The 67,489-nt window shown below is 45.3% G+C and overlaps 1 protein-coding gene across 1 annotated transcript; it reads left to right on the top strand.

Annotated features, from left to right (window-relative positions):
* Window positions 1-10,461: 10,461 nt before the first annotated feature.
* Window positions 10,462-43,460, top strand: LOC119373747 (protein qua-1-like). Its single transcript, XM_049420447.1, has 5 exons — window positions 10,462-10,744; window positions 18,343-18,498; window positions 25,807-25,912; window positions 31,862-32,022; window positions 43,305-43,460. Exons 1-5 carry the CDS (start codon window positions 10,684-10,686, stop codon window positions 43,352-43,354), a joined length of 534 nt encoding a protein of 177 aa, XP_049276404.1. The 5' UTR covers window positions 10,462-10,683; the 3' UTR covers window positions 43,355-43,460.
* The last annotated feature ends 24,029 nt before the right edge of the window (window positions 43,461-67,489 follow it).

Here is a 67,489-nt window from a genome sequence, read left to right as displayed (position 1 = left end):
AATATATATATACTATATATATATATATATAGATATATATATATATATATATATATATATATATATATGGTGTGTGGGTGTGCGTGTGTGTGTGTGTGTGTGTGTGTGCATTCGAAGATGGCCGCTGTGCACGTCCAGGACAGTGCCCGTTTAGGCCAGTTAGGTTTATTTTTACCCTAAAAGTTCTTCGTCTGTCGATTGCACACATTACAGCGCATAGTATTCAAGTTTTCTATAAATTATATTGCAAGCTAGCATTCTATATCTTCGGGTCATGTAAGAAAAACACCATCGCTCCTTAGAAATGTGTTCATCTTTATATTCAGCGTAAACAGGCAAGAGGAATTGCGAGGCTGCTCCTAAGTACAGCATTATCATGTTGACACCTACCGATGTATTGTAGACAATGTTATGATGTCTTGAATCTAAAGGCATTGCTGAACTTGCTTTGCGACCTTGTTATTCAACATACAAAGATTTGAAGGAAGGTTTCATAAAAATAGGGCATGATTCATGCCTATTATTCATTCGCCTGAAGAAAAAACTGTACTGAGAAGAAAAAAAAAAACAACCACTTTAAAGTGAAAACAACCGTTAGAGGTCACAAAAAGTATTCTAAAGAAAGTTTCTCTACATGTGGAGGTCGAAATACGTTTTGAAGTCAACTGCGTAGTGTATGTTCCAGAGAAGTTCTCGCGTCGCTATAAACCCTATTAACAGTTATTATATTTTTACGCGACATTGTTAAATAGCTCGTTTGACCGGCATTGCGGTGTCGGCGTCGCCGTGGCGTCTTCGCTTGTGGAGACACATTGGCGTTGTCCGTGAGCGCAAATTCGAGTAAACTCGACTTGCTGCGCAACCAGCAGGAAAGAAGGATGAAGACAGGAAAGAGCGCAGTCAGGCAGGCAATCAATGAATTTGGGAAATGAATTTCCAAAAAAAGACTGCGCTCTTTACTGTCTTCTTCCTTCTTTCCTGCTGGTTGCGCAGCAAGTCGGGTTTACAAGTATGAACCAACTAGTCTGCAAAGCAGTTTTGCTGCGCAAATTCGAGACAGATGCAGAGAAATAAACAATAAAAAATCTTATGTCCGAGTGAGAATCCAACCGAGGCTTTCTGCTGGCAAATAGGTGTTCTACCGCTGAGCGACGCTAGTGCTTGAGGCTGCTGCGTTAAAAAACGCTATAAGAATGTCATGTAGTGGTAGGAGTCTCCTTGACGCAAGCACACTAAGAGAAAAAGGTGTCTTCTTGCTACACGTGACTCTCTCATGTATACCTCCCTTTAGAGAGGCACGCTAACTCTCTTTAGGAGAGTCGTGTGTCCACGACTCTCCTAAAGAGACTCAACGTGACTTTCTAAAGAGAGTTATACATAGGGGAGTCACAGGTGTTGCAAAGAAGCGTCAAAGGACACCTTTTTTCTTAGAGTGTGTAATGTTGCGTGGCAGAATTGTAGACTCGTACCAGGTCTCGAAACATGTGAATTGCGCAACCGTGTAGATAAGGTGCGAGTGTCAAACAAAAACCAACACGAAAAAAGAGAGGTAGAGAAAGAAAAGAGAGAGAGAGAAAAAGAGTAGAAAGAAAGAGGAAGAGAAAATAGAGAGAAATGAAAAGAATAAGGACATAAAAAGATAAAAAGACAGAAAATCACAGAGAGAGAGCGAGAGAGAGAGAGAATGGAACAGACACGAAAAAGACAGAAAAAACAGTGAGCGAAACAGCAAGAGCAAGAAAAAGAGAAATAAAGAGGGCCCAAAATAAAAGTGAAAGCAGCAGAGAGAGAGAAAGAAAGGAAAGGAAGAGAAAGACAGATAGCAATAGCGAGAAAGAGAAAGAAATGGAAAGAAAAACATGGTTGATCCCTCCGTCATAGGAATCGGGATAACACGAAAGTAAAGCGCGTGCCCTTACAGAAGGAACTGAATGTTTACTGTACATGGATATAAGAGAGTTTGCACAATGTATATTTATGTCTGGCAGCCATAGCACCGTTTAACGTGGATGTGCCGACTTTGATGATTGGTGGTACATCTCCATCCCGACGACTAACGTCCATGTTAAATGATTAAACAAACCCGTATGGTAACTGTAGTAGTTAACGGTGAAAGCGTAATCAGAGAACGAGGTGCGATAGCCAGAAGAGCGTCGCATATTGGACGCAGAACTTGGTCGCCATCCCGCGGCATGTTAAAATGTGATTGAACACCACGGCCGGACTAGAGGGAAACGCAAAGCGCGTCGTGCCGCCCCGGTAAACCGGCCGCGATTTTTCTAGGGGCGAGCGCGCGAGCGGGGAACGCGCTGTTAGGGCCCGCTCACGCTAGCGGCAAGCCTGCCGCAACGGCGCGGTGCCGCACAACGTCAGCCGTAGCCGCACGCGCGAGAGCTGTCTTACTTGCACGGCAAACTTCGGCGGCGAGCCTCGAAAAACATGCCGCACTGCCAGCGGGGGTCGACCGCCTCGAATCTATCAAGTGGCCGCCGTGCGCTCTGTAGCGTGTAAGCTCCGGACCGATGCTTCCATTTGCTTTAGATTCATGTCCTTAAGCTTCGACAGCAAAGTATTCGTACTATTCCGCCCCGTTTTGGAGAGCCATACTCAAATAATCGATGCTGTAGGCTTAGCGAGTCGAGAAGGGCGCTTCCGAATGCTCGGAGGACATAGATTACGCGTTTGTTAGTTGTTTGTAATCCTCCATAGCTGGCGCCACTTGACCTGGCGCCAGCTTGGGGACACTTGATTTGGTTTTACGCGACGCTTTCTTTAATGCCGTACAGACTAAAACGCTTTATTGACTGCTGGACCATGCCTGGCAACGACACGGACGACATCCGCACTTTCAGCATGAAAAGCGCGGAAAAAAAAGCAAGCAGCGCGAAGCGTCCCGCGACAGACGCACACGACGCGGAGAGCCGAAAGCAGACGACGCGGCGCGCCGTAGTCATGGTAACCGCTCCTCCGTCACCGATTGGCCACGTCGCTCTCCGGCAGACGGCGAACGGCAAGAAAATGGGTCTCGGACCTATTCTTCCAACGGCAAAGAACGGCTGACGTGCGCGAACGAAATCGCTTGCGCACGGCAGCCTGAGAACGGAAAACGGCAAACGGCGAGCTGCCGTGCCGCTAGCGTGAGCGGGCCCTTACAGCCAGGTGCGGCAGGCGCGCGTCGCAGAGCTATGAGCGAGGCCGACGCCGACGCTTGGCTAAGGTCGCCACCTCGCGGTGTCTTAAGGCATTCACAAAATTGAACTTCTATTGAAAACGCGCCGAATGGGAGGGACGTGTAAGGAGTTGCAGGTGCCATCGCGAAGGCCACAGTAATCACGAATTACTTTACCTTACCGCTCCAGAGGGCAACACCACTCCGCCGACCGAGAGAATGGTAGATATAAAAGGGGCGTTTCTAAAGCCTCTAGAGTCTGTGACCGTGGCGCAGTGGATAGCGTGCCCGGCATATGTTGTTGCGGACCGAGCGGTCGTGGGTTCGATGCCCGTTGACGGAAATTTTTCTTTGCCATCTTATTGCGTATATTTTTTCGGCGTCATTTCCGTGACGGAAATACGTCACTGAAGTCTTGGTGGACCCCGGCATAAAAAACTTTCGTGTTAAAAAATGGAAACAGATAAAAAAAAACTGATACAAGAAAATAGACAAATTGAAAGAACGAAAGAAAGAAAAAAAGAAAGAAGAAAAAGAAAGAAAGAATGAATGAATGAAAGAAAGAAAGAAAGAAAGCTCTAAATGCTCTAAATATGCTCTAAGAGTGCGGGTCGCTTATTTCTTGAAGAACATCCTAATGAATATATTACGTTTACAAAACGCCTTGAAAATGAAGAAATATCAATGAGCTAGTGAAGAGCGACAGCTAACTCAGAATATAGTTTTAACAAATTCGTTTCTGGGCAAGATGGTTCGTGTAGGAAAAGAATGGTGAAATACGGTATGATGAATAGTAACAAAAATAGAAGCACTGCAGTGGGCCAAGCTATTTGTGTCTTGAAAAAGAGCTATTGTCCTGTGTATACTGTGTTCCTCCCACTTGATAGCAGCGCTTTCCAGTATTCCACGAAATATATTGCCCTTTGCATTGTAGCAACGAAGGCGGAAAGAACCATACAGTCCTTGCAGTGGCTTTAGTTTCTTTTATGGAATACCGTATTCGCTAAACGTCCCACCTTTACAAGACAAAGCTCACGAGGTTCCGATGCGTTTTATAGCATCGTCGCTTCTAGGAGAGTCAGAAGTAAGAAACCTGCGCACATAGGCGTGCTCAGGGTTCAAAAGACAACATACTTCACAATGGATGGAAAATCAAAATGAAGCGATGACGTTCTCTCACAATGGGCTGCCTTTGTTTGTTAGTTTCTTTGACATTTAGCGTACAGGGCCCGATGGGACATTGAGTAAAGGTTGCTTAGTAAAAGGTAAACGAAAAGGTAGAAAAATTGCGCAAAGTACACACACGTCTGGCAAAGCTTGAATGCAAACCAATCAATTGAGAAGAAAATGAATTAAACCAATCTTAACTTCGGCATTTCACAGTCAATATATTAGGTAATAAAAACAAAACAAACAAGTCAATCAGGCATTTTCATCGGCAGCCTGGGAATAGACAAATACAAGTAACAAAACGAAAACATGGCTGACGCCTCTGTCATAGGAATCCGTATAACATGAAAGTGAAACCTGTCGTCACAGAACTAATTGATTGTTTATAGTGTACTAGTATACGAGAGCTTTCACTGTCTGTACTGTTGTTTGGCAGTTATTGCACCGCTTGATGTGGACGCACTCACGATGACGCAAATATGGCATCAACAAGCACCTAATAAACACTGATACTCGATATGCACTCCTTCAAAGCGTCGTGAAACGCAAAGAGAAACGCTACGCGCGTCGTGTCTTCCCTCAAGCCTGACCGTTTATTCTCACAGGGCGAGCGGGGAACGCGGTGCGGACCTCATGGAGGGTTTCTCGAAGGAGCGTGCGTGTACCTTTGCGTCTCACTGCAAATGCTCGTGCTGAGCAAATATACCCACACCCCCACGCTACTACCAGGGAACAGCACCTATGGCGCCGTCTGCAAACGCGGACTTTACCTACCCCCTCCCTCCTCTCCCACTACCGGCCCTCTGTGCATGCACCGAGGGCAAACCTAACCCACATTCTCCTATCGGTGCCAGACCTGGGAGGACTGGATGCTACGCTGGACCCGCAAGGCAGCACGTCACTTATTAGACATGAACGTTTGAGTGTGGTGGGGTCGCACCCAGGGGGCCTGGGCGGTCCTGAATTCCCTCGCAATAAAGTTTTTTCGACTCGACTCGACAGCCAGGCGAGCGTCGGAGAGCTTTTCTCTATATGATGGATGCTATGAGCGAGGCTTGCGCTAAAGCCACCACTCGCGGTGTGTTAAAGCTTTGACAAAATTGCACAATGCAAGCGCAGTTGCACAGGTATTTTAAGGCGAATGCCTTAGATTCTACATAAAACCTTCCCTTTCAGAGTGGCCTTCATTGGCAGGGGTAGTGTCGCCATCTGGGATGGGTGAGGTGAAGTGCCACATCACGAAACTAACGTGTGCCGTCAGGGAGCGGCTCGGCAGTTTCAGCTTTTGGTGCAGCGACAGACACGCCAGCGGTAAGCGAAACGCCTTCTCGCGTGCATGGCTCAAGGTACGAACTCTGCCTCTCGCATTTCTGAGACACTGTGTGGTGTACGCATGAGCACAGGTGTAAGCTACTCTATTACTGGGGAGTAAGCCTTGGTTGGCGTTTCTCTCCTCAAATGGCGACGCTTTGAATGAGTGCATATTGAGTTCCAGTATTATGTGCTTGTTGATGCCATCTTTGCGCGGGATTCAGCATACGCTGTGTCCAGGTTGGCAGAGTTGAGATATTTACTCTTGTTTGGCACGTGTTGGGTCATATCGATACGCGATATGTATATTCTTCTTCGCATTCACGTGGTGTTTATTTAATTGTTGTATCAGTGTAACTGCGGGTAACTGTGGTCACATATGAACATGGCAGCGATGCAGATGCTACCGCCCGCTTCTATCCGAAGTTGCGCTTGCTGCTCGCCCACTGCGCCGGCAGTAAAAAATAAGTGGTGGAATGAGCCGTCGCTTTGTGCCATTTCACGCTAAGGACAAGTATTCAACGACGTTTTATCTTTATTGGAGAGATCTGGTGCTTGTTTAGCCATGCCTGCTAAGCCTAACGCGCCGGGAATTTCATAATGGTTCTTCGACTTAGCGCCACATAGTCATGAATACATTGCTGTCAAATTGTCAGGACATAATTATAAAGCAAATACAAGTGTCAACTTGGAACTTGCGGACCACAGATGGGTGCAGCGCCGATGGCTGTAGCCATGTTGTTTTCCTTCTGGCGCTGCCTTCTGCTCGCTTTACTCGCCCAATGCATTATGTGCAGACGCACATATCGTGAAGAATTTTCGTGAGCATCGTGAGCATTTTCGGCTAAGGGGTGCTGTAGACTCCACAGTGCTGAAAGGAACTTGTGAGATGGAGTACTGACATCGAGAAATATTCGTGCTTTCGAAGAAATGTCAATGTGGAGTGAAAGCATGTGCGATGCCGCTTTTTTTCTTGTCAAAGGGTGAGCTGTACATGAAAATTTAATATGAATGCATACCATTTGCCTAGCTTTTATTCAAGCATAATAGTGACCTCAATGCAGCTTCAAACATTTATATTAGTTCTAATATCAACGTCGTCGAATATTGGTGACTGCGAATATTTTTAGGATGCACTGAGATACTAATTCTTCATGGGCATACTGCACGTAGGACAAAAATACAAAAACATTGTACTTCGAATAAAATAATCCGAAAAGATAATGCGGGAAGTTTGCACTAAGTTGTGCAAAGCTTGGCACAGAGAAACTGGTTGACCCTCAGCTCTTCCTGTTGAAGCACGGGAATCACAACGCCTGCGGAGATTGGATCCAGCGTGCTTGGCCGAAGAAGCGGCAGCCAGGAGACGGCGATGCGCAGATCCGGAATACGCGCAAAGCTTGCCACTCTGAATGTGTTGAAATCGCTGTCCCTGAGCCATGGTGTAAGAAACTGCGGCCGTTGCTATGGCGATGGCTCTGCAGCGGCTGCTCCTCGGCGCGGCGGCGGCCTGGCCATTTTTAGCACAGGTGGCGTGCAGCTGTGGCGGTTGCTGTGGCAACGGCGCAACAGGGGCTTTCGTTGACGAACGTATTACTACCATCTTCAGCAGCTTCGCTGTTAAAATAATGGTGCATACTTAACATGAACGAAAGCATCAAGGGAATTTCATGTAATCAATTTGAAAAACAACATCAATTACTGTACATCACGCTGTAATGGAACGCGGTGTCTCTAAGACACCTTCAGGCACCTGTTGGTTGAATGTGACCACGTCTGACAGAGGGCATAAAATGCGTTCGAGACCTGAAGGCCCGCTAAGTAAATGAGTCATCAAACCTAAGTAGGAGAAAGCGAACTATAAGTGTGCCAAATGCTCACTATTTTCGTTTGTCCAAAGCACTTGCATAATGATGTAGCGTATAAATATGCGAAAAGAGCAACGAAATAATAGTAAAGAAAGAAAATCTTTAGAGTTATTCTCTACAGACAGTCACGCGTCCGTGCAATTAAAAATTGGGGGACGCTTAAGCTTTGCATTTAAGAGTTGAATGCGATAGCGATATCAGGCCCCATCCTCAATGTGCTTTGTTTCGCTTGTCATTATGTCCAGTCGCCCGGTCTCAGACACACGCGCGCGCGCACACACACACACACACACACACACACAACACACACACACACACACAACACACACACACAACACACACACACACACACACACACACACACCACACACACACACACACACACACACACACACACACACACACACACACACACACACACACACACACACACACACTCAACATACCTATAGTAAAAGTAAAGGTTTCCGCCTTCTTCAACAGCTCTGTTATGACAACAGCGTACGCACTACGTGTGTGTAAGAGAATGCGCGCACTAATGTGTATGCACTTTGTAATGGGTGGCATGCTTTAAACAAAGCAACATTTACGCGCGTGATACTATTTCGAAGTTGCGATGCACCCACTACGTGATCGTAAAGGAATACGCGCAGTAATGTGTGTGCCTTTTGTAATGGGTGGCCGGCTTTAAACCACCAACTAGTTATGCAGTTCACATGGTGTGACACCCGATGGCAATATCCGCTTGTACACCGTTTTACTGCGATATTACATCTCGTACTGTGACACCTGTATACAGAGGACGCATATGTTTGGGAAGCATGAAAATTAATTTCAATGCAGTTCCAAACAATGAAGATGCTCTGTGGTAGAACACCTGCTTGCCACGCAGACGGCCTGGGTTCGATTCTCACTCAAACCGAAGGTTCTTCTATTATTTATTTTACATAAGAATATCAGTTTCCGCTCACAACCAAAGATGCCGACACCGACGCCGATACCTGAATTTCTGCGGAACGAGCTCTTTAACGCTATCGCGTTAAAATCCCGTGAACAAAGTTAACCTATTCGGCAAGAGCACGACACTGCATATGGTGGGTCTGTCTCTTCACTACAGCATGTGCGCAATGTACTCATGCGAGATAAAATATCCCACCTAATCTAGGTGATTTGTTAGAAAGCTATGTAGAGATACTTCAACATTACCTCTCAAATGGGCTCAGGATTTGTTTTGGATTATTCAATACAAATATAAAGTCTTGTATACATCGCGGAAGCTTATGCGTCGTTTCTGCTTTTTTTGAGCGCTTAAAACATGTCGAAACGTTTACGTGATTTCAACGTAATGTCAGGAGCATCAATTCAATCCCACCCTTCGTGAAAGAGACAAAAACATACTTTACAATGTTGCTCAATAACACAAAGTACTATTACCGTCCTTTAAACTATGCTAAATTGGTATTAATTATGCTTCTCAATAGCTGACAACACCTAAATTAGACTCATCGGCGGAGGGAACGATGTCTCGTTTGCGCCATTTGTGCGGCTCTGTTCACGACGACCGCGAAACCCTGGTACCACTGCAGATTTACATTTTAGGCTCCTAGTATAACCATGTGTATACAGAACGATCATGCTATAAAGTTTCTTTATCTGCACGTGCGTACTTTATCATTTCTTGGCTCGCGCACAAACCTTTGTACTCTTGTGTTGACCATACTCCATTATGCATGCGCTGTCACACTGTGTGCAATCTTTTTTGTGACACCATTTCCCTTATTTTTTGCCTTATTTTTATATGCTAAGCAGGGAGCTATACAAATGCGCAGCTAATTTTATCCTACCATTTGTACATTTTTGTACATAAAAAACCACCGCCACTAGACAAGGGTACACCAATCCCTAGCTCCCATGAGGGTCACTAACCTACCTTGTTATGGTCGATACTGAGCAATGCATTTCATAAACAAGCTCTCTTTCTGAGTAGCCTACAAAGGGGGTTTAGAAGCCTATCTGCCATGCGCCACTAAGCACGTTCGTGTGGGTTCGAATACCAGCCAGGGCTGCAGCACTCTCGTGATCAAAGGAGGAAAAACACGAGTGTGCTTAGTATTGTTGCACGGTACAGGACCCCCAACTTGCCAAAATTATCCGGTGTCCGCCACTAAGGCATGAGTGGTGATCACGGTGTGTTTAAACATGAAAGCCTTTATTTTGATATCTTAAAATAATTTCGTAAACTTTAAATAAATAAACATGTCTATTCTGCATTGCGACGCTAACATATTTACGAGCGTTTACACCGGGCATACGAATCGGAAAATCCATAATGATACACGACGCCGTATGTGGCTTGGCATAGCACGTGTAAGCTATATTATATCGCTTTAAAATATTGTATCGTTGCCGAATGCATTGAAAGTGTCGCTGCTCGAAATAATTTATTGAAACTTCTATGCAGTAAAAAAATGGAAACTATGTGGACTTTATATTTTTCTCCAATCCTGCATAAAGCTGCTCAAAATAAAGCAGCTATGTCATCTTTCTGAGAAAAAAAAAACATAATGACCACAGGCGTACTTCTAGAGTAAGTGTCACCTTCGCAATGTGTTTAAAATAAAAATGTCAAAATTGTCGCTTAGCTGCGCAAATACTTGGCTGACTTTTGGCAAACACACTTCATCATGCACATTTAAATATAATGTTGCGTTACACATTGTTTGAGCAATAGCTACATGCCAGTGTAAAGAGGATATTCTATTTCATGCTATTTCCGGAAGGTACTCAAAATGCGATGCATACGTAATATCACAATTGTTTCGTTACTTGCCTTGTGAACACTACCGTGACAATTTCGTTGCTCGCAAAAAATTTTAGAAAAAAGAAACCGACAGCGATAAGCTTTGTGCGGCAAAAGATGCGCAACTTTTGTTTTGCCAGAGTCCTTGAAAGCCGTGTTGCCCTCCCACCTATCTGAGGAAGCGTTAGTGCATGGGCTTTGTTTGTGTATGGAGAAACAATATATATGCCGCACGTCGGAAGTGATGGTGACGTGATAATGATATGAAACGCGTTAAGTGTTTAGGCCCCTGTAGTGATATATAAACGCGGGAGCCAGAAGAGTGTTTAGACCTATTTGTGGTCTACTGAAAGGAAAGATCTGCAATGAAGCTTCTACTGGCATTTCTGATGCTCTGTCTTTTAGCGTCCATCACTGTCGCCGACGGTAAGCCTTCTGCGCGCTTACTTCTTCAAAATGAAATTTTCTGTCTAAAACTGAATTTGTTGTACGTATACCTTCGAAAAGCCATATATTGGAACACTGCGCAGAGTAATGACAGACATGTAAAATAACATCCTTTGTAAACAAAAGGACACAATGACAAAAAGAGAAACGACTCTGATAAAATCACCCGAGTCAGTGAGAAAGAAAATCGGTAATGGACAACCATAGGAGACTGACGAAAGTGCTGACTGTAATGTTGGCCATAAGCGGTCTTTAGAAGAGCTACATCACAGTACTAAAGTATTCGCGCTTTTCTTTGTCCTGTAGAGACATCGCATGCTGCTTTATTGCGATGTTAGAGACAACAAAGTTCATAGTGCGTTCGAGGTATCTGCACCTATCATTGACGTCACTATCAGCTTTGCGATCACATCGTAGCTATCGGAACCGTTGCCGAGCTCTCCTAGTTGCACTGTAAGCGCGGATAACAATAGAGGGTTAACGCAACCCCTTCTAAACTCTAGAAAGCGATTTTAGATGTCTTTGCATACGACGGAGTGCGTTCGGTTAAACGAAAAGAAACTAGGTTGAACCCTGGACGTTCAAATGGGCAATGTCGAAACAATTCGTGAGCGTTATAAGGATCTTTATAGAGTATGCAACCGACGGCTGCAGTAGTCAACATCAGCCATGATTTAGGCAAAGATGGAAGGTTTTACCTATTGTGTATGTAACATGTGTAACATTTGTCTAATTTAGCCATCTTAAGCCAACACAAACGGACATTAACCATCGTTCAGCCAAAAGCAGCCTATATTTACTATTATTCAACGAACACAAGCCGGTTCTTACCAGAATTATACAGGGCTCGTAGCGTACGTGTAAGTACAGGTTTGGCCGCCTGCTACAAGGGCCGTTTGTTTAAAAAATGCATTATGGGAAGGGTTATACTCTGATAGACTACTTTTGTCTTACTCTGTCACGCTGATACACTGCCAGTTACACATACATTTGCCTGGAGAGACTGGTAGAGCTTGCTTACCCACTTAAGCTACAGGAGCGAAATGAATCGAAAAAACGTAGGGCAGCTCTACAACTGTGCAACCTGAGGAAGTGCGTAGCACGGGCGCCCAGCGATTCCCGTTCGTAGAGTTCCCACTGCTCCGTTTACCAAAGCGTCGATGACGCCACTGTTTCAGGTAAGCAGATAGGGTTTCTCTGGCACGAGTAGAATCCTGTTAAAAGGATACTAAAGGCAAGTGATCATTTAAGTCACAGTGAAAGGTCAATGTGTGAGAACGTCTAAAACGTCAATAGTATCCAGAGCAGTGCTCTAGTAATCGAGAAATTAAGGTAAATGTTGGACACAACGTGCGCCACGAGTGGGACATTTTGGAAATGATCCCGCTGACGTCAAATTGTCCCGAGTACAATTAACCACTACTAATCAAACTAAGAAAGGGAAAATAGACAATCAGCCGTTTGTAGCACGAAGCCACAAGGAAATCCAAAACCCGGGACCAGGACGAATTTTTCGGCAACTAAGAGGCTTGATTTCGGAGAAATCCGTATAGATTTCCTTGTGGCTTCGTGCTACAAAGGAGTAGTTGTCTATTTTCCCTTTTTTTAACCATTCCGCCACCTTGCGGGATTCCGAAGGAGTAATCTGCACCAATCAAACTAGTTGCAAAAAAAAAAGGACCTTCAGTGCATCACAAGGCGTAATAAAAGGCTGCCTGTTCGATTCTGTTTGATTCATGCAAAAAAGAACCTCTTGGCGCTACCGTGGGGAACGGCGCGAGTGGTTCAAAAGTTCCGTTTTCATCGAGCTGCGCGCCTTAGTAGTAGCTTCGGTATCGCGTACTGATGCGTGTGCTTCGCTCTCGCTATTTTCGCCCTGTCGATACTCTACTTCTGCTGCTGCTGGCCAAGCTAAGCTCCGTTACAGTGAACTACACAGTTTTGGAGTGGCCCGTGGCTGTGTCTTGGCAACGTTGATGGCGGCTGTTGCGCAAGAAACCGTAGCTTCTGCGGCCGGTCAGTAAAGGCGGGCAACGTTGGACACGGCGACTGCTACGTCAGAAGGTCCGTTCAGGCGCGTGATTTGAAGTGCGCTAACGCCGTGCGGACCACTAAAACGTGATTTTATTTCAAAATAAGCATTGCCTTGGCACGAAACAAGCACTACGAGGTTTCTGCAACACTATTGCAACAATCAACGTCGACTTAATATTTACCTTCAGTGTCCCTTTAAGGAGATTCGCAAACTCGGTGTGCGACATGCGCCTGCTTTTTGTGCGACTTATAGACTTCCTATTTCTTACGGCATTTGACATACGCGTCGTCTGCAGCGAGTTCCGTAACATTGTCTTCCCCTATCAGATGTAGCGACGCCGCGCTGACGAAGTGTAGGGCGAGGGGCAATCGCTCGCTCGGCTCGACGGCGGCGCCCTCTCTTGCACGGCCACGGTGTCAGCCGCAGGTTTCCGAGACGTTTTTAGAGAATATTAGTTATTTATTTCATTTAATTCATGAATATTTCTGTTAATTATATTATTTTAGACCTTATTTGTTCATTTTAACCCGGGTTTGAGCATTGCTAGTCTTTTTATGACCTGTATTGAGTGCTTTGCAGTAAGCGTGATCACGCCAAGTAGATGCATGAATGGACGAGAAGCCGGGCCCCTAAACTGCTGCGCACTTAAAACAACGGTGCGCTCCATCGCCTTCGTGTACATCGAAACCAGCGTTCTCTTACCCGCTGCTGACGTGGACATCGTACGCATGCGCAGAACAACCGCATGAGTAGTTATGCTAATTTTATTTGAGTAATAACTTCAGTGAGCAGTAAACGGTAACCAAGCATCACGTATTATTTGCTGGGCCCTGAGTAACAGCAGCTGTACCTTCTTGGTTTTAATTCGTGAACCATCCCGGCTTGCGGTGTCGAGGACATTTGTCGTCAGTATATTGCTTGTGAGAAGCCTGGTATCTGCCAGAGGTGTGTTCTTTGTCGTCTGCAGGATTCGCCTTGCGTGCTGCGTTACACCAACCTGCTACGCCAGACTTCCATTATTCGTCCATAGGTGTAGAGAAAGAAGTGGTTTTGGAATACTATTACGTGGGCCAACCTAGTCATTCTGATATCAACGATGCGATGTAAGACAATACTGGAACGCGGCTGTTAAGTTTGCAAGATGTGGTTCTTCTGTTAATATTCAGTCAACTTACACAAATATTTTTTTTTTTCATTTCAACTTATTTGAAGATGGCTGGTTGCACTCATGCCTAACCACGGCCACCACGTTACCATGAATCAGCTGCACACGTTACTGTCATTGTCCTTCGATAACTGTACAACAAGTGATTTCGTCCCAGAAACGCGCAAGAATTGACCGAGGTTATGTAAGCTGCTCATTTTGCAATTTATGAAACAAATGAAAATGAGCTGAAATTTATGCAACAAATCAAAACTCAGACTCGCTGCAGTTGACTTTGGGCGGTGAAGTAAGCACGAAAGGTAAGATATTATAAACAGCGTTTCGTGTGACATTCTGTCAGGAAGTGCAGTAAAAATGTGTGCCTGTGGAAACTGTCGAATTCTTGTGTGCCTGTGGATGTCTTGTCAAACAGGTCTATAGTAAGCTGTCGCGGATCGCGCAGGTATTCTTGAAATTGTTGAAGTTTTTTTTTTCGCTCCATGAATGGCAGGCTAATTATTTAGTTTACCTTACTACCATTTTCTGTTTTGCAATACCACAGTGAAAGTGCTAAGCAATTTGAACATCATTGCTTTTGGGTTGCAGGAACTATCTGTACTTAATACAGGGTGATTTTACTGTTTTGTAACCTGTAGGAGCTGTGTTATCTTCAATATCTGACCTGCAACGCTGAGCCACGCCTAAACTGTTATTTCATTTCATGCTTCCGCAGTCGGCCTTGTAGTATTACTGCCTCGTAAAAATGCATTGTGCACTGCATCGAAAAACGCAATACTTGCATTGGCGTCACATCATGAAATATTTAGCTGTCAGTCACAGCCGATCTATTTGACGCGCTCATCCAGATTGCCGGCACCTACAAGAATGCTTTCACAGCTTGAACAATTCATATATGACGTGTCCACTAATATATCCGACTGTCTGATAATAAGAGGTCCTTCTACTCAAATAAGGCCGAGTGAAATAAGGCCAAATTAGGCAAGCGCTTGTCTCTGTAATAATTTCGTTCGTCCTGTTACGCTATTACGCGAGTCATGTGCGGTGACGTGGTGACCACTGCAACAGCGGGGCGATGCCGTACCGTTCATAATTCAGTGCTGAAAAAGTGAACAGCTTTTTCTAGCGGTGACGCACTAGCTCGACAGTTGCTCGTGCAAGTAATGCTTTCTTCTATTTGCATACACTCGATAATGTGGGCACCTTATCTCGGCAGCAGTGCATAGGAAGAGCTGTAATGATGGACTAGATATGCAACACTTAGTGCTAGGCGCCCTGATTTTGGGCTAAGGTAACACGAAAAATTGAAGAAATAACACAATGAGAATATATCCTACACAGAATTCTTTAACAAAGTACGCTCTTAGTACAGTCGATGTTAGATTGTACGCTAATGAATGCGAACATTTTAATAAGGAATATCTACTTTCAGTGTGTCCACGTTATAACCTTGCAAGAGTTTCTGCATTTCTTTGAGTTCGTTATCGTTTCAATCGGCTGTAAAGATGTGTTAACATAAACGGAAATTCAATACAATATCTTGTAGTAATGTCTCTGTCAGATTGTAACTTGGATATTCAGTACCTTGGAATGCTAATATTTTCAAACACCAGTCGTAAAACTTAAGAAGGCGGAAGTTCAGGAGAAGATGGAGGCTTCGAGATGTTGAAAATCTTTGACACAAACGTGAGATAAAAATTTTAGGCGAGCATGTTTAACATGAAAGTGTTTTATGCTGGGATCCACCAAGACATCAGTGACGTATTTGCGTTACAGAAATAACGTCCAAAAAGACACACGATTAGATGGCGAAGAGAAAAAGCGTCATCAGCGGGAGTCGAACCCATGAACTCTCAGTCCGCGACAAAAGGTGCGGGGCACGCTATCCACGCGCCACGGTCAAAAACTCTGGAGGTTTTACAAACGCGCCTTTTATATCTCACACTTTCCTCAGCGGTGCTCTTGGTTGGCGGGGTGGTGTCGCTATCTGGCAGCGGTAAAGTGAAGTAATCGGCCCCCATGTCGCAGCGCCTCCCACGCAACCGCGGCCCGCGCATGTACTATAGAAGACGAGCTGCGTGCGTAGCGTCCGTAACGGCGTTGCGCACGTGAGAAGTCAGCGAGCAGAAAGACTGCTCACGCGCTCTAAGCAAGACGCCGCGCTTTTACGTACCCAACGCTGTTAGGGACGCTATGTGCGTCGGGTGCGAGCACGGTCGCGAGAAACGCGGTATGCGTTCCTTGCTCTAGTTGCTAGCATGCATGGTTAAAAAAAATGCAATGAGGTGAAAAAAAATTGAAGAAAAACGCGCGTTCGCCCCCTCGCAATAGGTTTCTTAAGCCCCCATGTCGCAGCGCCCCCCACGAAACTGCGGCCGGCGCATGTAACAAAGGCGAACATTATCTGGACCGCGCTCTCCTTCGCGGCGGGCGGAGAGTGTCCACACCTAATTATTTTCTTACACCGTGCCCATGGCATTCGTACAGTGCAATACAGAACCAAAACCGAAACACAACAATGAGCTCGTGCAGATGGCATGGAGGAAGGCAAGTTTCAGCGCAGTCGCATTTTCAGCGCAGCTTAAGAAACTATAGGGTCTTTAGAATTACGTATGTATGCATTTTCTATTAAAGGAACACACCAACTAATACTTACCTAGTGATGTTGCGCCTCAGATATGCGTGATATTTACTTTTTGATCGACAACGTTCACAAGTATGAACAGCCGTACCAGTTCAAGATGGCTGGCCCTTGGCCAAGTGGTTCAACTTTGGCCGAGTGGCTGAATCGAGTGACGTGCCGACAAACAGAAAGACAGACAGACCAAAATTTCTTTCTTCTCCGTTTAAGTATCCCAAGAACGACTATCATCTTGAAAAAACGAGGCCGGGCTAGAGGGTGGACACGACGCGCGTTGCCTTTTAAAGACGATAGTCTTTCTTGGGGAACTTAAACGCAGAAATTTTGGTCTGTCTTTCTGTCTGTCTGTCTGTCTTTCTGTTTGTCGGCACGTCCCTCGATTCAGCGACTCGGCCAAAGTTGAACCACTTGCCCAACGGCCAGCCGTCTTGAACTGGTACGGCTGTTCATACTTGTGAACGTTGTCGATGAAAAGTAAATATCATGCATATCTGAGGTGGCAACATCACTAGGTAAGTAGTAGGTGGCGTGTTCCTTTAATAGAAAATGCATACATACGTATTTTAAGGACGCTAGTTTCTTAAGCTGCGCTGAAAATGCATAAGAATGGAAGCTTGAGCGAGTTGGTATGCGTTCATCTTTGTTGAAACAGCGCTCACTAGACGACGACGAAGTAAAAGAAGGCACAGGACAGGCGCTGCCTGTCCTGTGCCTTCTTTTACTTCGTCGTCGTCTAGTGAGCGCTGTTTCACAAAGCTGAAAATGCGACTGCGCTGAAATTTGCCTTCCTCGTGCCCTTCGCACGAGCTCATTGTAGTGTTTCGGTTTCGGTTCTGTATTGCACTGTGCGAATGCCATGGGTTGGTGTTGAAAAACTTTAGTTTTGAGAAGGCCAAGAAGGTGAAAAAAAGATATTTAAAAAATGAAAAAGCAGCGTTGTAGGCGGCTTTCAGGCTGCCGGTTGTGGACGCCGCTCTGGCGTTCCTGTTTTACCCAGGCGACGTGTAAATAAAAGAGTGTGTGGAGAGTACTCGTTGAGTGCGAACGTTTCTCTGCTTCAGCGCTTCGCGCCAAACCGCGTTTTCGGTCTGGCTGGCGTCCCCGCCGGTCGCGTTGGTTACCGCCGGTCTTCGCCTGCTGCTGCGCCGGGACTACCAGCACGCAACACAGCACTCATGTTTCCCGACGTATTGCCAGATGGCGTTCATATCTCACACAGCGCCTCTTCTATCGTCTTTACACGACATTTGCAGCGAAGCACGCAGATACGCGGCCAATTTTTTCATCTAGTCCAGTCGTGGTGTTCACAAACTGTTTAATACGCGGAGGGGTGGTGCCTTTTTAGTTCTGCGTCTAATGAATGAAGTACTTCTGGCTGCCACACCGCTTTCTCTAATTATGCTCTCGCCGTTATCTACTTCAGCTACCACAAATGTTCGTTTAATCATTGGTCATAGACGTTAGTCGTCGAGATGGAGTTAGTCGTCTAGACGTCAAACTGTGCTGTAGCTACCATTTACCAATATTCTTTGTGCAAGCTCTCTTATATGAATGTGCAGTCAACATCCAACACCTTCTTTATGGACACATTTTACTTTTGTGTGATACCGATTCATTCGACGGAGGTATCAAGCAAGGTTTTTTTTGTCTTTGGACTAGAGGAATTTCTCTGTGATTCCCATCAACGCATTTTCCCACGCAAGAAAGTTTACGCATTCCTGTTTCTCTGTTTTCTTTAGAAGACGAAGGTGATGACGGCGGTGACAAGGAAGGCGGCGGTGGTGAGAAGGAAGACGGCGGCGGTGAGAAGGAAGGCGGCGCCGGTGGCAACGACGGTGGCGGTGAGGGTGGATCCGGTTCCGGGAAACCTCCAGAGACTGAAAAGGCGCCAAGTGGTAAGTCTAGTGAGGCTTTTCTTCTCTACAATGATACAGCCGCTAATAGTGGTGCCTACATATCACTGTACTTAATTGCGTTTTTCGGGTAATGGAGGTTGGCGCAAGTACCTTTTTTTTTATTTCACTGTACGGCATATCGGTCTTAGAGCTGTTGTTTACCAGTCGAGAGGTAAAAAGAACTGGGTAGGAGTGGAGGAGCGGGGAATGTTACTAAATATCATTGATATGTATATACGACTTATCAAAAAATGACAAACGTCGATATGAAGGCTATGATAGTTCACATTGAAACGTAGTATAACCAGTAGTCGTTCTGAATCGACTCGTTGATGGGTGTTTGAATCGTGACACGGCTGTTAAAAAACTTTGGTGCCGTTCTCTAGCACAAGTGTAGGATGCTTGTGTTAAATGGTGGAAGTTTACCTAAAGTTTCCCAAAGTTTCAAAGGCGTATTTTATTCAGCCTCTAGACCTGCGTGAGTCATACACCGCTATTTTAATGCTTATATCTACTGCCAAGTGACGCTGTTGCCAAAGAAAGCCTCTCCCAGTGGGACCTGAAACTTTATGTAACTTGTGGTGTTGAAATTTTACAGCTCGCTTGTGTGCCGGCTGTACGATCTTTTCAGATATTAGAACGCTATCGCCTCGAGGAGCCAGGCTTTGTAAAACCCGTCACTTTTACGCACACCTTCTTAGATATGGCGCCGCAGCAGAGTTAAGTAAAACGAAGTTCTGGTGCTGCCAAATATAGTTCAAACGCAAAGCAAGCGGCCATAGAACGTTGCAAAACTAATAAAAATCAATCGTGGTCTATATGACGAAAAAGGTATGCGTCGTGTTTCATAATTGTTCTGAGAAAATAGACAAGGTTCTAAATGTTTTCTTTTTCTTTTCTGTTAGTTGGCGTATGGTTTTGTATACACCTAGTATATAGCAACGCAGCAACGGATCGCCTTTTTTCGGGATCTGGGTGAGAGAGAAGAAATATTAGAGAAGCAAAGGCAGGGAGGTTAACAAGTTTAGGAAAACCGGTTTCCTACCCTACACATGGGAACAGGGTGTAGGAGATTTAAAGAGTGAGAGGCAAGAGAGAGAGAGAGAAATATATCACATGACACAGCACACACAGAGTCAGTCACAGTCGGTCACTCTTGCGTGGTAGTCGGTCACTCTTGCGTGGTACGCGACATTTCTCTCACAGCCGCTTGTCCAAGTTCGTCTCTCTTTAAACCTCAGCAGTGCCTTCGTCGCCTTCAGCTGCGATGTCTTCTGTTGACGACATTGAAGAATTGTTTCAACAGACATTGTCTACTGTCAAGGGGTGCTAGAACGGACGCGAGTCACTGTCTCTGAACGTTATATACCGGACAGTCGCACAGGACGTGGTGTAGCGTCTCGTCGCAACGACAGACATCGCAAATAGCGTTGTCGGCCATTCCAATCTGAAAGGAATAGCATTTCGTAAATGCCACCCCTAGCCATAACGATAAAGCAGTGGGGCTTCTCTTCGGCGGAGTCCATTTGGCATACAGAGATGCTTCAAAGAGGGCAGTTAGCGTTGACGATTGGTCCGGTTGGTTTGGCTGCTTGGTGGGCACCATAGAGCGAGCGTGATCTCTTGTGCAAGCCCCTGAAGACTGCTGGTAGCGTCAGACCTTGAAAGTGGGATGGTATCTTCCTGTGTGCTTTCAAGAGCGGCCCGAACGGCTTATCCACGTGTTCGTTCCCTATGACGCCGCAGCGACTTGGCAGCCACTGAGGCGCCACGTTGTGCCCTTTCTCATGTGAAGTATGGAGAAGATATCGAATTTCAAATACGAGCTGTCCGTATGGGCTGCCACGCAGAGCAGATAGCACAGATTGTAGGGTTTCCTTTGAGTCGCTGAAAATATACCAACGTTGAGGTGGTTCCCGATTGACCAAATGAAGTGCAGCGCGCAGAGAAGCTAGTTCCGCAGCTGTCGACGTCGTGGAGTGGTCAGTCCTAAAGCTGATGGTAATAGCTTTTGCTGGGACAACCACCGCACCGGACGAACACTGGACATTTGTGGAACGATCTGTATATATATGTACACTGTCCGCACACTCCTCGTGCAAAACAAGCAGAGACAGTTGTTTCAGCACAGGTGACGACAGTTCAGATTTTTTCCGGATCCCTGGTACACTGAGTTGAACTGTGGGTCGAATAAAACACCAAGGGGACATCGGTTGTTTAGATGCAGTGGTGAAGCCCGAGGGAAGTTTGTCGTTGTACTTGACGATAGTTTTAGAGAATGATGCTTTGCGCCTTTCTGAAGGCAGTGTTGCAAGGTGATGACAGGGAGCACGTGCAAACTGCCTGACGTGCGTTCTCAGGACTTCCACCGTAATGTTAGTTTGCATGGGATGGTCACGAGCAATCGTAATAGTAGCCTCTGTTGACGTACATCTGGGCAAACCAGGGCACGTTCTGAGTGCTTGAGTTTGTACTGCCTGCAGAACACGAATATTAGTCTTACAAGTATTGCTCAGCACGGACAGGCCATATCTAAGAAAACCGAGAAAGAGCGCTCTGTAGATTTCTAGCATTGCGTCTACTTACATCCCCCACGTCTTTCCTGCCAAGAACGTGAACAACTGGGAAATTGCTGTCAGGCGCTGCTTCAGGTAGGCCACGTGCGTGCTCCAACAGAGGTTCCTGTCAATGATTATGCGAAGAAACCTGTGAGTTCTGGCATAAGGAATGGGCCGCCCATTGATTGAGATGACATAAGGTTTCATTAGTTTCCGAGCGAATGCCACGAGTGCGCATTTTCCTGGTGATATACCGAGACCTTGTTTACACAAGTATCTAGCTGTCAAAGTTGCTGCTCTTTGAAGCCGTGCACGAATCCTAGGACATGGGACTGCCGAAGTCCAGACAGAGATGTCGTCTGCTTATATTGGAACCTTAATGGTAGTTGGCAAGTAGTCAGCAAGCCCAATAAGTGCGATATTGAATAGCGTCGGCCTGAGAACTCCGCCTTGAGGAACGTCTCCGGAGGTATAGCGTCGTATAGTTGGGCCATCGTCTGTTAACACAAAGAATGACCTTGCAGCCAGGTAACTTTCAATCCACAAAAAAAATTTGGCCACCGAGGCCAACCGCCGCAAGTGCATCGAGAATGGCCTTGTGTAATACGTTATTGTATGCACCTTTCACATCTAAGACCAAAGCTGCAGATAGTCGCTTACGGGACTTTTCGTGCTGAACATACGAAACGAGATCAACTACATTGACGATGGAAGAGCGGTCACGTCGAAAACCTGCCATGGAGTTCGGATAAATCTTGTAGTGGTCAAGATACCACTTCTGCCGGCCAAGGATCATTTGTTGAATCATCTTTGCTACGCAGCTGGCTAGTGCAATTGGGCCATACGCGACGAGTTCGAGTGGGGATTTGCCCTGATTCAAGAGGGGCACCAAGCGGCTTACTTCTCAGTCGTCGGGAACATTGCCATCCTGCCATGAGGAGTTGTAGAGGCTCAGCAATTCTCTCCTTGCGGCTTCTCCCAGGTTGCACAAGGCTCGATATGGTATACCATCTGGACCAGGAGAGGCAGGAGAGGACGTCACCTCGTGCTGGAGAATCTGGACGAGTCTGTACGAGTCCAGTTGGAGAATCTGGACGGACAAAAATATTCTGCGACATCGATGTCCTGCCTCCCTTCAAAGTGTGCGAGCGCTTTGAACGGAAAACGTTGTTCCGGAAGGCAACGCAGACCTTTCACAGTTTTACAATGTGAGAAAGTGGCTTTCGGGGGTCTAGCATCTGCGAAAACCTTGTCCAATGTTCCGACGCTATTCTATCCATGCGACGCTGAATCTTCTTTTGCATCCTCCTGGCTGCCCTAAGGTCATGAATTGGTTTCGAGCGCCGATATCGACGCTCCGCCCGGCGTCGCAGTGCTCGAAGTCGTTCCAACTCTATGTCGAGATCGTTTCGCGTGGAAGAGATTGTCAACGTGCGGGTGGCGTTTTGCACTGTACTCCTAATTGTTTGCTGTAACCCAGATCGTAGACCCTCACTGCAAGCATCTTCCATGTCAGATTTGAAGGTGGTCCATTGAGTCGGTCGAATGGTCTTCGGTGGGATCTGGTAAATGTTGTTGCGACTTACGACATGGCCGGGTCATTTCAACTCCTCGTAGCCGAACTGGCATTCTTCGGGCTTGAGTGACAGGTGAGCTGTTCGGAGCACATCAAGTACTGCACGAAGACGCTGAAGGTGCTGCTCGAAAGTCGCCGAAAAAACAACGACGTCATCAAAGACCGGACAAAGGTGTGTTCATCATTCTTTGAAAAGTCGCAGCAGAAGAGCATTTCCCAAAAGGAAGCATGGTCATCGACGTCGAGTTGCCAATTACCACTGCGCAGATTCATGAATGAAAAGTATCTGGCGTGTCGAAGTCGGTCGAGTCAGTCGTCTATGCGAGGAAGCGGAGAGACGTCTTTCTTTATCACGTTGTTCAACTTGCGATAATCAACACAGAAACACAATGAGCCGTCTTTATTACCAGCACAACCGGTGACGCCCATAGGATGGTAGATGGCTGAATGATGTTGTCAGCAAGCATTTCCTGAACTCAGCAAGTATTTCTTTAACTCCGCTGGTTAATGTAGGGTTAATCTCTTCATTATCCAGTGCAGCAGAATCAATGAATATATATACACTGTGTTCAAAGCGTGACTTCGCCCAATTTTAGCAGTGTTTTCCTGATATCATAGCTTTCCTGAAAAGGTAGCCGAAAAGATTTCAAGTCTTCATCCGCATTTCTAAGCGCATTCTGACTGCTCGTGATACTGTGGAGGCCGGCTAGCATAATCATGTCAGATCCAATGCCATATTCATTTTAAACTGCCAGAGGTATAATAAAAAATATGTATACAAGCACGACCTTCCTGGCAGTATGATTCAAGGCGTGCACACTTTTACCTGATCTGCCCCACCCTCTTAAAAGGGCATCACAGCAGTTGAGAAAGACATCTTTCACTTCTTGATTCTTAAAATAAAAAAAAAGATTCGCCCATCGATTTTCCCCCTCCAGATAACTCTTGACATCTACACCAACTGTACGTAGTTTAAAAATGTTTTCACAGCCCTGGTCCGAGGGAGATTTGAATTTTTTAGAGCCATTTATTATGACTTGCGCTGTACATGGATCTAGCAAACGATTGGTAAGATAGCGTCATATATATCTCTTATTACGAAGGCACAGCCCAAATGTGGTCCAAGGACAACGTGTCGGCCTCTATATTGTATCCATTGTGGTCCCCCGACAAAGTTTCTAGCCTTGCAACAAATAAATTCAACAATGACTTCCGGAACGTAACTTTAGGATCTGTGTGAATGTAAGGGTATGCATGTCTTATTCATTCGGTATAATATACCCATTCGGTTTTCCAATATTCAATCAAAAATCAGAGTGGCTGCCAAATTTCTTTCTTACTTCGATCATGTCTACGACCGCAATGGTTAGCTATTCGTAGCTAACCGTAGCTAACATTGCAGAAGTCGCTCGTGGCCGTTATATATTCTCTCTCCCAAGATGCCGTACTCATTTCCATAGTGTTTCCCGCAGCAACTTACTACATAAAAATTTCGAACAGGTTCAATAGCTGCTTTTATGCTTTTATGGTCAGCATGGAAGAACGTTATATTGTCTCGGTACGCAAAAAAGGTACACGTCTGCTGTACTGGAACGGAGTCGTCGCGTTGTAGTGGTACTGTATAATTGGGCTACTTCATAAATACCCAATGTATACAGTCGGAGAATAATGGCGATCGAGGCAAATTATGCCGTACTTATCATTGCACTATGATACGTGTCCCCACCATTTTTTTACTATCAGTCGCATCATGCGTGCTCTGTATCCCGCGGGGACGCCGTTTCTTTAAATAGCTCCACGTTCACGATTCCTTGCACCGGCAGTGCTGCGTGTGGAGGTACATTACAAAACTCTTCAACGATATCTAGCTAAAACATCTAGCCATGCTGTCAAAAGCAGCATAACATAATTTTTGACTTACAGTCGCCTACAACATTCGAATTCATTAGCAGCTTCTACTCACGGGCGGATGAATAAGAGACGAGACAAATGTGCGCCCACTCCTGACTGTTGTAAATAGCCGCGAAGACGGTGACTCCGCTGTCCAGCTCATCGGCTGGAATATTTTTTTTAATCATGGAAGGCATGGGTAGTTACACTTCGCCAATCCAGGTGGTGCATTTCGCGAGTTCTTAATGTTTATCCAACTACAGTATTACGCTTCTTTGTGAGCATTGTTTGTCATATCAGTGCACTTTTGTTGATTAGTAACTAGTTATTGTGCTATCATTTGCGTCCTTCTGGAGAGGATTTTCATGGATATGTTTTACTATCATATTTGTGAGTCATGTCTGCCTCTACAAATGAATTTCCATTGGCGTACTCCTATATTTAGTCGTATGAATAAGTGCTGCATGAGATATAACAAATTATTGGAAAATAATGATAACTATTTGAGCGGTTGTACGTATCAAAATACGCAATATCACTACCATGTACTTGGTAGTGGGGTGCTCCGGACAGTTTCAACCAGCAGGGGTTATTTAACGTCCACTGAGAGCGCACAATGCTCAGGCCTCTAGCATTTCGTTTTCACTGATATGTGATTTACTATCCGTGAATAAACCTGACTTTGTCGGGTCCGTAGCCGAGTAACCACTGAGTCACCGGCAAGGGATAGCGGAAGTAGCCATACATGGAAAGCGTCGCCAAATGCGGCAACGAAGGCAATGCAACCTTTTACTTTAGTACTTGCAAATGAAGATGTTATTCCACCTGGGAGCAAAAATTTCACTGTATTCCGGTCATCAACAGCCTTCTCTAAATCTCAGTAGAAATATCGGCATTGCCTAATCTTTTCATTGGTCATTAGGTCGCGGTATTGCGGATGCAAAATTCAGGAGGTTATATATCGTTTCGCTCTTCTCTGTTAATCGGCTTGTGGATTCGTATACAGTGATTGTGAGGAGTGCTTACTAAATACGAAATGCACACTTGTCATGCGGTGTTGACACTTGTTGCATACACTTCAAAATTCGACGCCGTTGAAACTCCTCAATTAATGAATTTATAACCCAGGAGCACGTGCCACAATATGTGCATGAAGTTCGTTTATTTGTTTAACGCCTAAGAGTGTTGCTAAACGAATCACGCGAATGATTTCATTATTAGCAAACACACCGCAACCAGACTTCGGCAAATGCTTTCGTACGCCCATTTCATGTTTATGTGCAGGTGGTGAAGGTAAAGGCAATGAAGGAGGTGGTGGTGGTCAAGGAGAGGGAGGCAGTGAGTCAGCGACAGACAAGACCAATGAAAAAGACTCAAAGACAAAAAGTAAGTGTTGCAAACACTGCTTCCTTTCATTTCTGATGCCTGCTATACGAAACGCATAGCCGAATTTGGTTGCTTTTGCTTGGTTCAGAAGCACAACCAACCAATAATGCCGGTGGTCGTGCCAGTAGCGGTGATTGCTTTCGTGAATTCATGGCGCCAATCGTCACCTTACAATTTCTGGAACGGCCAGTTCGCACGATCACTTCATTCGTTCTCCGTGTCTGCGCATATCATTCGCCTGTCATTGCTTCACGTAACCGTCTTTATCTCCATTGCCCGGACATCGTGCGCCCTGTGTCCGGACCACATGGGACGCTCCATCTCAGCGCCGCCCTCGGGCCGTTCTCGCGGTCTTTTCACGTACGCAGGAGTAGATTCGTGGCAAGATCAATCGCTAGTAGCTTTTAGTTTTTGCAACGTTGCAATTATAGAGTTAGAAGAGCCGAAAAATTCGTTATTCAAATTTATGAACTCCCGATATAACGAAATTATTCGAGTGTCCCAATCCCTTCGTTAGATGGAGTTCCAAGTGTATTTACATTCCTTGTAGAAACTGTAGTTCCTTTTGGTACCCAGGGCGTAAATATCTGATGAAGTGATGCAAGTGATCTGAAAGGAGACCTTAGAGACCGCGAGACCTTTTCGTATTCGTTATTTTCATGTTGTGTTTACGGTTGCCCATCATTCTCTCTTCTGACCACGGAATAGTCTAGATCCCAGCATTAACCCTGTACAGTTACGATGGCCGTGATGACGTGGCTACCACACCGCAAAGTGACGAAACAAAAACAATGCTGCATTTTGCTGCTGCATTTGCGCCGCCTCCTTAAGATCATAGGGTCAGATGAAGCGCGTGAGCGTATATTGTTTCTTTTTTTTTTCGTTACAGTATCATCAGTGATGACCTTTTTTTTTGCTTTTTTTTTGCTTGCTGGACGAGGTCGGCAAACTTTACGTTCTGCCGCAACACACTCCTGGTTAAAAACAAAATCGCACACTAAACACTACATAAACAAAAAAACCATAACGACAGAGAAAAAAGACAGAACTACAAATGCAACAAAAGTTTAAAGAATAAGCAGATTTCCTACATTACACGCAGGTAGACGGAAAAGCCAGTATTACAGCTGCATTACGCGCATTGCTTTGCGCGTGCCGGCTCAGCTTCAGGCTAATTCCAGGCTACAACCTGAGCCCAGGAGCTTGTCATACTCATTGATTATAGCCGTAGGCCCTTGACTTGATGTTCGAGATTTTTCTTCAACAATTTTCTCTTCATTTACAAACAATAGACGGCACCTAGCGCGAAGCGATTGCGAAGCCTGATGTATCATGCATCTCCTCGGCCTTCTTCACGCCACCCCCACCTAAGAGCAATTACAAAGGGGGCTTTTTCGATGGCGCCTTCGAGGTCTGACGTGCACTCAGTGGATGGACACGGGCGATTGCTTATCAGAGGTGTGCGACACTTAAAAACGCTACTTACTTCTTCCCCATTCGTTGTCACTACGATGTTTTCATCACACCATGTAAAACGACACCAAATAAACACACACACAAACACGCACAGGCATCAATTCCGCAGATAAAAGGGGGGGGGGGCAGGCGCTCGCAGTCCTCGGGCCGCATACGTTAGTAGCCTTAGTTTTCACTTCGTTCTATACATGTACTCGAATGCTGGAATGAATCTTGCACAAATAAACGTCGAACGTTTGATATCAATAACGATATAATAATTTTATCTATGTCACTTTCAATCCACAGTTAGTCAGATTTCACTTCTCTCGCACCTCGGTAGACTCTGAACCGGCTGTCCTAAGGGAAACATACGCCACTGCAGACACGCATACAAACATAAAGGACATTAGCGCAGAGCTATGGGCGCCAACATAAGTAAGGATGACAAAATGTTACAGCAAAAGGTCGTTAAATCGGATTTCACAGGACCGGTAAAAATGTACACACTAACCGAATTCCGTATTATCGAATGTATAACGAAAATAAATCAATGTCTATCACATCACCACACTTTGATTTTATTGATCAATACGTAAATGCTGCACTTTTATTGCATAAGACGAGCGTAAAAGCCGCAATTTTCGTCAACCTGCGAGTTAAATTCTTTCACAACGCTACCGGGGCGCAAGACCACCCTGTTTTGTTTATCCCGAGATGTGCTCTGCAGCCCCACTTTACTACGTACCACCGCCGAGAGAAATAGAGATAGAGAGAAAAATTAAATAGAAAGAAAGGAGTAGAAAGCAACAATTAGAATAAACCGATATAAAAAACACAGAGAAAGAGAAACAAGCTGAAGAAAGAAATAAAGAACAAGGAAGCCCACCACCAGCTCCACTCTTCTTTCAGGCTTGGCACCACTATGCGAAGTTGCCGTACTTTTTTACTTTATTCTTTTTTCGTTTATGTGACGATCACTGCTGTACTGTTAAAAATTTTAATCATGTCCACTATGATCGTCTTGACTTCATTCTCTGTTGAGTTCTCTAAATATCAGAGGATAAGAACTGCGGCCCATAACTGGATAACTGGCAAAAGTCAGATCAAGTGAAGATATCTATGTCTAGCAAGTGCGATCTACCTGTGCAGCACTGATTAAATATAGGTCATTGTTGAGACTCTCATCTTCTTGTGAGCAGAAAGATAGGCTAATGATCACAAAAACATAAATACATGAATGATGAAAACATAAGCAGCCGTTTATACGACACAATCTATGTTGCATTTAAGTTAGCTCGGAAAATGAAATACACAAATAACTAAGGCATATTAAGGTTACATACAAAAACTAAGTCACTTTTAACGTGTAATCTTTATTTTAATAAATTGAAAAAAGCCAGGCCGCATTTTTTAGACATGGAGGCATGGGCCTCATTTTCGGCTGTGGGTATGATAGCTTAGGAATCAATTTTCTTTAGAAGGGGAGGAATGGTGATACCAATTTTGGAGCAGAGTTTCATTGGAATCTCATTGGAATGGCCGCACTGCTGGCCATTCCAATGAGACACGAGTACGCATTCGTAAATGCCACGCCCAACCACATGCGGCACAGTAAAGTCAAGTACATCCTGCAGCAGCCACCTAATCGATGGGCCATCTTTTGCGACTCCAAGTCAGCCTTACAAATACTACGCTTTGCTTTACGGCACGGATTACACGAACAATCCGTGTACGAGGTAAGGCACGACTACCACCAAGCACTCGAGGAAGAACATGATATTATATTTCAATGGTTGCCGAGTCATTGCGGAATTGTCGGCAATGATCGCGCGGATGAAGCTGCACGATCGGCTCATGACCAAGATCTGCGGACACCCATACCACTCTTGAGAACAGGCGCCGCGTGGCGACTACAATCACTTGCACGCCGTATCACTCTTCTGCAATGGAATACGCCGGGTTTTTCCAACGGGCGCCTGTATTCGATTGACCCAAATTTGCAACTTCGTTTGCCATCAGGGCTCTCAAGACGCGATGCAACTTTACTGTGCCTAGTGTAAAGCTACAATGGGAGTATTACGTGCGAATTTTGTGGGAGTCGTGCTAATATTTTTCACTAAATATGCAGCTTTACTGTCAATCATATTTGATGTTCTGAAACCATATGCGCTCAGGCTCCTAATTATGTCTTCGCGGGCCAGGGTCGTGCTAGCGACCCCTTTATCAGACCAGGAATACCATAGACAGGGGTGTGTATGCTTCTCATTCAGGATGTTATGTTCAAGTCACAGCCCACTGCTTATACCTAAAGCTCATTGTGCTCGTTACTATGCGCTTTCGAAAGAACTAAAATAAATCACTTATGAAAGGATGGTGCTTGTCACTTGGTCACAGCAGGGCGTTGGATGAACACGAATGCACGTTTACAATGAAAGAACAAGTTCCGTGCACTGGTAGTGTAATAAAGGAATGGTACAAGTAATACTCTCTAAAACGCATTACTCTCATGAGTAGTACTCTCTGGGTTTAAAATTTCTTTCGTATAAAAACTGTCCTTAATATAAGGAATTGGCCTTTTACATAAGCTCCAGTCCTCGTTTTGACGTATGCCTCTAACAGCGCTAAGCATACTGCTTTTGTTATCCAGTTATACAGAAGAGAAATCACATATTCTTGTGCCACCTATTGCTGACACTTACACAAAAATAACAGCGATAAGAGCTGTAGTGCATTTTTAGAACAGCCGTAGAACATTTTTATAAATCACCTTAGTTTTGATCGAAAGGTGATTGCTTTGCATCTACCCCAATTACGGCAGTTTCAAAAGAAACTTCGAGAGTTTTAAGCAAGAAAATTAAACCGAAATGTCAAATAATAACCGATATTCCAGAACTACGCCCTTAAAGTCAACAGTGTTAATTACTAATCCCCCTACATGAAAATAATATGGCTTATTCTTATTTTAAATTTAAAGGACCTCCAGGTTTTATTGAGAAAATTTTCTTTCGCCCTCTGTGCAGGACATTTTCTTACATTTTAAATCATCGCTACACACTTGGCAAAACCTCAACTCTGTAAATATACCAAAATAATCACCAGTCCATATATAGCACGTTACAATTGCTACAAAAACAATGCACTTGAAACTTGCTAAATTAGCGGTTCACGATAAAGCAAGCCTTCTCAATATTGTCGAAAATGACTGGAGTATATAAGCGAATGATTGTTCCTAGCTAAAGGCTAGCGCTTCTGCCTATGCACCGTTCCTCGAGTAAAAGCTCCCGACATTTCTACGATGTAGTGCTTCGGAACGCATACCAATTCAAAGTATTAAGTTAAAAACCGAAATCCTCTTAGCTAGCCAATGCACGGCTCAGAGAATTGCAACAATATATTGTTATAAATCACCCCGGTATTCCACTATTATTTGTAGTTCGTTCAAGCGACATTAAACAGCAACCTAACTCACGAATTGTTATAGGCTGATACAGCTAAACTTGCCTATAACGATGTCGATAAAATTTTCAATTAACTTCGTTATACTGTAATATTCTTCAATTGAAATTTGACCTTTTTAACCAAAATATTTTCGCAAAAGGCTTCTTTTTTGCCCGATAACTGCTGGGAGAATGTTTGAACAATACGGCAGTAGAAAAACCTAGCTTCTCTAACGTGAAAGAGGCAAAAAGTTTTTTGATCTGAAGATCCGGCGACAGCGGAAGATGCCACGCCGGCGAAGACCTCTTCACAGCGGCCGAAAGTCTCGCCTGATCCTGAAAGAAATGCACGTAAAACGTGCTGTGGTAAACTCGAATAAGTGAAGCTGTCGTGCCTGTTCTGGCACTGCCGCGTGTCGTCGAATTCGCGGGCAACGCCCGAAGTAGCACGACGCTGATGGTATCATGCTCACCCAACCAATCTACTTGCTTTCCGCTTGATTGGATGAACTCGCAACGTCCATAAGCGTCGCACGCCATGAAACCAAGAGTTCCCGTCTAAAATCGCCTAAAAGCAAAGCTGAATCAGTCTACTGCTTTACGACTGGTCCCAACAGAAGTTTGACTTCACCAATTCGGTATTCCTCTGCGGCAGCACTGAAACTTCCCTATTTTTAAATCACGGAGAGACATGTTTAGGCATATTGACGTTCAAAATACGTCCGCATGAGAAAGTGAAAAATTAGATAGTTCGTTATATTGAAGATCTATATATCGAGATTTAACTGTATTAATCTTTAGGAAGTGTAATAAAAATTACAAGCTGACCCTGAGTGTTGGAGTCAAAGTGAATTAGGCTTTGAATACAACAGATGGAGCTTCCAGCTTACGTATCGAGGTGTGAACTGACAAACACATTCCTAAGCGGTAGTTTTTCTTTTTTAAAGCGTGCGCGAATAAACTTTTTTTCATTAAATAGTGTTTTAAGAGATTTAAGATATGATATTTTGAGCATTCCACTGAAGCAGAAAACACGTTTTTCTTTACTTTGCAGGCAGGACAAAGAGGAATTCACAATGTTCAGCGCCTCCAGAGAACTGTTCCGGTCACTTGAAGAAGTGGTATTTTAGTAATGATACGTGCACGCAACACAGTGTTAAAGCACGTTGCGGAAGCGGGGGCTTTTTTATATGTACACTATGTGTGTCATCATGTATCGGTAAGCGTTGTTTCCTAAACCATACTTTATATATCAGTCTCACAGAGATATAATGCGACCTTAAAACAGCCCGAGCTGTCCTTTGATAGGGCGTCTATTGGGAGACATGTGATGCTAAATTCTGTTTTTGTTGGCGAATGTGAGAGTTGCGCAGTGTTTCTCACGTTTCTAGATGTCCCGCAGTGCTACCTCAGTGTTCTGCTACTGTTAATTTAAACAATATTGGGACCTAGAATAACGGTAGTAGTTTTACGTGCAAAAATCATGACATAAGTATTCATAAGCGGCGCCGTCGTTGACGGCTCCAGAAATTTTTACCATCTGATGTACATTAACATGCACCTCAATTATGTGCACGGGCCTCTAGCATTTCCCCTCCATCGAAATGTGCCCGCCGCGAATGGAATTCGATACCGCGACCTTCGGTTCAACAGTCGAGCGCCGTAACCACAGGACCAACGTGGCGGGTGGGTTTATACCACCTGCAAGAAACACGCATTGTATATCTTTTTTGCAGAAAGTGCGAGCGGCGTCATACTCGACGTGTCCTTTATAGCGGTTCCATTCGGCAGACAACTAGGCAGGTTAGACAACTAGGCAGGTTACAACTTCATGCGAGAAGTTTCTTTTTCAAGACGCCATAAAATGTTCATCGATGCTCCTACCTCTGGTGCTTTCATGATGGTGGTAATCGGCAGATTGTAAAACGGCACAGTAAGGTAACTTCTGCTATTTTTATACAGAAAGAGGACTCGCACTCTTATGTACCTACGGAAATATGAAACCCATTTAGGTAGCGGACAGTTGGTCATGTTGGTTCATGGTAAAAAGTGTTGAATGGGCAAGATGTATGAACGCCACTAAATAAAGCGCCGCTTGCCTTCACTCAACATAACAAGCTGCGTTGTCAAGATGGTAGAAGTATCTCCTGATAACACTCATCGAAAGTCATCTTCGCATACAGGACAAAACCAGGAAAATATTATTTGAATGGTACTATCGTTTCTCAGGTGTACCCAAATGATCAATTTGTTCAACCCATTAAGGCCCAAGCAAAAACTATTTGTGAATGGAATTGAAATTTCGCGCACTTATCTAACAACAGTAGACAACAACACCTGGCAAGCTTCATAGCGTTACATCTATTCCTTCAGAAGTTATGATACTGTACTTTAGAAAGCACGCTGGGCTCTTGCGATAGCAATGCAAGCTGGCTCGGCACAAGAATAGCCAGCATGCTTGGCCCTTGCCATACTAATACAAAGTTGTTTTGGTACATGCAACTTGTCGAAGCAGCGACGCATCATGCAAAGCGTTGCACCATACTTTTCGCAGCATCATTTCTATATATCACAGACAGTGCACTTCAACCGTTTTTCAATCTTCTTGTGAAATGCCCATATGGATGGAGGGGACTGGCAGGCACACTGAACACGGAAGACCTCTTGATAGTTCTATTGTGTACACGGCACAGGTGGTGTCTTGGAGGTATGCAGGTGAATTACAGCAGTCGTCGCATAGAGGGTCTGCTAACCTCCAGTAGGTTGGCAGATCCTCTATGCATTCAGTGCAGCAATGTTGATGATCTGTGAAAATAGGTGCTTCCATCTCATTTTCCCAGGAATGAAAATTCTAAAGTTATACACAGCTTGATTGTGGAGGTGAATCTCTCTCATGGCAATATTTCTCTAGCTGCTGATGATGCTTCGTGATGGCACTACGTTTTTCTATTGAGTTGACGATCATCTGCTTACAGAGCGTAGTGGCTCCACTGTGTCATAGTTCATCGCCATAGCAACTATGCTATTGTCTTTGCCCTTTACGAAAAGAAACTCGTTTCCCGGATCAAAACAGAAGCAGTCTTCCCGATTTCCTTCGTTCCATCAGGCAGAAGGCATTCATTCGCACAGCCGTCTTCCCTCTCCTCCTCAGCAGTTTGGGAGTGACAATTACTTCACCAAGAGGCTCTCGTATACCCTGCCGGCATCTGTTGCAGTCTCCCGAGTCTCAAATTACCGTAAAAACGGTATTCTTCAGAAGAAAATACCTGGTTCGATCTCTGAGGCAACCTACAGCGCAATGCACATGTAAGCTCCCACAAAGGCCCAGTGTACTACAAAAAGTACACCAACATTTGATTACCCCTCAGAGCAAAACCGTGCACTACAGCTGATTCTTGCGCTTCGCCGCGGTTATATTGTTCCTTTTGAAGCACAATCAATCTGTTTTTTTTTAATATATACAGTGTGAAACCTTAAATTAATTGAGAAAAAGTAGTAGTCGTCATATGCGTTCGACGGGCGCTCGTTTCCCAAAAGTTTAACAACTCGTAGCACAGAAAAAATTGAACTGAGTCAGTATGTTCGATTAGGAGTGTCTTGCTGCAACCTTTAGCATCAAAATGCTAATCAGAAAAATTAGAATATTGGGTAGTCTATTTTCTATTCCAAAAAATGAAGTGTACTTTGTAAAGTACGCTGGGCGCTAATGGGTTAATTGATCAAGCAGTACAATGACTAAGGGAAGACACGACGACACACAAAGCGCAATCCACCAACTGAAGTTTATTTCCTTGAACACATATTTTTTATAGAACCGCAGCGGGACCACATGTGCAATAACAATCAGCGTCTTCGAAAAGCGAGCTCTTTGAACGATAAGTTAATAGACGGCGCACTGATGCACTCAGGACCTAATCATACAATGTTTTCAGCCTCAATAAACTTCTCATTGAAGCTCGAAATATTGTAGGACTAGGTATTTTCTACAAGCTTCTTATAGAAGATAAAAAGATTTTATGGTGAGATCCTAAGTGCGTCAGTACACCATTTGCTAACCTATCTAGCGAAGAGCTTGCTTTTCCAAGAATCTGGTTGTTGTTGCATATGTGGTCTCACTGTGCAGTTGTATGAAAACTATGTGTTCAAGCAAAATAAGCTCCTGTTGGTGTTTTGCGCGCTGTATATCGTTGCGCTTTAAACATATTCAACATTTAGGTACACCCCAGAAACGATATCACCATTCAAATAACATTTTCCTGGTTTTGTCGTCCGCGATGGTGACTTTAGTGTTTTCAGGAGATACCTTTAGCATCTTAACATGGCAGCTTGTTAAAGTAAGCGATGAAGGGGATCCTGCGCATTGCGAAAGCGTTATGACAAGGCATTGTGTCTTGGGACGAGCGGTGCTTTACTTGGTGGCGTTTGTACATCTAGCCCCCATGTACGTGAACCACAGAACAACATGACTTAGTAGTAGGCGATTGGTACATAGGAGCGCTGATATTGTTCGAGTAAAAAAATTGCGTCTGTTATATTACAATGGGAATGTTGGAAAGGTGTGTTTTTAGCACGGCCGAGAAAACTGCGCGGGTCCTTTTGACGCAGCGGACGGGTAAACTCGAGGACAGCGACAGCAGGAAGCTTCGCAGAGTCCGGTATCATCCCTTCTTTGCCCACTAAATGCCCTAGAACCTTGATCGCCTTGCTGGCGAAGCTATATTTGTTTTGTATTCAGCTGCAGGCAAGCTTTTGCAAGGCAGGCTAGGACTTCTTCGAGGCGTTGCAAATGTTGCGAGAATGTGGACGAAAACACTAATATGTCGTCAAGATAGCACAAACAGATTTTCTCCTGCAGACCGCGCAGTACTGTCTCTATCAAGCGCTCGAAGGTAGCGGGCGCATTACAATATCCGAAAAGCATTACATTAAATTCGTACAACCGATCTGGGGTGAAAAAAGCGGTCTTCTCTTTGGCAGATTGAGACAGCGGTATATGCCACTAGCCCGATCGCAGATAAAGGCTGGAAAAATGCTAGGTGCTATGCAACGAATCCAGTGCGTCATCGATCCGTGGCAGGGGTAAACATCTTCGCGCGTGATCTTGTTCAGCGCACGGTAATCAACGCAAAAACGCACTGTTCCCTCTTTTTTTGTACTAACCCATCTGGGGAGGACCAGGGACTCGAGGAAAGACATATGATGTTCTGTAGAAGCATATTTGAGCAGTTTCCCTCAGTGATCTTACGCTCTGCCAGACACACGCGATGCGGGCGCTGGTGAATAACACGGGAAGCGTTAGTCTGAATGCGGTGAGTAGCGGTAGTGCCCATACGAAGAACGGGTGATTTACCTTCGACCAAAGCACGATTCCGTTTCAGTCATGAGAGCAAATCTTGACTCTGGGCTGCAGTCAGATTATGGCTTATGGTTGTCGACAAATGTGTGAGAGTTGAGTGGCAGAGAGCCTGACTCTAATAGTTCTTGACTCAGAAGGCCAACAGTTGCAACAGGATGAGGGTCCACCGCGCAAGTGACCGTTCATCCACACGGCAGCATTAAGGGTTCATCCACACAAGCAGAATTTAAGACAGTAAGCAAGGCAGACCCTTCAGAGAAGTGAATAAGGCCTGGAATTCTGAGAATGCCTCGATGTAGAGTATGGCCGTAACGTAGCACGAGTACGTCGCCATCTATATGTTGTTGAAATTAACGCTTATTATTTTTTATTGGATGACCAAAGAAGATAATCTGACGTGGTGACGAGGCTATTGCGCCCTTCGTGTTCAGGCAGAGCATAGTCAGTGACATTGAGATGTATGAGGCGCTGAAGACGAGATATAGGAGCAAACGCAGAAGACATGAAGTCCCACCCCAAAATGAGTTCGTGGGTGCACTCACGGAAAACCGCAGAGACTATATCATGACGAACAACATCTATTCAAACACGAAGCGTACACTGTGCCAGTGGACGAATGATAGCGTGCGCCGCTGCACGGAGAGATGAGCCCCGGCAAGGCGTGGTCACTTTTCGGGGGCGGGAACAGAAGTCAGCGCGAATAATCGAAATGGCAGCGCCAGTGTCCACAAGAGATTCGACGCGTACATCTCCCGCTTGGTCGCTCCGGAGAAATTGTTGGCTGTTCGGTGGATGTGGTTTCCCCTCCTAAAATTGCGTTGAGGAGTTTTGTAAGTGGCCGTTCGGGACATAGGAGGCGGGTCGCAGAGGCGACATTGAACGGCGAAGTGGAGATGGTGACCGGCGGCGAAACTCACAAGCATTCCCAGGCATATCAACACTGAAAGGAGGAGGGGTGAACGGCGAAAGAAATAACGATAAGGCGTCTTTTGGTAGCTCGTCGATGGGCGGACGCGTCCGCGTTCCTCAGGAGTATAGCCACGTTGCTCGTCCTGTTGGCGCCTTCGGCAAAACCAAGAGTACTGTCCTCGGTAGCCACAGTAGTAAGAGATGAGTCGATGAGGTGGATGTGCGGTATAATAGGCTTTAGACGCATCGGCCGTGACAACGAAGCCGCAGATGCATGGTCTTCTGGTGTAGGCGCAGGAATGGTGGTGGCCGCAGAGAGCGCCGCTACGTCGGCGTACGCTAGCACCTGACGAGCGCAGGGACCGTCACAACACGTTAGACGTGTTGCGGAGGCTATCTCTTGCTTAATGATGTCCCGCAAGTTGGTTGAAGCAGTAGGTAGAGGAGAATGCGGAGCGCAGGAAGAACAACGCCATGAAGCTCTTCACGAATGATGTTGCGGATCAGGGCACGTAAGTCGAGGACCGCAGGAACATGAAAGTTCGAAGTGTCATAGCATAGGCGAAGAAGACTGGAGTTCTTCAGGTCTCCAGCAAATGGTGATTACGTCTTGACGGGTGCCAGGATTTTTCGTAGAAAGGGCGTTACAGGCGGCGGTGTATTATGCCTTTAATAAATGGCGTACTTGGTTGGTCTGGGACATGTCGGCATTTACACGCTTGCACAATGCAAGACCGTCCTCAATGCACAGGTGTATGATTCACTGGGCGGTTGAATGCGTTCAGCCATCTTTTGCAGCGTTAGCTACATTTGCCTAGCCGGAGCTGATTTCGCGTGGATCCTCATGAGCCGTGCTGCGCGGCCGCGAGGATCAGCGATGTCACACAGCTGGCTCACCGGAGCCGGCATCTCACGCGCTCTCCGCCACTGCCGCGCGCGACTCGCCGCTGCTGGTCTGCGCATTCGAGAGGAGTGACGTCGTAGCCATATCAGACACACTGGCGCCGGCACGCGCGATAGCTATTCGCCTTCGCTGTGCAGTCGCCATCTGACACTGCGCTGGAGCCGCTTGATAGCGCCTCTGACTGGCATTTGCAGGTGGGTAACGCCATAGAGAAGGAAAGCGCAAATGCTGCTCAACGGCGCAGAAGAGCCGAGAAGCTTATCTCATCGGATCCCGAAGTAGTTGCCTGGCAATTAGCGGTTCAGCGTACGAAGAATGAACAGAAGAAGACTAATAATCCTAGACAATCGGGAAAGCTAAGAATAATCAGCTGAACCTTTGCTAACGCTAAGTATATCCTGGCATAGCCGAGCTAAGGCACTGCAATTTTTTTTCTTCGGTGGCTCAGCACGAACTATGGGGGCACCGAAAATCTGACGAAGCTACTGTAGAACGTGTCCCAGTCAGGAAGATCTGGCTGATGGTTCAAACACCGTCTTTTCGCGATATAAGGCAGGTAGAAGGGGGCGTTCTCCAGCTTCTGTGGGTTTTCAGTCTTCGACGTCATCCCCTCGCAGACCACAGAACACTGGCGGGTCATGCTGGCGGCTGTTGACGGCCAGAGTGGTGGCTGAAGACGGAGGCTGCAGTGGGTCGGTGGCGTCGGACGTACCACAATTTTCACAGGTGGTAGGTATTACGCAGTGACCCGAGCGTAGCTCCAGTGAGAACGTGCGAGAGGACTGCGGGATCAAAAAGCACCGTCCACTACGACTGAGGAGCCGCTTTATTCGAGTGGAGCTCGCGCTGACAGACGCTGATTATATGTACAAATGAGGAAGTTGTACAAATGATGATATGGCCTTTTGACAAAGAATTCACTTATTGCGCTCACAATATTTAAATGTGCGTTTCATCCCTAAAGGACCTAGCCATTATTACTTGCTGTATTTTGGCCAAACTCAGCTAATGAAATTTGTAATGGAGCCTCCATGCTCTACTCCTACACAGCTAATATCGCTGTTTAAGATTTTCTAGCCGCCCCCCCCCCCTCTTCCTGTCTCCCTGTTTTCGTGTGGAGCCTACCATCATACTGTAGCGAAAGACTTGACATTATACGAGCTCTACACCAACCATTTCATTTTCAGTACGACAAGTCCGTTGGCGAATATTTAGCAGTAGGTTGAGGCTTCCTTCGTTCGTTTGTGAGACGAGCCTAATTGTACGAGTCACCTATTTGTTTTAGCTCCCAGTTATGAAACGATAACGGGTGCACGGACTATATTCGGCTTTGAACGCGCACTGAGATATCACCTGGCAATAGGTATTGCTTCTGCAAATGTCAGATCCCACAAATGTGAATTGCACTGATGAATTACCTAACTGCAGACAGCCAAAGAAGCGAGCAGGCATTTTAGCCAAGAAAAAGCATAAAGGGCAATATTTGTTCTTTCTAAGTATCGTGTAGTAATTATAACATACTTTGAGATGAATTAAAATGGACGAAAAGGTTGTGGATTTGGGCCCCCCTACGGAATGGACGTTGTTTTCTACTTTAATTCATTTCCATTCAAGTTGTAGTCACTCTACTCCAGGTAAAAACAACAAATAATGTTTTTCGTGCTTTCGTTGGCCTAAATATCTTTTGCTTTCATAGGTTGGGTCTAACAACGAAGCGAGCTCCTCAAAACAACTCGCTTTATTTCGCGTTATATCTGCACAGGCAGCAACAACACGTGTATGGAATTGCTCCGTTGTGCATCAATTCGGCTTTTTGCATAGTAGTTGCTTTGTGTATAAAGTATTGCAGCGAGTGAAACTTGCTTAATTGTAAAGATACGGCATCCACACGCCTCAACAGAACTGAAGTTTATTGGTTTGATTGGATGTGACTACAAGAAAACAGGATCTTAGCGAAATCTGTGAATTAGAAAACATACAATGGAAAAGAGGAGGGTTACACTAACAACAGAATAAATTTTTACAGCGGCAACTGCGCAGACCCAATTGGGCCTGTGTACCCACACAGCAAAAACACATTTTGAAGGAACCCATCGCATCTATAAGCACTGAACGTTATCGTGAAGCCGATTCTCTATGTCAAAAATCACAGCGTTCGTTATGTTTCAGCTAAGGCGACTCTAAGACGAAAGCCATATTTTTTACGCCCTGCTACCCACCTGCCCCGGCACCCACCGAAAGCTTTCTGCACCTAACGTGGTTTTGCACTACCTCCGGGATCAGAGGCGTTGCGAGCTTTTTTCACCTCACATGGTTTTGCACCGCCACCGGGATTGGCCCATCTTTGACAAAACGACGATGTCATGGGATAACGTCGTCATGTGACGTTATGTAATTAGACGTCAGAGTGACATCACAAATTTCGGCGATATGTGACATGTTGACGTCATAGAGTTACGTCAACACGTGATGGTGATTGCGTACATCACTCGTGTTTGCGCCAACAATGATGATGCGGGGCGCCGGTCAATTTTCGCGTTTGATGAGGCCTCCAAGGCTTTCGCCTTAAAAGATAGGCGGCTCTTTTTAAGCGACGCGTCGCCATCATGTAATTTGCGGATGTGAGGCGGAAGTGTTGCCTGGAATAAATGAAATACAATCTATACAAGCGAGTTGATAGACACGTATATGCCATATCTGCTGGCCGGTACCCTAATCACACAACAATGAAAGCTCACGGGGTTCCTTATGAAATCACCAAAGACGACTCGAAGGCAAAACTGATCCGGTGTAGCGGTTGAATCGATGCATTACTCGGTGACCCGACGTTCACTAATTAACTATTGCTTATCAACTTCTTCAAATTACCACAGTATTATTAGAGTTTCGTTCTGTTGAAATCGTATATTTACCTGTTCATGTCACAAGTTAACTTTACTAATTTACTTTCACTAATTAGCGCACTTCTCGCTCAACTGATTCATCATATCTATGCAGTTGGGCTTTCATTCGAATTTGTGGGGTTGTCGCTCTCCGACTGACATCAGAAAGCCAAGTCAAGCGAACGCAGCTTTTTTTTTTACTACTCGCCAAGAGGCCAGCCCCGCACAGCGGGAGCTGTTCATGACGCCTGCTGCTCTAGGGGATCCTCTTTCTTTCTCTTTTATTGCGAGAGCAACTATATGGACAGTCTCGATGGGTTTTTGCTGTCGCCGTCGCCGTCATGTCTCTTATGAAGTCCACATTGGTAAGATCCCCACGCACATCCTATGTTTTACCGCGGGTAAAAGCGCGCGAGTAGGGGCGACGAACGCTGCCGAAGCAAGCATCATAGGAGCCGGCCCATTTGCGTCACTCGGAGGGTGCATGCGTTAACATCACCCCGCTCGGGAGGCCTGCCATCCCCTGCCTGTCTTTAACGAGCATGAAAAGACGCAAGGGCGGGGGGGTGTCGCGCGAGCAGCAACTTTCAACTTTCAATCTAATGACGCGGTCGCGAACGCTGGTGCGCGTGCTATCTCGACAACCATCACAGCGGGCGGCTCGCATACCCTTCTACGTGCTGCGCTCTGAACGCGAAGTGACTATGCGGACAGCGCATCTCTCCCTGTAGCAGCCGTATTCTCTTACACAAGCGTTTTGTAGTTACGCGAGATCGGATACAAAACTGTTAGCTGCCAGCCTCACTTCGTATAACACTACAATTTGTTCATATCGCATTAATGGCTTAGTCCTTGCGGTGAAACTGACTTTTTTTAGCACCTCCGCTTGACGCTTTCGCAAAGACGAAGGGAAAATCATGCGAACACCGGTATTTATTTGTTTAAACACGCTCATGCTGCAAAGATTACGTGAACGTGCAGCTCGCGCGCATGTTGGCTTGCCATTACTTTTTCCTTGATTATACTAGGGAGTTACTTTATAGACTATCGAATGGCAAACTTATTTAGATGATAAAATGATTTTTTCTAAAATAAAGTACCACCCGTTTTACGGAGGATCGCCCACCATAGATTGCGCCAGATTACTGAGGAACAAACAACCAATCAACCGACCAACTACGAGGCGCGCATGTGGCTCCAGGGTTATTTGTTTTCTTTGCTTTTGTGTACACATGGCGCCTTTTCGCCACTTGCTTCTGTGGACGAGACATATAGTTTAGGCTCATGAAATTGATATGTGCCCGGTCTACCACTTCACGCCTAAGCAGCCGCACTTGTCAATTTCGAGTCCCACGAGAGTGTGCACTGTTCATTTACCTTGACTAAGCATATCTTAAGCATTTAAATTCTCACGGTCCTGGTGATGACTGCTGTTATTCATCACCCCACAAACCAATATCTGCACCACCCTACTTTTTAATTGCCGCAAGCCTGGTATGAGGTGATATGCATGCGCCAACCAAAATAATGAAATGGTGGGGCTACGTTCAACAAAAAACATTTCTAGATTAGGCAAAGAATTACTTCGAGCAAGTTTTCTGTGGCAAAAGCTGTTATGCTTCTCAATCATATCCGATTTTGTATTTTTTCTTGGCCCACATCAGCGTGTTACAGGCGTCTCAACATGACCAAATTTAGCGTTTTTGACATGATTAGGATTTTATCCTGAGGCCTATTCACCCCATATAAACAAAACTAAAGATTAAAGAGATAGTAGGTTTTAGGGATAATGACAGAAATGTAATATAAGTTATCGTCCTATGACCGCTTCTGGTAAAAGAACATCAAAAAAACCACCGAAGCGTTACACTCGCACTTATTTCCGTGTTAAGGAGTGAAAAACATAAATCTAATGTATGACATTGCTTTATAATACAAGCGCGATACTCAGACAAATCACAAACGCGAATATTGATATAATTTACGAAACAATCGACTTTTAGAGAATCTTTTTTGCACCTGGTTTTCCACCGTTTCGTGAAATTTAAATGGCCATAACGTGCCCAAATCTTTCTGCCGCTCGAGATATTTTAGGAAAATACTGTAGAACTAATGTCCATGTGCAGGTAACTTTTTCGAATTAGTCGAGATGCATTTATTTTGGTCGAGCTCCTCGACTGCAATAGTTCGCGCTCAGTGAATAATCTATCTTGGAACAAGGATATCAACGTGCATGGAGTTTGAATCATGACTTCATTTTTCAAGTTTTATCTTTGGTTGAGTAATGAAATGAAAGTTGTCGTAAAAGCTATTTATACAGACTTCAAGCTCCTGAAAAACGACGGGAAAGTGATATTTGAATGTTATTTTCGTGAACATTCATAGCAAAATTTTTCTTGACGTTTCCTCTTGTTTGCTTATTGTGGCCTTGCTTTTTTTTGTATTTTCAGGGGCTGAAAAGAAAGAGCAAGCAAAGGATATATGCAGCAAGAAAAAGTGAATGTGGCCCACGGAATTCCTTTCCATTTTTCAATAAAGTTTACTGAACGTGGTTAATTGCGAATGCTTACAAGATAATACAGCTCAATAAATAATGAATGGGAAACATGACACCAGTGTGATTAAATGCGAATATATATATATATATATATATATATATATATATATATATATATATATATATATATATATATATATATATATATATATATATATATATATATATATATATATATATATATATATATATAGCCGCCTACGTCAGGGTGCTCTGATGATCACCTCGTTAACTTGGTGTACACCGAAAATTGACATAGGAGGCTAAGAGGCTTTGACGAATACGACTGTTGAATAACGTGGAAATCCTGTTACGTACGTCGTGAAACCCTTTCCTCCGTACACGTGTGGCACATACCCGTTTACCACGGACAGCGGTGCACGGGTATGCGCCACAGTTGATGGACAGTTTATATCTACCCAGGAGCGGCGAGAACAGACATTGTCAATTTAGATGCGAGAGCGTGAAGAAAGATTCGGCAAATCCCACGTACCGTGGCAGGGTGCGCACGGGTCCTTGAAACCCTTGAATACTCTTGAAAATCGAAAGTGCGTTTTCAAGGCCCTTAAAAACCTTGAATTTCGGACCAGTCCTTGACAAACCTTGAATTTTTTTAATGCTAAATTTGATTTGGTAATTGTCACAATGAAAACGGTTTTCTTTGCTGAACTTTTGTCTTTTGTTTGAGTTCTAAAATACGGCCATGAAACCTTACCAATTTTTATACCTATTTAGCCGCATTTAATACTCAAACAAAAGACGAACGTTCAGCAACGAAAACCGTTTTCATGATGCCAAATACCAATTCAAATTTAGAATTCATCAAATTCAAGGTTTTTCAAGAAGTGGTCCGAATTCAAGGTTTTTAAGGGCCTTGAAAACACATTTTCAATTTTCAAGGGTATTCAAGGGCTTGAAGGACCTGTGCGCACCCTGCACGGCGGGAATCGATGTTATGCGAAGCATGTGCGGGAAAGTGACTGTGGCGTAATTTTTCACATTGAGCAAAACGTGACGGAATGACGCTAGAGAAATGAGCAAATGGTACACACACATATATGTTGAAGAGTCGCACATGTGTTATATAACCAGCTGTTTACATTTGCGCAGCAATGCGAACAGCAACATGTGTGTTACGAACACCAGACACGGGAAGCTGATATGTATCCTGTGCTTATATTCTTCAATATTGGATAACACCAATTCGAACAGGACAAAGAAGGAACACAGATGCACAGGACAGGCGCTACACACAACCAAGTTTTGTTCAGAAAAATTTCTCTAGATATATACAGAGCCGAGTGGCACACCCAGGCACCCTGCAAGTACGTTACACTGAGTTACAGATGTTGCAGTTGCGTTTCAGTTTTGGACAACGCACGCACGTTTCGCGAACTCGTGTGCATGTGTGGAAGGGGTTTCGCAGCGAAAGCTGTTATGAGATCATTTCAGCGGCCACTTTTGGCGCCGTAGTTGTCCGCCGCCGCCGCCAGTGTCCGTAAACACTATCGCTCAAAATAAGAAAAAAAAACGAAATAAGAAAAAAGTTCCATGATGAAACGAGTTTCGAACCTGGGTCCTCTGTGTGGGCGCCCAGTATTCAAACTCTGAGCCATGCCGGTGCATGAAACTGCTTTGAAAAAAGTCCTATACAGGCTTCATGTCGGGAAGGAACCACAGTTAAGCGTCCGAACCACATCGGACGCTTAATACTTCGTGCACGTGTGTTGTATTGTGCTCGTGGCGTTTTAGAGTGTTTTAGAGTTCACATGTACCAAGCCATAACTGCACCATGTCGAAACGGATGCGGCCACTGAAGGTGGAGAGAACGTAAATGGTCAGCAGCTCGCAGACGAATGCCTTCACATCGATGATGCCGAGAACCTTAACAGCGTATGCTAACGCATTACATGCGAGTGCAAAGCCTAAACGTGCTGGAAAAAACAATTAGGCGCTCTACGTCGAGCTTACGTGTGATCGTGAACGGCGTAAGCGGCGGCCGGGGTCCGCCATGTAAAGCCTACCTCTCGGAGTCGGGAGTGACGGCGAGCTGCTGCGATGTGCTACGAAACGAAAGCGTAGTTTCAGTTATTATTTTCTTAAAGAACGAAGCGTGGCTGTGCAAAGTTGTTTGTTTTAAGCTTCATTACGAGGATACGAAGTCCTCCAAGTGTGCATGCCGAGGCGCCATATGTGGTCGGAGCCTACCAAGGGCGTAGCCAGAAATTTTTTTCGGGGGGGGGGGGGGGGGTTCAACCATACTTTATGTATGTTCGCGCGTGCGTTTGTATGTGTGCGTGCCTATATACGCAAGCAAAACTGAAAAATTTCGGGGGGGGGGGTTGAACCCCCCCCCCCCCTTGGCTACGCCCCCGGAGCCTACGGCTTATTTCTCGTTCGTCCCGTGTGTGCTGAATCGCCGTACGCCGCATGCCGGACATCCGACGCCGCACGCCGGATCGGAGGCAAGATTTTACCGTCTGTCTGGCCCTTAAACCAGCAGCTCAGACTATGACGCCAGCTCGGATGCTCGACCACATTTGTCGATGTTTACCCGGCGGCTTCCCGCGCTGGTTGCGCGGTGGCTGCCCGAGATGGTCTATCCATTCTGTTGCATCGACCTCTCGCGCTCCGATTGTGGGCTGCCTTCGCATCTGCCGACTCCGAGCCAGAGGACCGGAGCGTCCAACCGAATACGCCATAAGTGTAGTGAAGTGCAAGGTACTCGCAATGCCCACGAACTGTAGGTGGCGCGCCGTGCTTTTCAAGATGGCGCCAAGAGGAGGGTCAACCCGTTTGTTAGCATAGAAACAGGTAGGACGTGCGGACGTACGGCCTGTGCCACTTTCACCGGATGAAGTCATGAGCTGCGCTGAAATGGATATGAGACTAAAATACTTTCCCAAACCATGGAAATTGCTAAGTACTCGCCACCTAATTATTTGTTGCGGTGTGAAAGGTTATATTTCAGCTCCGCTACCGTACATAACGATGCTTCGCGAAATCCTGTGCGTGCTACATAAAACTGCATGAACTAAAATTGACGTATGAGCTGAACGGCACTCCGAGTAGTACGTACCGAGCCTGTCTGACGGATTTGCGGCAGTAGTAGGTCGCCGGCGAGTAGCGCCATCGCTGCTGTACGGGACCACACGTTTAACGTGGTGATGGTTTGCAAACATAATACGCCGTCGTCATTACTTGCGCAGTCGGGAACGCGGAGTTACGTCTTCAACGGAACACAAGCATTTAGCATCCCATTCAGTAGCGCTTGTGTCACAGCCATGCTGAGACGCTAGCCGTGTGCAATTCGCGTCACTCGCTTGTTGCAGTTTTGATCGGCACGATCGGAACATGAATATCGAAAAGAATGCACACGTATGCTTTTCTCAACGTCGAAAAAGTTAGCCGAGAGGCGTGGATTGTGGCCGTGACTGCACGTTCCATCGCTCTAACCATTTCGCTTCGCTGGTCGAGCTCGAGCGCGTTGGCGGCATGCGGCGCTCCACAATATCCACAATAATTGTGATACATGCAATGCACAAGAGGAACTATGCTTTTATTTTGATCTCGCTCAAGGATATTATACATTAAATACAATCAAAGTGACTTACGAGCGTGAAAGAACATTAACGCATGAGGGGACGTGAAGTGCAACTCGTTGCTCGTGAGTGAGCAGCTGGAGGTTCATCGCCGCTGTCACTCTCGGTGATTTCATAGTCTTCTACGTCCAGTGAAAAATCCTCGTAGTCAAGATGGTTTCTTTCAACATCACTGCTAAAAGCAATCCGAAGAATTTCCTCCGCCGAACGACTTCGACCACTCCGCGTCAAGAGACGTCTGGGCGCAGAGAACATCTAGCTCTCAGATCGGTCAACAAGCACATCGCTTGCAGTGTGCTGCCACCTATCAACAAACGTACAAAAACAAGCGGCGCCGCGGTGGCTATGAAACCCAACACACTGGCGAAGGACAGCGTGGATGGAAAGCGTTCGCTCCACGAAGAACGTCGAGCAGACGCTCGCACGGTTCGTAACAGCGCTTTGCTGACAAAGAATAGAGGCCCTATTTTAATGTATCGCCAACCTGATATCGCTCAGTTATACAAGAGCACATCGCGAGCCCGCGCTACCTCCGCGTACCTCCGCGCGGCTACGCGAAGCTGCGCGCCCTCCCTCTCCACAGGGAGAGGGCGCGACGCCGCGTCAAAAAGTCACGCGTTGACGCGCTGCAACGCGTACGTGTGTTCGGGCCTTTATAGGCACAGACCACGGCGCATATCACACACACGTACACGTGGCAACGTTAATGCCATGGCGTTTGCGGGCGGTAAGTCGTACGCAGACGCGCACATTCCAACTTCCCTTTCACTTCACTACACACGAACGAACGCGAAGACAATCGCCGATGTGGTGACCTTCAGGTGTTGCAACTTGACGCTGCCGAAACGACGGAACGCGCTAAAGCGTTGTAAAACACGCCGAGCTGCTGCCGCTTCGGTGCACTTGAAATGCGGCACAGTCGCAAGCTTTTACTGCATTGCATGACGACCGGAGAGGATGATGCTGGGTACTTGCGTATAACAGTGGGAAAGAGCTTCATCCAGGGAGAAACAAACACCGCAAGAAATACGAATTGACGGATCTCTGTCTCAATGAAGCGGTACAGCGGTACCTCGCCTCTCGTCGCGAACGGCGCCATGTTGCATTTTTCATTGGTTCGTCTTAACCATTACGTCATGGTAAAGAGCAGTCGTGGTTGGACGCGCATAATACAAATGGACAGCGGTACAGTTTACTTTTTATTCTTAGCTTGTCACCGACTATAGGTATACCTATTCTTGCACATACTGTAAGGTTGGTTTGCAATCGCGAACTCTATGTCATTTACTGACAGTTATTATTTTTACTACAGATTATACATTTTTAGTTGTGCTTCAATGCTTGCTAATTTCGCCATTAATAATATTTCATTTTTAATCTTCATTTTTGCTTCTTCCAACTGTATTTGTTTAAGTGCGCATTCTAGGCATGCAGTAAACAGCATTGAAGGTACAGTTTAATCTCGCTTTAACGAAGTGACGATCATGCTTCAATTATTTCTGTAAATCGAAAATTTTGTAAAATCAAGAAAGGAATTGCTGGTCCTTCTAAATCAAAAATTGTAACGTGGTAACGCCCGAAGCTGCCGCGGCATTCTATCTCCCGCTAACCCAAGCCTGTGCGTGTGAGAAGTCCGTGAGAGTGGCCGGGCGATGCACGCCAGGCAGACGGTCACGTGACGCTATGATAGGCTGCCGACATGCACGGACGCGGAGAATGAATGGAGTGATCGTGTAAGCAGGCCGAGGGAAAAAGTGGTGAAGAGAACATCAGTATCATTTCTCGCATAAACCAAAATAACGAGAGCAACCACCGTAGGGTCCCATTGAGAGAATTTACAGGGAGAAAAACTACCGCCGAGCCCCCCAGTATCTGGTGCGCAAGAGCACTATTCTCTGTTTCGGGTTTCGTTAGGTCGAGTTTTAACTGTATTGTACTCTTTGCCAGACCCCTTTCTCGATAGCCATTCTGTGGCTCTTTTGGTGGAGAAGCCCAATATCTGTGAAGTCCTTGTAGATGTTAGATGGGGTATTTATAAGTATTCCAAGTACTCTTTACAGACGTAATGCCTCCGGGATTGCGTTTATCTCTGCTCAGTAGAATGCGTTTTTGTAGTCTATGAAAGCTATATAAAGGGGTTTGTTGCACTCCACAAAATTTTTTATTACCTGGTTGACCGCATGGCTGTGATCCACTGTTGAGACACACCCCTTATAACGCTTCTAACCTCACCTGTGGGTGAGGTCAGAAACGTTGTAAACGTTGGAAAAGTGAGGTTAGAAACACTTGTGGGTCTTCTTGGAATTCATATTTGGAATACATCTGAGAATGGATCCCTTACATATGACCAGTACAGTTCCGAGTATAAGTTTCCTGCTATCATCACTATATTTTTGGAATGGCTGATAACGTTGCCTTGCTTATCTTTTAGGGGGTGCATTTTGTTCCTCGCACGCAGAGTTCCCTTTCAGCTGTTTTCATGCTACTAACATCTCTTTACTGTGACCTCTATATCTTTGGCGTTATCATTGCTTATGTTACTGACTTTCTTTTTTTTTTTGTCAGCGTTGTCACAATAGGAAACCCTATTTTTTGCTATGAATTAGTCACTTTCATCTGCGGTCGTTTCTCTGTTAAGTATATTGTAGTTTCGAAGGGGTTGCTTATTTCGTACATTCGTGCTTCACCTCCAACTCCAATTGCTGCTTCAGATATCAGCCTGGTTATTGTTTTGTAAATCCACTCTAGGTCGGTACTTTCTTCTTCTTTTAAATGTTTCCGTTCATTCTTGACCGTAATTCTAATCTCGTCAGCTTTTATTATGACTACTTCAATGTAGGCCTGTTTTAAGCGGCTAATTTTGCTCTCGTTCTTCTGAAGCTAAGGGCTATTCGTGCCATCACTACATTTAACTTTGTCTACCTCGTCCATTTCCGTATGGCTCTATCTCCATAATACGAAATCGATTGTTTTTTTTTTATTTCTCTGTTAGGACTTTTCAATGTACATATTTTTTGCTCCCGCTTCCTGTGGCAGGCGTTCAACAAGCGGAGTTGATTTCATTCGACGTATTCTACGAGCATCTCTCCTGTATTTTTGCGAGAGTGGGTACCATAGTGAACGATCGGGTGTTCCCCTTTCTTCTTTCTTCCTACTGCGAAGGCCCGCGGCTACCTGGAATAAGGAGGCCGCCCACCTTGGGCGCACAGCGCGCTTGCTCCAAATAAACGTTTATTCTCTCTCTCTTTCACATAGAAGTCCCCATGACTATGGTGTATCGAGTGCGCACCTCGTGCACTGTTTATTCATAATCAAAGAATCATTCTACTTCTTCGTCGTCATCTGTTTACGTTGGAACGTAACCCTGAAATACTTGCATTTTCCATCTCCTCTTTGATTTCGAAGTGATTCTTCCTAATCATTCATTGATACTCATTCACTGATACTACAGAAGTATTTACTATTCCCTGCAATATCATTGTGGACTTGAAATTCCACGTCGTACCCTTTCTTTAGAAGGATCCCTGTGTAACAGACGGCGTGCTCATTGTTTAGTACCATGTATGCGTACCCAGTTATTCTAATCTCACTAAGGCCAACGATACCCCACTTTATACATTCTGACTCCTCGATTAAATCTGCCACTCCAGCCTCTCTTAACACTGTCCTTGTATTCAACACTCCCATGTTAGGTTCCGACTGGCGATATTTTAGGAGCCAGAGATTATTATGCTCTCCGCTGCTTCCCTAGACCGACCGCCGCAGTGGTAAGATGTTCCGCCGCTGCTGGAGTCTGAGGGTCAGAGTTGTATTGTGAGCTGCATTTGGGTGTCTGAGGTGGGAGCCAGATAGTGCGCCAGGGAGGACAAATCCTGTTCCGGTGAGGGCATGAGTCCTAGATCAGAAGCCAAGATTGTCCCTTTTTGTGCCTCGCCTGTGAAGAATCCGTCCACCAGGATACGTTTTTTTTTTATATGAGCATAATGCTTTATAAACGCGTAAATTGTTTCTCGAACCTTTGTTTTCAACTCGTGCGAAACTTCATACAACTTAACCGTGTTTCTCCGCGCAAACGAAGCCTTATCATCCTGCGACTCAGGTAAAACAACAGTAAATTGTGGCATCTAACGAGCTGTGAAGGAAGATGTCCGAAATGTAGACATGGCAATAACCTTAACATGCGACCTGTTACACAGATAATCTACCATGTTTTGATGTGTTAGTAGGTAAATGTGTTTCCTATTGCAGAAATGATATATTTTTATTCTTTTGCCATAAGTTCGGTGTTTGTTTAGAATAAATCGAGGCACACTAATACTATATATGAAAAAGATGTCTGAGAACACAATACAACACACCCTCTAGAGTATATATTTATATCGCGGCATGACTCAACCAACAAAGTCACAGTTTCGCCGCAACGGCGAAGCAATGAATGCGATAGCAATAAATTGGAACGTAACGCGAACAACGGAAAGGAGCTCGAAATCGCCAGCGCGTCGCTCGAGCCCAAAGGACGCACGAAAACAACGCACACAGGACAGGCGCGAACTAATGCGTCACAGCTCGACACTTGAAGCGCAGTGCTAAAACATAAAGCAGGACGCACTAAACGAACGAACAGGTACACACAAGACGAGCGCTAACTAATTGTCACAGTTGTTACTTATTTCTGTTTGAACAGCGCGCTCCTTTCGCAAACGCGGCTGCTGCAGCGAGCACAGTGAACTTTGTACCCCCTGCTCCACCCCAGAGACCGCCCCTTCTTTCCTCGAGATGAGCGCACGAAGGAGACCACGCCCTGTAGGGCGAACAGCAACGGCGTTCGCAGCAGCGGGGAGACGATGTTTAGTGCGCGCCATGCGCGCACGTCACGTCATCTATGTGGTCACTAAGAAAGCATGCTGAAGGAAATGGTGTATATAAAGAGCTCGCCGTTAGCAGGCTGAAATACGTTGCTGTTCGTGGTCTATCGTCTAACGCCGCGCGCTGGCAAGCGAGAGGTCGCACGTTCGAGTCCGTGCCTCGGAAAGTTTTTCTGAATTATTTTTCTGTGTGGCCTTTATATATATATATATATATATATATATATATATATATATATACATATACATATACGGTGAATGACGGTGACGGCGAAAATCAGCCGAGACTGTCCATATAATTGCTATCGCAATAAAAACATGGCTGATCCCTCCGTCATAGGAATCGGTATAACGCGAAAGTGAAACGTGCCTACACAGAAGTAGTGCTTATCGTGTAGTGATATATGAGAGCTTGTAAAATGTATATTCGTGTTTGGCAGCTATAGCACCGATTGGCGTGGATTCACTCATGTTGACGTCTAGTTCGTAGAGGTTTTTAGCTTGAGACGCATGACGCCAATGTTCAAGATAAGCATGTTGGGTCTCCCCGGCACGAGTACGATCTTGTTAGGGAGAGTCGCAGAGTCGGCGTGCGACATGTCCGCTACTTTTTGCTTACTTTATCGACTGCCTGCATGTTACGGCAGTTGAGATACGCGTCGTCTGCAGCGAGTTCCGTCATATTGTTGCCCCCTTCAGATTTGGGGCGTAGACAGCCTGTGAGAGGAGAAATCGTGCGCTCTGTGAGGCGGTGGCGCTCTCTCTTACGCGGCACCGGAGTCAGCTGCAAGTTTCTGAAACGTTTTTAGCAATTTTAGTTTAAATATTGCGATTGTTTCTTCGTTATATTCGTTATTTATAATACTTTGGACCATGTTGCTTCATTTTAACCCGGGTTTGAGCATTGCTAGCCTTCTAATGGCCGGTATTATGCAGGTTACTGTAAGCGTGACAGCCCCGCCATGGTGGTGTAGTGGTTATGGCGCTCGACTGCTGACCTGAAGGTCGCAGGATCGAATCCCAGTCACGGCGGCTTCATTTTAGATGGAGGTGAAAATGTTTGAAGGCCGTGTATTTAGATTTAGGTGCACTTTAAAGTACCCCAGGGGGTCGAAATTTCCGAAGCCCTCCACTACGGCGTCCCTCATAATCATTTCGCTGTTTTGGGACGTTAAACCCCAGATAATAATATTATTATTTTAAGCGTGACCACGCCACGTAAGATCCCTGGATGGACGACAAGCCGGGCCCCAAAAGTGTTTCGCGCTTGAAAGAAACGTTAAACACCAACAGTACGCAAACGTCACTGTTGGAAGACGCATTTTAGGGTCATATTATGCCGAATTTATTTAAGTCACGAGGTGGCTAAAACGTATGAACGTCGTATGTGTTATGGTTTTTATCGATATTCAGTTGTTCTTAGTAATTTACGTTTTGTGTTTGGCCTTCTGTTCGTTTTCATTTTGGTTTTTGTTTGCGTGGAATTGAAAAGCCTGCGAAGGTCGGCCTATATTGCAGATACATTGCCAAAATAAAACAAGCTCGCAACTGCAAAACCAACTTCGGATAATATCGAACGCTTTGCTTCAGACAAAATACGCGATAAGAATATTTACGTGCATAGGAGAGACGAATTTGGTTTCGCCTTGCCATATACAGCGTTGCTGTAATATTGTTAGGGGTATGAAAATTGTACTCTAGGATCGGTGTGGAAATGCCAGTCAGTGGAGGAAGACGACAATAACCCTGACGTGTCCACTGCTTACCGGCGACTACTGAATAAGCACTCCCTGTAACATAATTTGCTGGGTGTGCGGGATGCATACCAGTATGCAAAACACAGAATGAGCCTTGGTATTTTATTGCGATAGCAATTATATGGACACTCTCGGCTGGTTTTTGCCGTTGCCGTCATGTCCCGTATATATATATATATATATATATATAAAAGCCACAAAGAAAAATATTTCATAAACACTTTTCGACGTGCGGAATCGAACAGGTGACCTCTCGCTCCGCAACGCGCAGCGTTAGACCGCTAGCCCACGAAGAGTGCCGTCTTGCTGCATGCTATCGGCGAGCTATTGATACACACCATTTACTTAAGCGTGCTTTCTTGCTCACCAGCAAGATGGCGTGAGGTGCGTGAGGGGCGCGCTTTAAAGGTCATCGCCCCGCTTGTAGCGTTGCGCGCGCGCGCGCCTCCGTGCACTTCGCCCTACAGGGCACGGTCGCCTGCGTGCGCGCTCATGTCGTGGAGAGAGGAGGGTGGTTGTATGTCTTGTGCTTTCACCGCGAAGCCCGCGCTGAAGTTACAGAGCGTACGCAGGTCACTTCGATCGCTGCAGCGGCCGCGTTTGCGAAACGAGCACGGTGTTCAAACAGAAATAAGTAAAATTTGTGACACTTGATAGTTCGCGCTCGTCCTGTGTGTGTTCTTTGCGTGCTTCCTTTGCGCTTGAGCCACGCGATGGAAATTTCGAGCTTCTTTCCTTTCTTCGCGTTACGTTCTAATTTGTTGCTATCGCATTGACTGCTTCGCCATTGCGGCGAAACTGTGACTTTCTATTATACCAAAGATTGTGGCAAGCTTGAGTAAAGGAAAGCGACGCGTATATGGCATGCGTTCACTTCCTACATACACAATACAGGTGTATATACTTCTTTTGTTCCCTTCGGCCACTTACAAAAAAGGTTAAGTGCGAAGCAAACATTTCTGCCAGGCATGCATCGCGCACCGCACTCTCTAGATGACGCAGTTTGCCAAACTTCTGTAGTTGTTACCTAACCCCGTCGCACCATAAAGTACCGTGGAAGCGCACACCCTAATTTCACTGTAAACTGGACCAGTCTTGATATGAGCGCCTATACGATCGAACCACGAAAAACCAAGAGGGAGGACAACGAAAAATTCGAGGCAGAGCTATGGTGGCTAAGGATTACCATTAAGCGTGTTAATTTTCGAATTGTAAATAATTGGGTTCACTAACATGAGGTGCACTCATCGTCGCTGAACCCAGCGAACGGCTCTTCCAAGTCGATGGAGCATAAGAGGTCAGTGCATTCGTCACTGGCACTCACAAGTCTTCAAAGTAACACGGGCTGTCGGATGCTTGCAAGTCGTTTATGCCGCTGCCCTTCCTACCCACAGTCCAACGCCATCATTGACGACTTCGCAACTCGACTATTTCAATCTTCCAGGCAGCGGTGTTGGGGAGGAGTACTGGCAATCATTTTTGGAGCGCATATAAAATACAAACACAAAGACACTATTCAAGGCACGAAGACAGAACGGGCCCTAGGGATCAATAAATATTATTTCAAGGAAACACACAAACATGTTGAACAGTATCCTTTGGCTAATCGATTGCGCGAGACGTGTAGGAGCCGCAGCTGCGTATCTATGTATCTGAGATAGATAGATAGATAGATAGATAGATAGATAGATAGATAGATAGATAGATAGATAGATAGATAGATAGATAGATAGATAGATAGATAGATAGATAGATAGATAGATAGATAGATAGATAGATAGATAGATAGATAGATAGATAGATAGATAGATAGATAGATAGATAGATAGATAGATAGATAGATAGATAGATAGATTCACTGTACAAGCTGCATTCAAAGCAAACATGTAACGATGACGACCGCAGGTGAGGGTGAAGAAAATTTCCCAGTCCCAACTTCAAAAGACAGCAAAATAGACGCGTGAATGAGAAAGAAAGCAGGGACAGCTGTCAACTATTTGACAAACGCGGTAAAGAACTGCAACTTGGCATCCAGGCCATGCATACCTAAGCTATATATATTGTTGGCCTGTTAGAGATAACATGTGGCAACCATGGGATAGGGAGCGCAGTGTCTAAGTTGGTAGATGAGAAGGTGATGTGATGGAATCAGCAAGTTTGCACACATTGCGATGTTTAGGCTGGCAAAATAACAGGGCTACTTGAAGATCGTTTGAACGAGCATTTGCAATGCAGTGAGCATGCATATGATTTCGAGGATGACTAACGCACAGCAGGCGCATGTCGATGTAAAATATTATTACTTGATAAAACGAATAAGAATTATTTAAATACAGTTAATATATAAGTTTGAAAACTGCTGAAGAAACAAAAACTAGAATAAGAATAATAATAATATCTGGGGTTTAACGTCCCAAAACCAGGATATGATTATGAGAGACGGCGTAGTGGAGGGCTCCGGAAATTTAGACCACCTGGAGTTCTTTAATGTGCACCTAAATCTAAGAAAACGGCCTCATACATTTTCGCCTCCATCGAAAATGCAGGCGCCGCGGCCGGAATGCGATCCGGCGACCTTCGTGACAAAAACTAGAAGCAGAGCGAAAAAAAGGACGACAAAAAAGAAACACACAACCGGACCGACTTGCCCAAACCTACAAGTTGTTGCTGAACAAGTTCATGTTAAAATTGGCAGCGTAGACACCGAAGAAACCAGACGACAAGACTCATACGAAAACCTTCTAAATGTGCAAGGTATGAACACAACTGTAAAAGCATATATTTTTTTTTTCCTGAACATGGGCTTGCGCGCCCGTGTGTAGCAAAAAATTTCATTATAGACCATATTTTGCGTATCAGAAAGGCTTTTGTTTCAGTTCAATTTTCGCATAAGCATTGTGCTTTGTTCGGGCATTCTGCAGCTGTTTCTAGCGTCCACTTTTTCTATACTAAGTGCACGTGCTTCCTCTGTTTCCCTTGCCTAGCTACTTCATCAGAATAAAGCTTTTGTTCGACAAAGCTGATGCTGCAGTCACCTGTGATTTAACAATATGCAGGCAGACCTAGAGGAGTTCGCATTGTAATGCGCTCCATATTTAGCAGGGTTATGGTCGTAACGACGTGGACGATCTGTCATAGCGTTTACATAGCAAAAGCAGTTGTTGTCCTGGCCCTTCTCATCAGACGGCAACTGGGAAACTGCTCACTACCGTGCAGTGCAATATTGCCCACCAATCAATACTGCCCTATACTTATGCCTATCAGTGCTCATGTGTATGGGGAGAATCCTTATGTGTTCGTTGTGTGATTGTTTTTCATGAGTGCTGCGAAACGCTATCATGAACCAATTAGCCCAATACTGGGATTTATTATGCCGCACTTTATCGTTGCTTGATCCAAAATTATAAAGTATTAGCGTAGAAAATATAATCTATTTATTACATCGTACTTCAACGGCGCCTCACCAGTTGGTATAGAAGCTACTTTCGAACCGGATACCACTTCCAAAGACGGTCCTAAGTGTTGTCATTATAGAAAATTAAAAAGAATCTTTACAAAGTAACGACTCACAATGAAATGAAGCTTTGCTTGAACTTGTAAAGTTGGTTAAAATGGATATACTAGAAACAACTCTCAATGGCGAATATCCCAACCGAGTATATTTTGCCGATCACCCTAAGTTATTCAGTGACACACAGGATGAGTTGTAGCGCAATATCGAGAATCTCAGCCGGCGAAATATACACGTAGCCTTCAAAGTCAAAATACAGCCTGCAAAAATGTATTTCAATAAGGAACCAACGCTGCAGTTTTCACGATGGTGTGGCGCCGCCCAGGCAGTGTAAGCGCACACATAGCCGCTCCCGCGGCCGAGAGTCGCCACTTGTAGAGGCGATGCTGGCGCGGAACGCCGAAAGAAATTAGGAGGCTCGGGTGTACTGTTCAGTATTCAAGTGCCACAACTATGTAGCATTGAGGGAGGATTTATCCCTCTGCGCTTCTCCTTCAAAACCTTATGAATCAGAAGGGAGGTGGCGTTGGCTCCAGGCAGACAGGCGAGAAGATTATGTTTTGCCCTCGCAGTCTTGCCTGCAGCGGCGTCGGGCTGGTCCTAAAGCCAATTTCGCATGTCTGCTGGATTTATTCAATAGTAAAGATGGCCAGCATTGAAACAAGAGCTAAACAGCAGAATTAACCCTTTGGCTCTGTCAGGAATAAAGCGAGCATATATTACAGCATACGGCATATGTAAAACTTTTCTCATCTCACCACCACCACCAAGCCACTTCTGATGCCACCGGGTCAAGCCAATGATACAATAGGCAAGTAGACTCCATTCTCTGCAAAACAATATGTAGAAGCAAAGCTGGCTTGGCATACGAGATGTGCGCGACGGCGCGTGAGACTACACCACTGAACTGCTATAGAAAATACGCACTCGATGGATACCCGATGCTGAGACACCTTCGGTAAACTTATATCTTGCTACAGACATGGTTCTTGTTACGAATAAAGCAGCCGACTACTCGTAGCTTAGCCTTCTGGATTCAGCCAATGCGGTAAAGCTTTCCTTTGCATTGGCTGCCGTGGTGAAGTGACATCAGAATTTATGGCTCTCTAGAGAAGTGTCGCATATCTTCGACTTTTAGACCTCGTGTGTTGCCGTACGCTGCCGTATGCTGTCATCTCATGTCGTCGCTATGCGTCACGCAGACCAAACTATGTATAGCATAGGCATGCATTGGATCACCATGCATAGTAAGGTATAGCAATTGGTGGGAAAGGGACTTGATGGCGAGTAGGAGTAATGTAAGAGGGAGGTCAATGGAAAGGAAGGGGTAAAGCATAGCATACCCTGTATGGCGTCACGCACACTACTAATTGTAACGTACTCTTACAATAGCGCCACTCAGTCTGCGTATATACGTAGTATATCCATGCATGGGATGAAGCATGCAAAACTATGTATAGCACAGCCATGTATATATATTGTAGAGTATAGCGAGGGGGCGCGAAGGAAAAGTGAGAAAGAGGAGGAGTGACATGAGGGCGAGGAGGACGGAATTGTGGATAGGAGAGGGTAAAGTATAGCATAGCCAGCATAGTATAGCATAAGCGCGTATAGCACAGTATAGAGAGGGCTAGGAAATGGAAGGGAGGATGAGGACAAGATAAGGGAGGCTAAAGAGGAGAGAAAGAATGACGGGGTGGGTAAAGCATAGTACAGCTGTGTATATATAGTATAGCACGGGGTTGGAAAAGGTAAGTGAGGGTGAGCAGGACGGAAAGGAAGAGACGGAGGATAAAGCATGTCATAGCCATGTGTAGTACGGTATAGCAAGGCGTGGGAAAGGGCAGTGAGGATGAGGAGGAAAAAATGGAGTAGGGAGAGGGTAGAGAATGCATAGCCGTATAAAGTGCACTATAGCAAAGCGATGGGAAAGAGGCTGAGGAGGAAGAAAAAGAGAAGGAGAGGGGAAATCATGGCATAGCGATGTGTAGTACATAAAGCAACAGGTGGGAAAGGGAAGTGAGGTGGAAGAGGAAGGAAAGGAAGGGTGGGTAAAGGAGAATTGAGGGTGAGCAGGAAAGAAAGCAGGAGGGTGACGGTAATGCAGAGCCTAGCCATGTGTAGTAGAGTATAGGAAGGAGTTGGAAAGGGAAGTGAGGGGGAGCGGGAGGGAAATGAGGAGGGGGTGAGTAGAGCATAGCATAGCCGTGTACACTACAGAATAGCAAGGGGGTGGAAAAGGAAAATGAGGAGAGATGGCTGGTTGAGGACGGTGGAAAGGAGGAGGTGAAGGTAGATCATAACACAGCCGTGTATAGTATAGCATAGCAAGGGGGTGGAAAAGGGAAGTCAAGGTTAGGAGGAAAGAAATAAGCGTGAGGATAAAGCTAAGCCGTGAATCGTATAATACAGCAAGGGGGCAGAAAAACTGAAGTGAGGGTGAGGAGGAGTGCAGTGAGAGCGAGAATGGAAGAAAGAAGGAGTGGAGAGGGCATCACTGCATCAATAATGAAGGTTTATTTTCCCGCCATAAACGCCGAGCAGCCTGCATGTTTGGAACACCAGCGTGCGGTTGCCCGTGAACCCGGGAGTCGCTGAAGGGCAGGCACAGCCCCGTACTTCCTACAGCTTTCACATTGAGTGCTACTGTATACACTTTTTCTCTGTGTGGAACCGCCTTCATGTCTCAGAGGGCTATATATCGAGGTAGCTGGAAGTACATACTGGTTTAGCTTTGCGCTTGAAGAAGACAGGTACAGTGAAAAGCTAACAAAAAACTGCAAAAGAGGGCGCCGCAGATGCTAAAGTTGCGCTTGTCCCTAGAAAGCGCAACCTTAAACTAGTATACTGTTTGGTTGGTTTGTTTGTTATATTTAACGTCACAAAGCGACTCGGGCTACGACAGATGCCGTGGTTGAAGGCTCTGGAGAATTTCGAGCAGCTGTAGTTCGTGATTTAGCGTGCAGTGGCGTCGCGCAATACATGTAGCTCTAGCGTTTCGCCTCCACCGAAATTCGGCCGCCACGGCCACGGCCGGACACGCGCTTTGCAGGTCAGTGGCCGAGCAATGTAACCACTGGGACACCGCCAAGACGTACCAGTATAATTATTCGTGTGTGCCCACAGCTCGAGTCATTACACTGCAGACACTGCTCGCGGTCAGCCACCGTGTTACGCATGGCGGAGACATGCGCCCAATACGCTGATGATTCCTACACAGCTGACGCGTGAGAGTCGCTCCTGCGCGCCACCGACCAGATACAACAACACCGGATGACCTCGCGCGCATTCAGGGCTGTGGCGTCCCAAAAAACTACCACCGACCTTATCTATCCAGGGTAACTGACATCTGGATCGGTTCCCCTCTTCTGGGCACAATAAAATTTTATCCATTGTATCAGACAATCTTCCCTCAGTTCTAGTCGTTCCGCTGAGACTGCGCATTAACCGTTCATTCTAAATGAACGAGCGCTTTCTCATTCAGGATTACTATTGCGTTTTGTCTGCCAAGCTGTACTCCGTTTTGAATCTGGTAGCTCATATCAGGCAAATTTCTTAGCTCAGGCATTTTCTTTGGCGTTCTTCATAAATTTTTTTCAGTTATTCTAACATCTGAATGTCTATATGCTACTACAAAACTCGACTACGTTGAAACTGGGCCTTCTAATAAATAGACATTTTTTTCTCTTAGGAAGCTCTTCGCAAGGCTCTTTATTGTTATAGCACTTGCGGCGAGAGCACCTGCTGTAAGCATTCGCACTCCCGTGTTGCCCACTTGTTAAGCGCAGCCCCGCCACGGTGGTCTAGTGGTTATGGCGCTCGACTGCTGACCCGAAGGTCGCGGGATCGAATCCCGGCCGCGGCGGCTGCATTTTCGATGGAGGCGAAAATGTCTGAGGCCCGTGTACTTAGATTTAGGTGCACGTTAAAGAACCCCAGGTGGTCAAAATTTCCGGAGCCCTCCACTACGGCGTCTCTCATAGTCATATCGTGGTTTTGGGACGTTATACCCCAGATATTATATTACACTTGTTAAGCGCAGTACAGCCAATGCATAACCTTTTCACTTATCTCTGGGCCTCTTTTGCTCAAGGATTGCAAGCTAACAGTTAACAGTACCTTTTTTCCTCGAAAAGAGATGACAAGTGCGTTGCTTAGCAATGCGAGTACTGCTGTTCACTTATGTCACCTTCTTCACCTTTATTCATCCATATGGTAAGCTACGATAATGCCTCTCCAATGAATCGCTATATAGTGTTTGCACTTCGTGTTTTTCATGCGCCTAACAGTTCTTGCATGGCTGTTTCAGCATGTGGGTATTGCGGCAACTTGAGAAACGTTAACATGGTGATGTTTCCTTGCAGGACCTCGACATGTTTAGAACGGTCTTATGCTGACTGTAGCCCGACACCTTGTGTAAATGACTGCTGCGAAAGAATGATGCATGATCTAGTTCTAATGCAGTTTGCATGGCACCACTGTGATTCATGCTCCTTCTTCATTATTGTTTGTGTGAGTGAGCCGCCGCGTGAACATGTATTGCTAGGTTGTCACAAGGGCACATCTAGAAGATGGAAGCCTTCATTACAGAATATGACACCTAGTCTTTGTTATGCACGGCATCATAGAGGATAGCTCCATTGGCTTCATACAATTGCTTTACAGTGAAGATGCATATGGCTAAGTGGTGGGAAAAAGTGGTGGACCGTGAGTGCGCAGAATCTAAATCAAGGAGCGTCAATACGTCCTCATGTAGCTGTTGCCGGCGCGGGTGTGGCAGGGGTGCCCCACGTCCTTTCCCGTGCGCCTCTACTTTTCGAATAACGTAATCAAAGAAGCGCACACAAGATCACAAAACATCACAGAAAAATTACAGAAAATCTGAAGGGATACGCAGAAGAACCACAGCTCCGCTGTTTCTGCATATTTAACACCAGGTAGAAGTGGGCTAAGTTGTTTTAATAATATACTACAGCGTAGGCAATAGCTGGCAGAACTCACCCCAGTGGGATATGTTTCAGTAGAACTTCTTTTGGGCCTAGTTGGTTCATAATCCTAGAAGTACGTTTACAGGCCCTACAGGACAAAGTGACGCCTGTGCTGTGGTTCCGTATATGCATCGGATCACCCATCCGCTCAAGAAAGGGGCAGGCAGCATGGTGTTACTATGGCGTTGTCTGCTCCGAACAAGCTTTCCAAGCTATGCTCCCGCACCTGCGGTATGAGCAAAGGAGGGTGCCAAATCCGACACGGTGTGACCTACGTCCCGTGTACCGTCGGCGTGGTTTATGCCATCCCGCTCTCGTGTGGTAAGACCTATGTCGGTCAAACTGGAAGATGCGTCAACGAGCGGCTCAGGGAACACGCACAAAAGATCAACAAGAATGCAGATATAGGAGCCCATCTTGTGGCTCATATTAACGCTTGCTGCCATTGCGACAACGGAACACGACGAGCACAAGCGCTAACTTCCAACTAACGTTTAATATCTGCGCTCGCAAATACATACAGTATGACGACTCTGACGCCTGCATGTCAGCCCCCCAGAAATTGACCAACTTATGCAACCTGACTTCACCAGCAAAAAAGGAAAAAAAGGAAATGCAATACACAGCACAAGAACAGATACGTCGCATGCGCCGAAGGTGTTGTGTACAGGATACCGCTGTCGTGTGGCAGAACATACGTCGGGCAGACGGAAAGATGCCTCAACAACCGTTTAAGGAAGCACAGCGGCAACGTGGCAAAAGGAAGACAAGGGCACCTGAGGCAACATTGCGAGGAGTGTGGGTGCATACCGTACTTTGACAATACGGCAGTGTTGTTTAGAGACAAAGACCGGTGCACGCGTGAAATAATAGAAGCCGCAGCAATGAACTGCGGTGATTACGAGTGTGTCAGCGCACCATCCCTTCTCTTATCCCAAAGAGAAATGGGATATCTTCATGGCAGCTGGTAAAAATGCAAGGCAACGAAGACGTGTGGTGTTAAAAATGCAATGCAACGAACACGTGTGGTGCTGATCAGATGAGTGGCTGTAGCTGGTTCTTCTTTTATTTTCTTTCTTTCACTGTATATATTTGCGAGCGCAGATATTAAACGTTAGTTGGAAGTTAGCGCTTGTGCTCGTCGTGTTCCTTTGTCCCTTGTGTAGAAGTTCCGCGCTATAAATCTCGTAATTATGGATTACCAACTAGCCCGAAGCAACGCCTTGCTTAGTGCCATTGCGAGCATGACTTGAAGGGACGTCGATCCTTGGCAGGAGCCACAATGAGCATGCGCGGCTCGCTTTAGAAGCCTATCATAACAGAAAAAGGGCTCATTTTTGCATAAGCGACACGTCTCTATGCCTGCACTCATCTGAGTTTGATTTCATTTCATCGCGTATGTAATACTGTTTCATTTTTTCACTCTCTTTCACTTCTGTTTTTATGTCGATTGCGTGGCGCATGTGCGGTAAGGCTGCCTTGGAGCTATATATGCACTGACAATTGCCGACAGTTGATAGCGCTTGTGTGTGTCGGTTCTTTCTTTGTGGTACGTCTTTGATTTTGCGCTATAAATGTACTTCTAGGGATATGTTTCGACTGTTAAAATCTTTTTGCGAATAGCTTGCTCCCTGTCACTGTTCTTGTGATCGGAACCACATCGCCACAAAAATCTTATATCGTACCAGTAAGCTTCAGCAGCCCTCCTGGCCGACTATCTTATAGAGCCTGCGACTAGGAGAATGCATAGCACGACTACCATGTCCGTGCCTTCGATACGTGAAAATATCTTTAATGTTTTTTGCGAATACAGTGAGACATGTTATTATTTATTCACGAAAAAGCCGCCACTTTGTATGAAGCTAGTACCCGCTTCTGAGATTCTGAGGCCAGCAGCAACACGTGTGTTTTGCACCTAAACATTTAAATCCTTAGTTCCACAATAGAATGCGCGCGGTGACAGCAGGTAGCTCCTAAGTGAGGGATGGCTCATGTATGTCATAATGGGCAGCAGGAACGATGCAAAGCAATGGGAAGTATCAAAGCGAAGGCCCTGAACTCGGAAGTTGGCTAATGTTCTAGTGGAAGCGTACTTTGTAATACGAAAATCAATGATGCAAACAGCAAACTCGTACAGAAAAAGCGAACTTCTACTTTCACAATTGCATAGTATATTTCAAAAATTGTGAAAGTCAACAGACGTCATCTCGTATGATGATTTTTATTCACTTGAAATCACAACTGTGAAATTCGGGTAACAAGTGGTACCTGTGGTCTCTCTCTTTTCATTGAATTTAATTTCCTGTAAATTCGTCTCGTTTGAGAGAAAAAAGGAAACAAGCCAGCATTGCTTTGCAGAAAGCCACCTGTCGTGATTTTCGTGTGCACTGATACTCACGGTTCACACTCCATTCTTTATGGCGCAAACGTATGATCTCCGTTGTAGATCTTACTGCAGCTTTTATGCGGGAAGTTGAAAGGCGAATTGAATAATATTTCAAGATTTTACGACTTAGACTATATTACTACAGAGCAACGTTAGCTTGCAAAATATGTCTATCTTCCACAGGTAAGGCATGGGGCTGTCGTATGATGCCAACAGAAGGGCGATAACGCGAACCAATATACTAAATGGTATTACATCCAGGAGAGAAGATAAATGTGAGAATTTTATGTATGGAGAGTGCGAGTCGCCAGGCAACACGTTTGACTCCAGCAAAAATGTCAGGACACCTGTAAGGTAAGCCGTGCTTTACCTCCTGCTGAGATGATTGCGTGCAGCATGTGTCCTCTTACACATCGAAGCGTGTTTCATCGGCCTGAATATGTCTTTCTATTAGGCAAGGTGCTGTGAGCTTGCTAGTCAGCAATTCAAGAAATTACTATGGAGAACAGTAACAACGCTAAGTAAACCGCCAAAATGCACAACGGTTATTTTAGGAGTTCAAATTCAGGCATACTAGCTGATGTGAACGAGATTTACGTCGCTATATTTTCGTTCCACTCGGACAGAGAACACATCTAAGACAACTACTGCTTTCCTTGGTTGATATCGGCGATTACGGAAGGATGAGAAATAATAATGGCATATTCATAATATGGAGGGCATGCCATCTTTATACGATCTAAGGCGCTATTTACACACTTGTATGGTATTTTCTTCTCTTTATGCGAATTTAAAGAGTGGTTTGCGTTTACTGCTGTATAAGATTAGCGCAATAACAGGGTGTATACTGTAGATATATCAATTAGTTTCATTACTTCTGCGACACTTAGGCGAGACTTTGGCCAGCTTCATCTCGCATTGAACTTCATTTCAAATTATCTTTTGCCCACGCCTCTCATTTGACTACGAAACGGTTAGCACGCTGAAAATAAAAAAAAACGTTTTCAAATGCAGATTTCAAATGCAGATTTAGTGCGACTATACGCCAGTGAAGGAAATTACGTCCCCTCCATGCGCACTGTCGACATTTGAGGACGCGGCTTTTCTCGGTGTTTCAGTCATTGGTATTCAAGAAAAAGCAAAAAAAAATATTCAGCTGTTGATTGGCTGAACCTGCTTCATAGTCAAAGTGTCTTCCTGTTAACTGAAATGGGCAGCGCATTGGCGTACACGATCAGTTTGCTGAAAGTTCTACCATGTCTGACGAGATATACGCAAGTGCGTGAGTATAATTATTTCTTCACAATTATTTGAATCTATAATAACTTGCTCATCTACGTAGAGCCTGTAATTTTTATTCCTTTTATGCTGCAAAAAGGCCACGTGACTGACTTTAGAAAAAATGGGTCCTTCATTGTGCTAAGTAGAATGAATTACTGAGGGTATCGAAATTCACACATAATATTCTAATCGGCCTTGACAATATTTACTATTACAAGAGTAATAACAATTATAATAGGACTATTATTATTATTACTGTTATGTAATAGAGAGTGCCTCAAAGCAACGTTGAGTGAATTCGACACATGTATGGAGAGTACTTCGGAACTCGCTACATTCTGGATACATTTGAAACGTAGAAAAATAGAGGAAATATTGCTTAATAGAGTTGCAGAATAGGGTATTAGGGAGGCCATAACTGTTGGTTAAGCTCAGTTGAAAGTTAGCACTGCTCTTTGTGTGCCACTGGGACTGTTGTGCTTAGCGTAATGCTGCAGAGCTAACTACAAATTGGGAACATTGGCTGCGCTAGAGCTTTTCGAAACTATGCTTGTGTAGAATCGACAACAGAAGACATTTCGGGGATCCGTATTTGGTGCGCGCAGGTCATCCCTGCCTTAAGTCAAACATAAGACACGCTGGGAGCTAGTATCTGTTTTGAATATCTGTGTAGCGGGGCTAGTGCACACCACCAAGAAGTATTAAGCGATTTAAAATTTCTATTTTGGTTTTAGTAAATTACGCTAACATTTGCGGGAGTATAATAAAATGCTTAGAATACTAATATTGTGCTAAGTAGATTTCGCGTTATTTGTGCACGGTAATCAATGTGCTTGTTAGGTTAATGCTCCATACTTGGCCACCCCGACGCAGGCGTTGGAAAACGACCACAAGCTCCTGAGCACAAACCAAGGCCACGTCCTCCTGCGCCAAGCCCTCCTGAATGGTCACCTCCTCCTAAGCGACGTCCTCCCAAAACAAGTCCTCCTTGGAGCCGTCCACCCAAGCGGCATCCTTCAAGGCCACGTCCTCCTAGGCCAAGTCTTCCTGAGTGGGCTCGTCCTAAGCGACGTCCTCCTAGACCGGATACGCACCCAAAACACCCTCGTAGGCCAAAGAAACATGATTCAACTGAAGAAAGCGGGGAGAGTAAAGAGAGGAAGCCTCCTAGACGTAAGTACTTATCAGTATGAACAGTGTTTAAAAGTTTGAAGCGAACAACCCTTGACAAACATGGCGAATGGTGTAGTTTATATTGAGGTTTCTCGCCACACATTTCTTAGGGCAGAATATTTCGATAGCTGGTGGATTGGAGAGGGGGGTGGAGGGAGGGGATGATCAGCTAAAGAATTGCAAGTTTGCCAATAACTTCGCTTTTTTTGACACATATTTATGTTTAATTTTTGGTCGGGCATTTCTGGTAGCTATGACGCACATCTGCCACACCCAGTACATTGACTACTACGAGTAGATTCGAAAATAGAAAACGGAAGCAAATACGCTTGTGTTCGAGAGCTCCCACTGACGTCTTCGATCTTTGAGGCCACAAAGCCACCTGTTCAGACCTTTTTTTTTTTCTGGTGACACGGTGACGAGAATCAGGGCCCGCTGGTAGAGACTGTGCATATGGCTATATGCCACTGTAACGCGAGTCCCTTACGTTAGGTCTCTACACGCTGGTATTCCAC

The sequence above is a fragment of the Rhipicephalus sanguineus genome, chromosome 11, assembly GCF_013339695.2.
Source record: "Rhipicephalus sanguineus isolate Rsan-2018 chromosome 11, BIME_Rsan_1.4, whole genome shotgun sequence".
NCBI lineage: Eukaryota > Metazoa > Arthropoda > Arachnida > Ixodida > Ixodidae > Rhipicephalus > Rhipicephalus sanguineus.
This window is presented reverse-complemented; position numbering and strand designations above follow the sequence as displayed.

Excerpts from the sequence above, each read along its gene's own strand:
- LOC119373747 (XM_049420447.1), top strand. The coding sequence starts at position 10,684 with ATGAAGCTTCTACTGGCATTTCTGATGCTCTGTCTTTTAGCGTCCATC. Across the intron at positions 18,499-25,806 it reads GACTGAAAAGGCGCCAAGTG|GTGGTGAAGGTAAAGGCAAT; the intron begins GTAAGTCTAGTG and ends GTTTATGTGCAG. Across the intron at positions 32,023-43,304 it reads ATGTGTGTCATCATGTATCG|GGGCTGAAAAGAAAGAGCAA; the intron begins GTAAGCGTTGTT and ends TTGTATTTTCAG.